A 57,397-nucleotide genomic window follows, 5' to 3' on the forward strand; every position below is an offset into this window, starting at 1 on the left:
CCAGCGGGTGCACGCATGCTCCCACATCCGCAATCCTCCTCCCTTTCATTCTCCTCCCTGATCTCCTCCCCTTCTTTCTCCTCCCACTCCTGTCCGAGGCTATCAACAGGGGAAGGAACCAGCTCAGCGATTGATATCGGGAAAAGAAAGAAAGAAAACAAGGAGAATAAACAATGCAGTACCCCTCCGTTCCAAAGCAGATGCAGCAATTTTGACTTCAGCACCAGGCGAACTGGACAGCTCCCAGAGCATCATAGGATTGCCGCTGGCTGCTATCCATTCTGTCCGGTAGGAAGACATCAACCCAGAAGCCTAAAGGAAGAAGAATCCCCACATAGACGCCCCCTGGATCAGGAAGAGCCCTCTTGCTCAGACACTGCAACGAGGATTCCCCCAAACCACGGCCAAAGCAGCAAAGAAGACCCAACCAACAGGAAGATGTTTCTCAAGCTGGTTTTCCTGATACCATCTCTAACATTGCTCATAGTGCAGGTACATGGCTTCCCCATGCCTGAGGGCACCAGAGAAGGTAAGTGCTTTTCTTTGACTCATTTCAACTTCACACCATGGGATCCCATTTCAAACTTCCCATTGTGCATGCTTGAAATCTACTCTGAGCATTCCATGAGAAGCCGGAGCCTTTTCCTTTTTCATTTCCACATAGCAGGCTGGTCGGACAACACATTACCTATTATATACCACTCCCTTTTGAAATCAGTTGCCACCAATCTAGAGCTGATCAAGGCTGATTAGTGGGCCAAGTTAAAAAGCAAAAGGCTCGTTCATTTTAATTTTCTAGACCACTGGAGAAAAATGAAGGTCTAGTAGTCTCTTTGATTCTAGGTTGGTTTCTTTCCCCCCAGAGGCTTTATCTGTAGTGCAGCAATTCCTGTGTCTTCCTTTGTGAGGTTTGCGCTAAATGTCATAAGGTCTTTTAATCTCTCGATTATTCCAATCCGATTAGGCTCTTGCTATTTTGGTCTGGCTCTCATATGAGGTTTTTAAATTGTGTGTAAGAACATAAAAGCTGCCTTAAATGGAGGCAAGCCATTCACCCCTCTGGCTCACTATTGTCAATACCGACTGACAGCAGCTCTCCAAGGTTTCAGGCAAGAATGTTTCTTGTGCCTTGTGTGCAGATGCCAGAGATTGAAACTAGGACTATCCACATACAAAGCAGATGCCCTTCCACTGAGCTACAATCCTTCTGTAACCCTACTGGTTTTCTGATTAGGAAATACAGGGATGATCCCTCATAGATTGGTGTTATTTGAGACTATTTCCTTCAATAAGTACAGGAACTGGTCAAATTATTTGTACTTTCTCTAACTTTAAGTCTCATATACCTGCAAATTAGTTTTGGTATCTTGGGATTTCATTGTCACAAGTTTTCAAATATATAAATCTATTTAATAAACATTTGTAGGATATTAATCAAGAAGGAAGGCTTTAACACTATGGTTTGCCTATTGTTACACTCTTATATGGCTTACTTATTGTGTGTGTATGCATGTCACTGTCTGTATATTCCATAATTGAATGTATATGTATATCTCTTTTCTAGATAAAGCTATACACAACAGAGAATTAAGTGTAGAGAGACCTTTAAAAGAACAGGTAGGTAACCCCACCTTCTGCAGAAATACTTTTTGGCATTTTTACCATGAATGGAAAAGTAGATAACTCTGCCTTTAGTTGTCAGCGGGAGCCTAGTAGTTTGAAGAGATGAATTTCATAATGGGAATAGTAGCTGCTGTAGCCCAAAGAACAGAGTTCCGTCTGTGCTCTTACCACGAGTAGCGCTTCTTCAGACTGAACTTAAGGATGTTTACTTAGTTTTGAGTCTCACTGAATTCAGTGGGTCCTATCCCTAACTAAAGATGAAATCTGATGCATGCTTTCCTGAGAATAGGATTAACTTCTGAGTAAACACACCCTGGATTGCAGCCATAATGTGGCATGAGGTTTAAGTCGGCAAGAGTCTAATTCAATAAATGCATGAGGATCAGGTTCATGTGTCTGAGAAAGTCAGCCAAAGATAGTGCCACAATAAATGTGATTGTATTCAAGGTGGCTTCAGTATCTTGAAGGTTACTCAAATTCAGAGCAAAACCAATTTCACTAGTCACATAACAACAAGATTCATGGATTCTACCCCTCACAGTGTTGTCATTAAGAGCCACTTCCAGGTGATTCAATGTAAGCATCAGATAGCATTTACTTTCCATTTTTTAAATTATTTACTCTCAGCATTTGTCTATTGTAGGTTTAGGAGCATAAGAAGGTGTGCCTTGGCATTACTTTTCCCACACATCAGAATACTGGTAACCCTTGGCTATCTAATTTTAAACAATGTTGCAAGTAGGAAAGAAAAACTCTTGCTTGTACAGGTCATGCCTTGTTATCCACTAGGGGGTTCTATTCCGGAACCCCCAGTAGATTAAAAAAAAAAATCAGTGGATACCAAATCAGTGGAAAAATAACTTTAAAAACCCACTTACAGGTTTCTTGCTCCTCTAGTGTTACCTCAGAATGCACTGGGTAATACATTCAGCCACCATATGGGGTGAATAATGGAATCTAATGGAATGAAATTATAATTATTTAACAGCACGAAGGTAGGAAATTGGATTTTGGCACGTTTTCTCCTTGCTACAAGGCATTTAAAGGTGGACCTTGGTATCAGTGGTGAATCAAATCAGTGGATACCAAATGAGTGGATCTTGAGGTCCCACCAGTATTTATAGCTCACCCCCTCTTCCTTTAGTCATGCTCATGTAGCACTATGTTCCTTCTTTAAAGATACATTAATAACATCTCTGAGTGCCAGGTCCTCAAAGGAACAAAGCCTGCAAGCAGTCAGGTGTGAGGGCCTGAGGCAAGTATGTGGTCCATCTCAGACCAAAGTAAAGATTGAACAGAGATCAGAAGGACCAGAGGCAGGTCTGCAGTTAAAATCACACAGTTGGTCAGCTTCTGAAAGGTGACAGTCCAAACTGAAGGAGGTTGTAGACTGTCCTTCAGTCTACAGGACAGTCTACATATATAATATATAAGGCCAGCGAGGCCCCTTTTGGCTCCCCAGCTCACCTTGCTCAGCTACACAGAGGTGCTTCAGTACACTGGACATTAGCTGTGTGGCCTTGTAGCACAGCAAAAGATCAAACCAATGACTCCTTCTGTTTGTAGCTTCTCTGGCTGAAATAGGGAGTCAAATACAGGAGTCCTGTTGCCAAAGTCCACTGGCACCAACACAGAGCATGTCCAAAGTGCCTAAAACCTCTCAGATAGCCATGGGCAGACTATTGTCACTCGTGACTTTGCTGGGTTCTTGAGAAGTCAAATGAGATAGGGATTATAAACGTAATGACAACTCCTGCGGGAGAACATAAATAGCATCAATAATGTTATCCGCAAGAGTTTAGATGTGTAAGTATAAACCAAGCATAGACCATGCATGTATGTTGCACAGTGTCCTATCTTAGGTTTATTTGTTTATTATTTCCATTTATTTATCCCATCCTTCATCATATGGTCCCAGAAGGGTTTATCATATTATAAAATATGATTAATCAATTACAAAATTAAACATCTGTGAAACCATTCACCCCTGTGAATAACTGGTAGGGTTTAGACACATTGCAAATTCAGTCCTTTGGAGGGGTGACAGTTCAATTAGAATGGACTTCCAAAGAGTCTAATGAATCTATCTGGTTTCCAGAGGCACTTGGGGATTTTGTACTTGCATAGACTGGAGACTGTGTCAAGGCCCTGGTCAACCTCTGAAATGAGGCAATGACAGTTGTCACAGTTGCCCCTAAGTGCCCTCTCCAGCTTAGTGAAGCCCATGTGGCTCCCGGGTTTTCCAAGGAACTGAGGACACCAAACCAGCTTGAACAACGGCTTGAGTGATACAGTGGAAAGATTTGAGATTAATCCAATCAAACATGAGCTAGAGCACATTTTAGGGCATGCAGGGCAATAATGGTGGCAAAATGTACATTATTACGGTTGTTATTATTAAGAATATTATATACTGCTTTCCAACAAAAAAGATATTCACAGAGCTATTTACATAGCAAAATAAACATTTCCCTGACCCAAAGGACTCAAAAACACCAGCAAAAAGCCACTAGAAAAGTCAGTGCTCCAGGAAAATAGGGGCAGTGACTCTTAAATATAAGAGGAGTGCCACTTTAAACGGTGTCATCAAGGTCAAAGGTAGCAGTGGTGAGATTCACAGGAGGCCAATGACACCTAGCTCTGTCTCTCTTGGTCATCTTATCCCAGGGTCACAGGCTGCAATCCTATCCACACTTACCTGGGAGTAAGCTCCATTGACTACAATGGGATTTACTTCTGAGTAGATATGGCTCAGATTAGGCTGTCAATTGACATTCTGAATTGGGATCTGGAGGGGCTGGATGTGGACAAATGAGTTGCACTTTAATCCATACATGGTGGGAGGGGGGTCCTATTGGCAAGTAAGAGACCTGATCTTGGAGGGGAAATTAAACCGGTTGTTGACGGGGTAGCACTCCCTCTTAAAGGGCAGGTATGTAACTTAGGATGTTTCTGAATCTGGCCCCAGTAGCTACTGGAACCCAACAGCTTTCACACTGTGATCACATCCACTATCTGAAAGCCAGTGTGGTATAATTGCTAGACTAGAGAATTCAATGGAGGCCAGGGAGCCTGGGCTTAAAATCTATACCTAGCCCTGAAGTTCTGTGAACCTTAACACCAACCATACCCCCAGCCTACTTGATGGGGTTTCTGTGAGGATTTCTCCCTCTTTAGAATCCTTTCAGTGGGGGCTTCAGACCTTTTTATTTAAAGAAACCTTTAAATGCTGACACAAGAGGGCATGGCTTTTTTATTTTATTTTATTTATTTGTTTTAATTTTGGGGTTTCAAGTTTTATTGTGTTTTATTGTTTTAAAATGTTTTATTTTTATACATTTTATGTTTTTAGATGATTTCTTTTGTAAGCTGCCTTATGTGCACCTTATTGGGACAGAAAGGCGGGATATAAATTCTATAAATAAATAAATAAATAAATAAATAATAAAGGAGAGGAATCAAGTACATTGCCCTGAGTTTTTGGGGAAAGGTGAGATCAGTATGAAATTAATAATTACCAGATGTCTGGTTGCAGGGAAGGAAGGAGAAGTACAGGAGATAGGTTACTGCTGTGAGTCAGAGATCCTGATTTAGGATCATGTTCCCACAAACTCTTGAATAAACGGCACAAGCCAAGTGATGGGAGGGGGGAAGATGGCAGTTTCACGTTCTTCATTTCAATACATCAGAATTAGGGACTACATACTCTCATGGTTGCAATATTTTGTCCCAAACAGATCGCTGAAGCAGAGGCAGACAGAATGAAAAAAATAGCCCTTGCAGGTAAATTTTGTTTTTCTTATTAACTACATGTTTATATATTTTGTTAGCCACCTTGGGTTCCCACATATGGAGGAAAGGGCATATATGCATTAAATAAATAAATAAGTTCATACTGCTGATGGCTTAGAAATAGGAGATGATCTGTGAAACCTGTGTGATAAATCTTTCAGAGAGCAAGCCGGAATTCAGAAATTATTCCTTTGCTGATGACTTGAACCTGCTCAGATCAGCATCAGAAAAAGAAAGAAAGGAAAAGGAAAGGGAATCAATCAGAAGCTCCCTCTATGATCAACAACTTGCTGTGGATGACGCAGATTCCACCAAGAATCGCAGGCTGGTGGATGACTATGACTCCACTAAAAGCGGCCTGGACTATAAATATCAAGGTACTTCATCAGCTGTCTTATGCCAAGATTATGCTTTGAATTTGTATTACATGTACAAAGAAGCCAAATGGCTTAACTCAGTGCAGCGCATCATCGTGCTTTTCAGTAATGTCTAGAAAAGTGGCTGTCTCAGAGGCAGCATTCCTATACACCTGGGAATAAATCCCACTAAACACAATAGGACTTACTTAAGAGTAGACATGCATCCGCTTAGTTAGTCTATTGCAGCACAAACAATGAACGGCGCAATCTTAGATGGGTGTACTCCAATTAAATTGGAGGTCCCATTAAATTCAGTGGGAATTGAAGAACATATACGCAGGATTGTAGCCAAAGAGCATTGTGGTACCCTGAAGACTGACAAATGTCTTATGGCAGTAATGTTCCTAGGCAGACACTGCTTCATATACTTCATCAGATGTATGGACAGTGTAGGTGTGTGTGATATTTATTATTGGTGACATGCATTAAAAATGTAGGAACTGTAAAAACTTTTAACAGATGGACAGGCCTTGCCCTCTTCATTGCCTTATGCCAGGGGTGTCCAAAGTTTTTGGCAGGAGGGCCACATCATCTCTCTGACACTGTTTCGGGGGCCGGGGAAAAAAAAGAATTAATTTACATTTAAAATTTGAATAAATTTGCATAAGTTTACATAAATGAATACATTAAAGATGAACTTATATGAATGAATGAAGGTCTTGCAATAGCTCAAGGCCTATAAAAGGCCTTGCACAAAGCAAGGCTGGCCTTTCCTTTGCTGCCACTGCTGCATCACAGACATGAAACAACAAGCAGTGGAGGGAGCCCTCATCCCACAGCTCATGCGAGAGGTCAAACAGTCGCCCTCATGCTGAGAGCAGTTGCGTCAGGCCAGTATGGACTCCAACAAATCTCCAGAGGGCCAGAGGCTCATTGGAGACTGGGGGCTCCCTGAGGGCCGCATTGAGAGGTCTCAAAGGCCGCAAGTGGCCTCAGGGCCGGGGTTTGGGCACCTCTGCCTTATGCATATATTTCAGAGGGGTAACCATATTAACCTATTGCAGTGAACAACCAGGTAACTGTGATGGTGACTGTTTGCTTACATGTTGCTAAGTGGTCTGCTAGCAGTCATCTGGAGCAAGTGCTTCTAATCACGTTCAAGCCATTTATTTGTTCCTATTATTATTAAAATTGAGCCATTTGAGGGTCACGTTCAAGCCATTTATTTGTTCCTATTATTATTAAAATTAATAACAAAGCACCTGAAATTGCTAGGCATTGTATAGAATTCAAAGTACAATCCTATGCCTGTCCATTTGTTCAATTGTTCAATTGGACTTAGCGATACTCCCAGTAAATGTGCATGAGACTGCAGCCTTAGAAATGAAAGAGGCCATGTTCTCAGGCTTGCAGTCTAAAGGTACCAAAAAGGGAGGCAAGGAAATGAGAGTGAAAGAGGTAGACTGTCAGGGAAGAAGGAAAAAGGAAAGGTAAAAAAGGAAGGAGAATCTGTTAACAATTAACAGATGTATCTTGAGGAGGTGTTTCAGAGGATCAGGTGTGGGGTAGAAATGCATCCCAGTTGCAGGGCTGCCAAGTAATGGGTGATGTCACTGTGCAGAGCAAAGGGCCTTAGAAGAACTATCTAGAGAAAGAACAGAATCTGTCAATAGATAGTTCTATTTAATAGGTCTGTCCTGGGGAGGCATACTTGAAGCAAACTTTTAGAAACCTTGGTCTCAGTTGTTGGTCATTTTAAAAAAAGAAGCCAGGCAATATCCCAAACACATTTTGGTACAAGAAGAACATCTCAGCCATTGTCAAATCCCAGCCCATTATCACTGATGTATTTCAAATGCATAGCAAGCTCCATATGCCATTAGAACCATGAAAGGCAGTAACAGACTTCTTCTAGAGTGTCAGTTGGTTGGTTGGTTGGCAACCTTCAGTCTGGAAAGACTGTGGTATAAGCCTACAGCACCTGGTATTCCCAAGTGGTCTCCCATCCAAGTACTAACCAGGCCGGACGCTGCTTAGCTTCCGAGATCAGATGAGATCGGGCATGTGCAGGGTAACAGTTGCTGTCAGTATTTCGTAAAGATTCTTGTACATGCCTTTTGTGCATAACGTTCATTTGTCATTATGATTTGTCAATATATTTAATGTCCCTTTGGACCATGTTCAAAAAGACATTTTTTTTCTTTGATTGTCAGAATAATTTGGAACACAGTGACATCATCACTCCTGCATGTGCAGATTCCCCCATTCGCGTCAATAGAGGGAGCAGCAGCATTCACAAAAAGGGTCTGGCTTGCAAAACCACCTGCTCTGTTGGAATGAATAAGAAAAGCCATTGCAGATGTGGGAGATCCCTGAGCACCCCACAGCTCTGGGCCTACAGGACATCACTAGATCAGGCACATGAATTCAGATGAATGAATGAATTTGAAGCACATCAGTACAGAAAGCTTTCTCCTCACTAGTTATATCCCATTATTGCCTACTCTGATTGCCACTGGCTCTCCGGAATCTCAAAAAGGTTTCAAACTCCCTTGCCGTTTGACAGGTGGAGAATTGGAATTGGCCACTATCTCTCCAGAAATGCATTGTGCAAGCATCCCTATTAGTTATTCCAGAATAATTGGGTAAATTATAACTAATACTCACCTATTATTTTTATCCCAGCCTTCTTTGAGTGAGTTCAGGGCAGTATATATTATCCCCCCACCCTTGTTGTATCCTCAGAACAATCCCAGGTTAGGCTGAACGACTGGCCCAGGGTCACCCCAGTTATCTTGATGGTGATTTGGACATGAATTTTTCTGTTCTAATCCAACACCCCAACCCTACACCACCCTGACTCTCTTGCTATGTCTCCTAACCCTGGCTCTCTAACTTATAAGTTTTACCATTTATGAAATTTATTGTAAACAGTATATATTGTTTACCCAATGTGAACAATAAATAGGGCAGTATATATTGTTTACCCAATGTACAGTACGGAGAACTCATGCAAGGAAAGCGCCCTACAGGTAGACCACAGCTGCAATACAAGGACATCTGCAAGAGGGATCTGAAGGCCTTAGGAGTGGACCTCAACAGGTAGGAAACCCTGGCCTCTGTGCGGCCCGCTTGGAGGCAGGCTGTGCAGCATGGCCTTTCCCAGTTTGAAGAGACACTTGGCCAACAGTCTGAGGCAAAGAGGCAAAGAAGGAAGGCCCATAGCCAGGGAGACAGACCAGGGACAGACTGCACTTGCTCCCAGTGTGGAAAGGATTGTCACTCCCGAATTGGCCTTTTCAGCCACACTAGACGCTGTTCCAGAACCACCATTCAGAGTGCGATACCATAGTCTTTCGAGACTGAAGGTTGCCAACATGTCAATGTACAGTATCCACCACACAACAACCCTGAGTGTTAGGTTAGGCTAAGAAATAGTTACTGGCCCAAGGTTAGCTTCTTGCTTAGCGGGTATTTGAACCTGGGTCTCCCTTGCCATAACCCAACACTGCACCACACAACTTTCAGTCCCACAGCTGGGCACCGCTTGTTTAAACTGTGTCTCACTTTCAGATGACCCAGATGGATTGCATCAATTGGATGGCACTCCGCTGACTGCTGAAGACATTGTCCAGAAGATTGCCATGAGAATATACGAGGAAAATGACAGAGGAGTGTTTGACAAAATTGTTTCCAAACTTCTAAATCTGGAACTTGTAAGTTCCTGGGAATTGATTCATTTTCATATCCTGCCAGTGTTTTGTTTTTTCTAGCTACTATTTTAAAATGCACTGAATGAATAGTTTGATCCTGAAACAAATGGATGTTCTTTTGAATCGGAGCTCAGGCTTGGAGCACTGGTTTTAATTCACATCAATTTTCCCCTGCAGTTAAATCTGCTATTTGAAGCCCATTCAAGTGGCACAAAATGCCAAGTTCTTGAATGGCTTTATGATGGGCGAATAAGCCTAAGAGGAAAAATAAAATAACAAAGGATGGAAGAAGCAAACTCAATTAATCCCTCCCGCCAAAGCTTCTGGGGATTACAGAGTGAGCCATGATATTCTTGTGAAAGAAAGACACTGCTGGCCAAATGATCACTGGGTACACAGCAGTATTGACTTTAAGCAAATCACCCCCAATTTACATCCGCCAAGAACTTAGTCTAAAAATAATTGCTTTTCTTGGCGTTGTTGAATTCTGGTGCCAAAAGATTCTGTGCAATGAGGTGACAGGTTCTTTTTGCACCTTTTGCAAACCCACATTTTTGGGTGCTGTCATGTCAAATAGTTAGCATTGACTTAATCAAAGCATAGTGTTGCTCCGCACATGGCACAATTAAACATTTGCCTTTGTCAAGCTCAACACTATTGATCACAAGGGGAAATCTATTGAGAGGAGACTGAGCCTCTTTCCACCTTTAATTAAAGAATGGATGCTCCTTCCTAGCTCATTGATTAATTTAGCCCTGCATAACAGCAGATGGCCTGTGTATGTCTTGTTATGATGTGTGTGGAGAGACATATGTGAACATAGGCAGACTGTTCGCCCATCTAAAGCAGTGTTCCACTTGGCATCACCACTGAAAAGTCTCAAGCAGAGGACTTTTCAGCTCTGCTACCTGAATTTCTTAGCAGCAGTACATGCCAGGGATTGAACCTAGGGCTTTCTGTATGCAAATTATCTTATTTTATATATACTAATAGAAATATTGAATAGTAAATTTATAAACTAAAAGAAAAAATAAATGGAAAGAAAATTCCAAGGCAGCCTGGTGTGAACTAAACATGTTCAGTGGCTCACCAAGAGCTACAGAATGTTGAAGGCGGCGGTTTAGGACAAAAAATGGAGGGGGTTTGCCCTGCTTAGGCCTTAACAGTGTAGCGTTTCCTGGAGGTGGGCAGTAGTGTGGGAGTGATGCAACCTTTTGTGGCATGTTCCACTTGTGTGTTCTGCTGCTGAGCTATGGCCATTCCCCAATGGACCACCTACCACTAAGTTGGATCGTGGTTCTATATATCTTGGGGGTGTCTTCTCTGGCTGGTGGCGACTTTCTTGTCTCTTGGGTGTGGCCTTTCCCATCTCTGCTGTTGGGATACTTTGGGGTGGAGATATTGGGAATTGAGAATTGGGACCTACTACATGCAGGGTGGATATGCTGCACCACCAAGCTACAAGCAGGGACACCGCCCCGCCCCCCTCTGTCCCCGGCAGGGTCTTCTGAATGTACAGGGATTGTGTGGAAAACCAAAATTCTTGATTAGTAGTTGATATTTATTATTGCCACACATGTTCCAGAAATGAACTCTGGCACACAATGTGAGCTGTAGCTTGAATAAGCCCCTGAATGAAAAAGTCATTTTATTTTTAGATAATAAGTTTAGTATCGATATAGCTACCCTTGATGCAAGCAGAGAATATGTTCTGCCGACATACTAAATGCTGGCAAATAAATGCCTTACAAAGTCATTGTTCCACTGAAGCCAGTGCAATTAGGCAAATTTCAGCACAAATGGTTGACAACCTTCAGTCTCGAAAGACTATGGTATAAGCCTACAGCACCCGGTATTCCCAGGCGGTCTCCCATCCAAGTACTAACCAGGCCTGACCCTGCTTAGCTTACAAGATCAGATGAGATCGGGTATGTGCAGTTGCTGCTAAATTTCAGCACAAAGACATCAGAATTATGGGTTTTGGAGAGGAAGCCTAATTCATTTGGATGAATTTAGGATTTTTTTTTCCTCAGAAGTTCATATGTCAAACTATTTGCAGCGCTAAAGGGAAAGATGTCATCTTTTCTTAATTCAGATCACAGAAAGCCAGGCCTACACATTAGAGGATGAGGTGGCTGAAGTGTTGCAGCAGCTAATTGCTAATGAAGCAAAAGATCGGGAAAAGGCATCAGAAGATCTTGATTATCTTCCAGGCAGAACAGACAATAATGCTGAAGAAAAACAAGAAGAAAAAATGGTAATACCTCTCAGTTTTGGCTCACTGCCTGAACAGTAGGAGTAGACCTGCTCACTGATCTTTGCTTTAGGGAACAAAACTTTTAAGTGAACTAATTAAAGAGGTTTTGAAAGATAATCACAAAGACAATTGCTCTCTCTCTCTCTCTCTCTCATTTATAAGAATTGTTTTGCTGGTTCGGAATAAGCATCCATCTAATATAGCATTCTGCTTTCTGCAGTAGGGTTGATGGTGCTCACAACAGCCAGTCCTTCTAGTTTGTTTCTGGTTTTTAGAGATGTAACGCCCCTACATAAGGCAGTTCCATAGTAATCATGGCTAAGAGCCATTGAAAAGACCCTGCTTCCATTAAATTAGTCTAAAACTCTTTTAAAGTCATTTAAGCTATCAGCTATCCCTTTTTGCACCATGAACCTAAATGAAAGAACTCCAGGTGCTATTGCTCTAGCTCAGGGGTCTCCAAATTTTTTGGCCAGAGGGCCGCATCAAATATCTGGCGCAGTGCTGTGGGCCAGAAAAAAAATTAAATATAAAATTTAAATAAATAAATTAGAGATGGAACTTTCATTCACTCAGCCTCTCCGGCCCTCAGAACACCCTCCAGATGCCATCAGAGCACAGCTTTGGTCATGTTCAGTCGAGTGGGCCAGAGGCTTGCAGGGGACAAGAGGCTGGCCACAGGCTGGATAGAGGTTCGCTGCATGCCGCATCTGACCCCCGGGCCGGAGTTTGGAGACCTACCTGCTAGCTTCAATGAGAAAAAGAGTTAGATGTGGCTTATTTCCCTTTCCATTCTGGTATCTGTACTGATATACTTCTGTTTTTCATGTCTTGTATGGAGGTGTCAAAAAATACTGATCAAGATGATACCTTAGATAACACATGGACTTCCTCCAACACCTTGGAAAGAAGGAATGAATTGCCTCCTGAGGATAATTTTGAAGATCTTCAATATTTCCCTAACTTCTATGAACTACTGAAAAGCCTTAACTCAGGTGAATATCGTACTTTGATAATCCCTGTTCATTTTTGGTCATTGGGACTTACTGAGTCCCAGGTATATGCGTACAGGATTGCAGCCAAAAGTGGTTGGTATGTGTACAGGATTACAGCCAAAAGTGATGGTGGGTGTTTGCAAGAGATCCCGGTGTGACTGATAGGAACTACCTGAGGGGAAAAAGGGACCGGTGACACAAAAAGCTCACACCGACCCACGTGTCAGCTAGTGGCTGAGAAAGCATGACTGAGCTAAGGTCACCCAGTGAGCATTATGGGAAAGTGGGGGTTTGCATGCATGTGGCCTCACTCTTGGTCAACGTTCTGTCCACGCCACTGGCTTTGTATCTATTGCTCATCACTAAAACATTGGATGAGCAATAGACAGAAGATGAACACCCACACTGAGAAGGAAGGATCTAAACTATCATAAATACAAAAATAGGGAGTTTGTTCAGAAGGATTGTGTAATATATAGATTCATGTGCCACTTCTTCATCGGCATTACTTCAATGGATGTTTTCAGTGAGGTTATCTCCCTTGCTGCCCTCAGGGCCAGCCCATCCATGAGGCCAACTAAAGAAATTTGTGGGAGTGCATCCAACTCTGTCCACTTACTTGCCTCCACTGCCCCTCCATCTCCTTCCACTCCCTCAACTGCAACAGGAAGCAGAGAGGAAGAGGAAATATAGAGAGGGGTAGAGTACTGAGCTAGAGCATGGAGAGTGGGAAGAGAAGAGGCTGGCACATCAAGGGGGAAGCATTAGGCATGCCACCTCAGGCATTAGGAGCTCTTGTGTCAGCTCTGACTGCCCTAGTGGACCTTTGCCTGTCCTAACAGGAAAGCCATCAGTTATGTGTCCCTCCGCTCCTTGAGCATGGCCCTCGTGCTTATCCCAGTTCTTCCACTTTCCCCTGGTCAGCCTGCATCAAGCCAGGATTCAGAAGAAAACACTGTAACTGCAGCTGTGTGTGGAAGCCACAAGCAGCAATATACATCTTGTAGGATCCCTGCCCTGGAGGGGCCTGGAGCAGGCTTGTTCCACCCCCAGGGAGGCCTCAGATAGGCCAAAGGGGGGAGGGGGTTCTAGCACCCTTGTCCTCCTCCCTAGCAGAGCTACCAAACCTGGCCTAGGAGCTGTTGACCTCACAGCTCCCTGCTTCACACTGACTGCCTCTCATCCCTGGCCTCCCTGTTTTATGGAGCAAGCCCCCCTTTGGCCCCGCCCCTTCCTCCAGGTGGGGCAGAAAAGGCCTTTCCTGTTCCTGGCTTGTTTCCTGCAATGTTCCTTGTTTGCCCTGCCAGCCCCCTCTGGCTGGTTGGGGTGAGCCACCCTGCTTTGCCCCCTTCAAGGGCAGGGAAGCCTCCCCACCCTGGGCCTGGGGTGCCTGCTCCAGTGTAAGTCGGGGGTCAGGGCATCTGGGAGGGGCAACGACACATCTGAATATATACTTTAAGCAAATAGCTGTGGCACCTTCCAAGCTGTGTTGCCAAGACTGAGTAGCTGTTTCCACCATTCTCCGTTTTCCTATGGGACCTGGCATTGCAACATGCCCTTGAGTCTTCTGGCTTGCAGGTGGTTTGACTTCCTGCATAATTTAATACCATGATTTGCAAATTTCACGCTGCATATATATAGAACAAGATGGAGACTATTAGAGGCACAGAATGTCAACAATGGTGGCAGCAGAGGGAGGAGAACACAGTCAGGAGGAGAGCTCTGCAAATTTAGGGGCCATAGCTTAGGGTGGAACACAGGCTTTGCCTAGAGAAGTTCCAGGTTCAGTCTTCAGGTGGAAGGGATTGCTGCAGGGGCACCTGGTAAGCTAGGAGCTAGGGAAAAAAACAGCAACAGAACCAGCCTGAAAGAATGACTTTTCACCCCCATCTCAGGTCTTCCTGAGCATAAAGCTGGCTGAATGGCAGGGCTGACATTTGACAAGGATATCCACAATGCAACAAGAAATCTTGGTAGAAATAAAATCACTCTTATTGATCCCCACCGATGGGATCTGCCTTGTGTTATACGACACTTCTTTGGGATGATACATTGAATGACCTGGATTTGAGGAGTTTTTTTTGCCATAAAGATGAAACTCTGCAAATTACTCATAAGTTGATCCTAGGGATACTGACCTGCTCCACCTGGCATTTTGAGCTTTTGTTTCCCAGGTGATTTGCACCCATCCATATGTTTTCAATTTCCATCTGCAGTATGCAGCTGGTCACCAGAAGGGAGGTGTTGCTTCTGTGAGTGGTCCCATCATGGAGCTAACTGCCAGTGGACCATGTACCTGTTTTCACTGCCACTCTGTTCCCCAACACAGAGAAAGAAGCTAAAGAAAAAGAAACACTGATAACCATCATGAAGACTTTAATAGACTTTGTGAAGATGATGGTTAAATATGGAACAATTACACCAGAAGAAGGTGTTTCATACTTGGGTAAGAGTGTCTTTATAAAATCTCTTATATGATATTGTTTCTCTTATCCTACAGATCCTGACAATTACTGTCATCTTGTCCAGTGCCAGGGCTGGTTAATGTCAAAGCAGTACATTTCTCAGTCTTTTTAAATAGGATTGAAGTGCCCCTTCACGTGGGTGGTGGGTTTGGTGACGCTCCATCGCTCCGCCCCTGCAGAATTTTTGGCTGTAACTTTTTGATGGAATAGAGATATTTCAGCGCAGTTTGTTACATTGCATTCTACATGAAAATACGCGTCGGATGATATATAACATGATGGTATTATTCAAAAATACAAAGATCTTAAAAAATTTGGGGCATTAGTGGTGTCACCTTCCTAGCCGTGCATTACCCAGTGCAACCTGCACCCCCCAAGGACACCACTGACTAAGAGCAACTGGTGTAAGACTCTTAATTTTAGTGGTTTTTTTACTCCCATAACAAAAAGTGTTTCCTGGCCTTGAGGTTTTCAATAGAAAATCAATATTGCAAATCTTTTTTTCTGCTGATTCCCCATCCCTGAAGAGCTTACAGTAATAAATGATACAGAATAAACACCAGCAGATAGCCACTCGAAAAGATGCTATGCTGGGTGACACAGGGCCTCTGAGAGGAATTTTATCAGGGAGTACAAAGTTTCTTTTGGGCCCCTTTGCAAAGAGGGAGGGGTGAAACAGAGCGGGGCAGGGTGGTGACGGGCAAGCAGAATAGGGGCAGGGAGGGATGAAAGGGTAGGGGGAGGGTAGAGACAGCTGGAAAAGTCTTTGGAGCCCAGGTCTACCAACCCATGCGACATCAGTAGTGTCCTCACCATCCTGTGCAGGCAACAAGTCTGAGTAGATAGGAAAACGTAAGATCCCAGGAAATTTCTGGGCCCCCTCTTTTGTTTCCAGGGCCCCCCTTTTGACCCTGGGCCTGGGTACAAAATTACCCCCTTTACCCCCCCCCTCCTGCTCTCCTGGAAAAAGGGAGAGCAGAAGGGAGAGAGGAGGATCCTCAGCTAAGACATAGGGCATAAGTAGGTGGAAAAGACCATAATTTGAAGCTGTCAGAAAACGGTGCCTTTATGAAAAGGAACATTATATGCAGTGGTATCACTAGGGTTTGCATCACCTGGTGCAGGAGGCCAGCACATCACCCCCATGTTGGACTTCCTGCAGCACAGGGGCAGGGCAATGCCCTGCTGGTTTTTTTTGGCTATAACGTTTGATAGAATAGAGCTATTTCAACGTGGTTTGTTCCATTGCATTCTGCATGAAAATACACATCGATTGATATATAACATGATGGTATTTTTTTGAAAATACCAAGATTTTAAAAATTTTGGCCAGTAGTGATGTCATCACCACCACCCCGGGCGTTGCCCGGTGCAGCCCGCACCCCCAAACCCCCTAGCGATGCCACTGGTTATATGCCACCTTATGTATTTGCGTTATAATCTTTACTCATCTCCTCCATCTTTTGGAATTGGCTGACAAATTGTCAGAGCCTATTTTATAAATTACTGAAATTACAAACCATGGGGACAAAACCAGATAAAAAATAAATGGCTTAATAAGACCGAGGGAACGATGTATTGTATTTGATCAGCTGACTGGTTGTAAACCTTCAGGAGAAATCTTGTTTTTAATCAAAAAAAGTTTAATCATACTTGGACTCTGTTGAGAAAGTTCCTTAGGGTCTCTTCTTAGAGATGGCACCCTGCCAGTGGAAGTCTCTACAAGGAGAGACCCATTTGGCTAGCTTGCTGGGGATTTCAGGATGACAGTAAAAACATTTTTGATTAGGAAGGCTTTGACGATGGCAGCAGCAGCTGTATTTTATTAGGCTACTTTGGTTGGCTTGTTTCTCCTTTTAATGCTGTTAATATTTCTACTGTGCAGCTATATTTGAGATTTTAATTTCCTGTTTGCCTCAATGGGAAAAAAAATGAATGAATGAGGCAACAGAGATGATACAGTTATGTGGGGTAAATGGGGATGGAAGGCACAATTTCATTTCCCAACACATGTAGGGGAGCGGAACTGGGTAAATGTATTGTCCCATTCAGCCTCTTTTCATTTGCCAAGCAATCCAATAATGGAATGACAGTAGCACATCCTGGCTTTCTCTTCCACTTTGTTCTGCTCTCTTCCATGGGAAATGTGACCTTAAATGGAATCTGGAATGAGGAGAAGCCGTAGTAGAACACTTGCATTGTGTGCAGAAAGTTCTGTCTTCAATCCCTGGCATCTGCAGGCGGGGCTGGGAAATATTCCTGCATGAAACCCCGGAGAGCTGCTGTAAGTTCTTGTTGAAAATATTGTGCTAGAATGACCAATGGTCTGACTCAGGATAACGCAGCTGCATCCATGTAAAGATGCTCAAGGCGCTTAATCCTTTATTTTAGCTGCTTTGGAGAAAAGCCAAAATCTGTAGCCGATTTCATGGTCCTCCTCTAAGGGGTTGTAGAACATCTTGGCAGTGATCCAGAGACACAAAGCAGAGCTGTTGTCTTTTCTCCCCCCAAAGCTTTCACCTTTCAGCCTGCCATGTCACGGGTCACTTTTAAAACCTAGGGTTTCAAAAAGCAATTTGCGACGTGGCCTGATGGAGGGCGGGTGGAATGAAAACCCCTGCTGCCGGCATGCAAGCATCTCCTCCACGCTTCAATGGGCTTCCTGGATTGTAACCATTTTAGCATATTATCTCCGAATGCCTGGGTGAGCAGAAAGCCCTTTCTAAGGGCCATGAGATTATTGAGCCAGTCCTTGCCTTGGTATGCTTCTTTTCACATCCTGAGCCCACTTAATGAAAGCAAAGCAGTTAAAACAAGAAGTTCAGCAAACCCAAAGCAGAAGACACCAACGGTCTTGTATGTGCTCTACACACAATCTACCCCAAAGGCCCAGATGAACAGATGAGTCTTAAGTGTGCATCTGAAACCTGGGAGAGATGGGGCAGAATGAACCTGCTGAAGGACGGAGGAAGTTCCACAGCCTTGAAGTTGCTGCAGAGAAGGCTCTGTCCCACGTGCTGTTTGGCTGACAAAAGCTCTTACAAGACAGAAAATCCCCAAGAAAATAATTTGGGCAGTTTGGCCAGTGCTCAAACAATGAGCTGCAGAGGGAGCCTGGGCTCCCTTCCTTTTTCTGTTGGCTGTTGGATGCTGGTTTTAGGAATCTATAGTGGGACATAATTTGACTAAAACTGGGGGGAGTCAAGAAGTGGGGCTTGTGGATTTCAGTAAGAGCCTCTTGTCTTTCCTCCAATACTTCAGGCAATGTCAACTATCACCCAAATTTGAGGTGTATTTTTCAGGGGTAAATATTTCACAAAATGCACACAGATCCCATTCTGGTTCAGCCCTAATTACACTATCCACTATACAGTATAATTAACAAGTATAAATCTGTGTCCTGCCTCCATTGAGAAGCATTGCATTGCATTTGAAGTGCTGGGGGAGTTCCCTCTGTCATGTGAGATCAGCAGTGTTCCATTTACACGTGCAGCTCTAATCCCTAGATGCTGTTGCAATCGAGTGATGAATCTGCATGTGTGAACCAGCCCTGACAGAATTCTAGCCCCAGATGTGGCCTGGCTCTTTGTTGCCAGTCTGTGATGCTCAGGCAACATGTCACATCCCATCATAGCAGCCAAGTAGAGTGGAAAGCTCGTTCTCAAAAGCTTTCAGTTCCTTTACTGCATCCTTATTTTTAGCATCCCAGTTGAGAAATGACTCTATTTCTGACCTTCAGACACTGATCTGATACTCTCAGGAGTCTTAAGAAGCCATGAGACTATTAGCTTAATATAGCTGCGATGAAAGAAAGCAAAGTGCTTTGTTGGTATGATTTGTGAAAAGGTTTAATGTGTGCTGTTACTTTGGAGCGTTGGCTACTGCTTGAAGATCTCTGTTGCTGGGGGGGGGGGGGGGAACTGCAAACAACAATTTGAGAGAAAGAGGCAATTAAGTGAAAATGAAACCCTAAAAGCAAATGATTTGCTACAATCCGTTTCAGAGCAGGATAAGCAAGAAGGGAAATTTTTATCAAATCTGGTGTTTCCTGACAGAAGAAAACACACAGGAGATCCAGGAAGATGCATCTCTGAAATAACTTATTTTTCCTTCTGGGCAAAGATGCCTATGATGGTCAGTTTGCCCCAGTGGGGTCTTGAGAGTGCAGGACCTGCCCATACAGATTCATTGCCAAGGACTTGAGAAAGTGAGAATCCATCTGGGAGATGGGATTAAGTAAAACAGGAGCTACGTTGTAAGTAGCACCTTGGGGAAAACCTGAGAATTCCCAGAAGTACCCCAAAGACCTACAAGGGGCAGTTGTTGGTGGTTCTACCATCAAACACACCCAAACCTGACTTAGAGCAAATGAAAGCAAGACAGACTAGGGAAGCCTGACCTATTGCAACCTTGGACATAGTATGCCCAGGAGCTACCACTGGTGTCTCCAGAGAAGACTAGGTGGCTGGAACTTGGGAACCATAACCACAAGAGCCCAGATAAAGAATCCATTGCCATCATCTTGATCCTCAGCTGACGCACAGCCTGGCTTACTCTCAGTGATAGAGCATTTATATTGCAAGCAGAAGGTCTCAGGTTCAATCCTATGCATCTATCTTGCTGGAGGGGACCATAACAGTGCTAAGGCATGTATTATACATGTAGAAGGTCTCAGGTTCACTCCCTGGCATCTTCTGGCATGAATGGGTAAAGTCCACTGAAGAGCTGTTGCCAGTCATAGATGGACCACAGACAGTTTTGCTCATTAGAAGTCAATATTCTACTACCTTTGACCTTGCCAAGTCCCATGGAAGATATTTCCTGGTATACCCTGGTATGCTTTAACTGCTCCTTAGAGTGCATAGTCCAGTCCTTTCTGGCCTCTCTCCAAAGGCCAGACCCACCCTCAACATAATCAATTCCCATTCATTGAGAATAGGCTGGGTTACAATAGGCTGGGTTACAATAGGCTGTAAGAGCCAGGCTTAGGAGGCAATGGGTCTGTGCTGCTGATTTCTGGGGAAGATTCAGGGTTAACCCCTATTTCTCCTTTGAAGCAAGGGCCAACCAGCACAGCTAGCCTTCCTCCTGTAATAATGCTTAAGACATATGTTGCAAAAACACCCACACTGGAACAGTTTCCACTCAGTAGCTGGTTTCAGAAAAACCTGCTTTAAAAATACCCCAACCCACTCTTAGGGATGAATCTACCAGCGTGAATTATGCATTCCAAACACTAAATCATTTACTAAACTGCGTCACATACTTCTGAGCTCCTTGCTTGGCAATCGACCGAGACAAGAAGTTTAAAAGCACATCTCAGTAACAGCTGCTCTGGGACCTGAAGACCCAGCATTATGTCATCATTGCAGGATCTCCTTCCAAGGGGAAAAGCTTTATAGCGTCATTCAGCAAATGATGCTTTTCTGTCTCTAATTGCAAGCTGCCTAGGATTTCAACTTCAGAAGCCTAGCTAAAATAATATGAACAAAAGACATAGTAAACTTATAGGAATCCATTACGGGGTACAAGCCATGATGTGTATGCGCAACCTCCTGATTTTAGAAATGGGTTATGTCAGAATGCCAGATGCAAGGAAGGGCACCAGGATGAGGTCTCTTGTTATCTGGTGTGCTCCCTGGGGCATTTGGTGGGCCGCTGTGAGGTACAGGAAGCTGGACTGGATGGGCCTATGGCCTGATCCAGTGGGGCTGTTCTTATGTTCTTAGGATAGTATTCAAGCTTCCAAACAATGACATCTCAGGATGATCCTTTATTCTGCTAGGCTGTTTTTTGTAGTGACATAAGCATAAGGGTTAATCTGGCCCTGCTCAGACCTTACTTTGTTGTTGGCAATCTTCAGTCTCGAAAGACTATGGTATCGCGCTCTGAAAGGTGGTTCTGGAACAGCGTCTAGTGTGGCTGAAAAGGCCGATTCGGGAGTGACAATCCCTTGCACACTGGGAGCAAGTGCAGTCTGTCCCTGGTCTGTCTCCCTGGCTATGGGCCTTCCTTCTTTGCCTCTTTGCCTCAGTCTGTTGGCAAAGTGTCTCTTCAAACTGGGAAAGGCCATGCTGCACAGCCTGTCTCCAAGCGGGCCGCTCAGAGGCCAGGGTTTCCCACCTGTTGAGGTCCACTCCTAAGGCCTTCAGATCCCTCTTGCAGATGTCCTTGTATCGCAGCTGTGGTCTACCTGTAGGGCGCTTTCCTTGCACGAGTTCTCCATAGAGGAGATCCTTTGGGATCCAGCCATCATCCATTCTCACAACATGACCGAGCCAATGCAGGCGTCTCTGTTTCAGCAGTGCATACGTGCTAGGGATTCCAGCTCGTTCCAGGACTGTGTTGTTTGGAACTTTGTCCTGCCAGGTGATGCCGAGGATGCGTCGGAGGCAGTGTATGTGGAAAGCGCTCAGTTTCCTCTCCTGTTGTGAGCGAAGAGTCCATGACTCGCTGCAGTACAGACCTTACAGTGGTGTGCTTAGTATGAGTCAATTGTTCTTATATATATTTAAAAAAATAAAACTATCCATATGAAGATAGCAGTGACCCCCAGAATGCAGACTACTCTCCACCTTCCCTGTCAGCCTGTTGCATCAGTCAGTGTGCTTCCAGTCTTGGCTATCAGTCCCAGAAGGTCTTTCGGAGATTCTCTTCTGCTTATGCCTGGCATATAAAGAAGCAATCTTGAAAGGTAGTGAGAGATCCTTCCTGGCAGGCAGACAAGTCACCTTTGCACATGTAAAGTGTTTTTGCAAACACTTTCCAGAAGCTCATCATGTCTAAATCTTGGCCAGCAGCTCACCGATGAGCACTTTTAAAAGTCAGTGATGTAAATTCTAACATTGGTGCTCTTGCCCGCAAAAGATAACCACATTGGTTGCAATGGCTGTAAGAAACAATTAAAAAACTCTGCATACATGTGCATTTACAGGACACAACTTAGACTTTACAGCTTAGCAAACAGTTCAGAGAATGTGAAAATTTCTGGGTAGGTCAAAGTTATTATTCTATTTGCATTTCGAGCAAAGGAAGGATTTAGGGTGAAATCTTATCCAACTTTCCAGCCCTGGTGTAGGCATGCCAATGGGATGTGCACTGCACCCTGTGGTGGGAGGGTAGTTACGGAGGCCTCCACAAGATAAGGGAATGTTAGTCCCCTTGCCTCGGGACTGCATTGCAGCTTCACCAGCACTGGAAAGTTGGATAGGATTGGGTCCTTAGATGTTAAAATTCATGGAGACAGGCTGGGTTGACCAAATGTTCACTGATCAGTACTGGACATAGCAGTCGAAGGACAAAATAGCAATCTGGCTACAAGGTGATAGGGAAGCAGAATAGCATGAAGGAAAGATGGTGGCAAGAGCCAGTTTGGGATGGATTTCTCTTCTGGACCAAACAGTGTAAAGGCCTGCTCAGCAACTCTGGTGTGTGTGTGTTTAATTTTGTTTTTTTTAGAGAGAGGTCATAGTTTGAATTGAGTAAGGACAACTGCTAGATTATACCAAACACATTAGACGAAAGATCCGTCTAGATCAGCTTCCCGTTTCTCACAGTGGCCAACCGGATGTTCTCTGGGAAGTCTGGAAGTGGGTCAAGTAGGCAAATAACTTTTGAATGCAAAGAATGTGCTCTGCCACTGAGCTACAGATGCGTAGGAAACTGTCTTCTATTGATCAGAATATTGGTCCATCTAGCTCAGTATTTACTGAGTGGTTAGCCACTTTCCAGGCTTTCTGACAGGTGTCTTTTCCAGCCTTACCTGGAGATACCAGGGGTTGAAATGGTAACCTTCTAGGTGCCAGTGCACTTTCACCAAACTTCATCCTTTCCCCAACTATAGCCTCTCCCCAAGGTTTGAATCAACCATCTTTCTCCTTCCGTTCTGGATTGCAGCCAATCCAGCTCTTTCCATTTTGAGCCCAAGCCAGTTGCTGCCGCACTCCCTTTAATCACCAGGATCACACCTTCCTCCTTCATGTGTGACTCATAACTCCCTTTCCCTGGCCATCTTTAAAAAGGAGCAGGGAATTGTTTTGATTGGAGATGGATATGTACTGATGCCACCACACATCTCACCTTCCCCCATGTTTTGCTCTTCTTTGGCAAGTCAGGCAAATCCCACCTCCTACAAACAAGAGTCCAAGACATATGGCATATGGGAAGGTGTTAAGAGACACAGTTTCCCTCATAAATCAAGGGTATATAATCAAGAATTTTCAAGATCGTTTGCCTTTCCTCTGAAGATATTAATAATCTTCAACTACTTTTATCACAGTATTGTTTGCCAACAAAATTATGCTCAATGTTGCATTGTGCTCGTGGCCTCCAGCCAAGGCCCTTCACCACTCAAGACAAAAGCAGGGAGCAGCCAAGCAGCAGCATAGCAAGAGGGGTAGTAAAATGATACGTTCCGCAGGCACTACAATATGCTGTGTAAGTGACCCCTCCTACTTGCTGTCGAGCCGTTCCAGGCAGGGACGGCACTGCACAGGAACTTGCCAAACATAAAGGTGTCTCCTGCCCATTGTTGTCGCTGCCCAGAATGGCCCTGAGAGTGAGTGGGAGGGGCACATTGTGGCCCCTGCAGTACTTACCATTTGCTGCCCCTCTAGCTATGCTATCGCAGGCAGGGCAAGGAGGGCTTGGTGGGTGTGATCTGTATCCAGGGAGCTGAGGGGTGCTGGCTTTAGCAATATGGTTCCTGATTCAAATGTTTGTTTGTTTTTTTAATGTGATTTAGTCCTCCTTGGACTGTACTATTCAGGTTGCAGTTGATGGGTACAACCCCCGCATTGTGTCTAGTTTCAGAACATAAGAACAGCCCCACTGGATCAGGCCATAGGCCCATCTAGTCCAGCTTCCTGTATCTCACAGCGGCCCACCAAGTGCCCCAGGGAGCACACCAGATAACAAGAGACCTCATCCTGGTGCATCTGGTGCAAACCCCTTGCATCTGGTGCAAACTAGTTGGAACTGCAGGTGAAACCAGGTGGAAACTGCAACTAGTGCAGAATGTGGCAGCCCGTGTGGTCACTGGAGCTAGGTGGTCTGACTCTGTCAGTCCGCTTCTCTGGGGGCTACATTGGCTGCCCATTCGTTTCCGGGCCCAATTCAAGGTGCTGGTTTTGACCTTTAAAGCCCTATACTGCTCTGGGCCAGGATATCTTAGAGACCGCCTACTCCCGTACAATCCGGCTCGCCCTCTCAGGTCATCAGAGAAGGCCTTTTTACAAGTGCCGCCACCCAAGGAGGTCCGGGGGGCAGCTGCAAGAAATAGGGCCTTCTCGGTAGTGGCACCAACATGGAACTCCCTTCCCCTTGACTTGAGAATGGCTCCCTCTCTTGAGAGTTTCCGGCGAGGCCTGAAGACACTGCTGTTTACTCAAGCCTTCTGATTCTTTGGCTTTTTAAACATTTTTTACTCATTTTGTAGTTTTTACAGGCTTGACTCCTCAGTGACTTGCTCTTTTGTACTCTTTTTATTTTGTCTTTTAATCTGACTACTGTTTTTTAAGGTCTCTGTTAATGTGTTTTTAATGTTTTTATCTGCAATTTGTCTGAATTTATGTTTTTAAATGTGTTTTTTTTACATGTTGTTAGCCGCCCTGGGTCCCTTTTAGGGAGAAGGGCGGGATATAAATAAAGTTTTATTATTATTATTATATTATTATCTGGCCTTCTGACATAGCCCATTTCTAAAATCAGGAGGTTGCACATACACATCATGGCTTGTAACCTGTGATGGATTTTTCCTCCAGAAACTTGTCCAATCCCCTTTTAAAGGCATCCAGGCCAGATGCCATCACCACATCCTGCGGCAAGGAGTTCCACAGACCAACCACACACCGAGTAAAGAAATATTTTCTTTTGTCTGTCCTAACCCTCCTAAAACTCAATTTGAGTGGATGTCCCCTGGTTCAGGTGTTATGTGAGAGTGTAAAGAGCATCTCTCTATCCACTCTGTCCATCCCCTGCATAATTTTGTATGTCTCAATCATGTCCCCCCTCAGGTGTTTCTTTTCTAGGCTGAAGAGGCCCAAATGCCGTAGCCTTTCCTCATAAGGAAGGTGCCCCAGCCCAGTAATCATCTTAGTCGCTCTCTTTTGCACCTTTTCCATTTCCACTATGTCTTTTTTGAGATGCGGCGACCAGAACTGGACACAATACTCCAGGTGTAGCCTTACCATCAGTTTGTACAACGGCATTATAATATTAGCCGTTTCATTCTCAATACCTTTTCTAATGATCCCAAGCATAGAATTGGCCTTCTTTACTGCCACCACACACTGGGTCGACACTTTCATCAACCTGCCCACCACCACCCCAAGATCTCTCTCCTGATCTGTCACAGACAGCTCAGAACCCATCAGCCTATATGTAAAGTTTTGATTTTTTGCCCCAATGTGCATGACCTTACACTTAGTTTGGGCTTCAATGACATGGCTTGAAGCACTCTCATGGGCGGTAATGATTCTTAGGTTCAGGACTGACTCTGCTAAACCAAATTGGCCATTAAGTCCTTAAAAAAGGTAAACTTTCCATTAAAACTTGTCTATAAAACTTCCTATTTGGGCTACGACCTTGTTTTCCTGGCTCTAGTATGAATGCTACATCATCCTCCAGCACTGACTTCTTCAAAACAGCTGCACATGGCTCAACCCCAAAAATCACCCAGGCAAGCACAGCTATGATCTGTTAAACAATTGGATCGCACATTGGAAATACTTGTATAAAGATGTAAGCATCAGGGCAACACTCCAGGCATCTTGTCTGCTGACCCAGTGAAGGGGGTGAGATGCTGGAAGTGTTAATGTCTCCCACAGCATCTGATGAACACAAGAACATGATAGCATAGGGAGCTGCCTTATACAGAGTTAGACCATTGATCTGTCAGGCTCAGTATTGTTGACCTTCACTGGAAACAGGTCTCCAGGGTTTCAGAACAGAGTTTTTCTCTGGTCTGCTTGGAGATGTCAGGGACTGTTGACTAATCCAAAGGAACACCATGCTATTAATCTAGCTAGGTTCAATGTGATCCCGTCTGTAGTCTTGTCTGAGAGATCCCCTACTCAGCTCAATGTTAGATTCAATGTGATCCTGTCCGTAGTCACATCTAGGAGACATCGTAAGATCCCCTACTCAGATCAATGTTGCCCTTGTAACTTGGCATCGAGAGGGTGGCAAAGTTTCTGATGGCGGTGGGTGAGAAGTATAATGACAAACACTTGAAATGATCTACAAATGTATTCAAAGATATTTTCTTGCTGTCAAATTAATGCAACTGTTGATGCTATTATCATATTCCAGTAAAGGCTTGATGATGCTAATGATGTCAGGGACTGAATCTAGGATCTTCTGCATACAAAGCAGGGGTTCTACCATTGAGCTATAGCCTGTAGTTCAAACACTATATTTATAACCTAGGCATGAGAATGTTCACAACCCACATTGGTGGCATTCACCAATTTTGAAAAGGAAGTGTTCATAATCTGCTTCCTGAATGGGATAGATTCACTCCTGTTATGTTGAGAAGTTAGAGATGTTTGGAGAACCTTGGATTCCTATCAATGAATTGGAGCGACCCTGTTAGGATAATTATATATATACGTGATATACTTCACTATTCCCAGACAGCTAGCTGCATGCTATCTCAATCCTGACAAGATGGATTCTTCTGCATATAATATCTTCTTTCCCAAATAACTGAGTTTTGGCCCAGCACTGCAAACAGACTGACAACGGAGGGACCCTTTTTTGTCTGCCTTCCTTTCTGCTGCTATATCTAACCGGCAACATGAAAATATTGTGCCGGATACATTTCATGAGTTAGCGGGTAATGACTTAAGACTTGGCTAAACAGGCAGTGATAATGACTATAGGACAAGAATAAATGTCATTTGTTTTCCCAGTCATTCCTATCCAGGCAAACAGGGAAATGAAAAGATAAATAGGACTGAGTCCATTGTTCATGATGGGCACCTCTTTTTCAAAGCACTCTTGCTTCAAAAGTTTGAGTTTCTATCTATAAAAAGTCTTCATCCTTTACCACCCCTCTTTTGAGTTTTGTTTATTCTTTTGTTAGTCATCAGTTCACTATCCTGCAGCTTTCAGCGACTATTCACCATCATCAGGCTCTGAGATTTTTACCACCAATCATTTTACACCAGAGGGACCAGCTCTTTGGTGCCAGCCACACACTAGGTTGTTATTTGAAAGGCAGAGATCTGAAGAGATGTCCTTATTCATAGCTGTCAGCTTGAAGGCAACTAGGTGCATCAAAGCGACATGGAAACATTTTTTGGAGTCAGTGGCAGTGGTGAGGCTTGTTGCCAGGGTAACATGCCCTGAGAGCCTTGATAAAGGGCTGGAATGCTTACAACAGCCTTGCAAATAGATTGACAAATGTTACTAGCCCCCAGCACTTACTAGCCCTCCTGCTTGCATATAGCGGTTACTCATTCATAGGCCAAATTGGAAATAGAATTGATTTTCACTTTGCTTGCTTGCACGGTGTCATAGAGGCAATTCTCTTTTAAAATCCTTTAGATCAGGGGTGGAACAAGGGCAGGGGGAAGGCGGGCTGGATGGAGGAACAGAGGCAGGAGGGGGCAGGATTAACAGAGGGGGCAGGGGGCAGCTCTGCCCTGCCAGATCCTGAACTCCATTTAGAGTCAGAAAGCCCAACACAGAGTCTCTCAAGTCTTTACTGGCAAAATATCCAGCGCAGACTTAAGAAGCCCCATTGCTATTCTAGCAAAAACTTTGGAAGCAGGTCAAACTTCTATTAAAAAGTTTGAATCTTCTGATTAACTATAAGGTCCGCAGTGTCATGCTGGATAATAATTTTCTACTACATTCCATGCGTTGTTCTTTTACATATATGTACATTTTGATTCTCGGAATTCCCAGAGTAATAAACTGGGGTGCATCTATGTATAAATAAATCCAGTATTATTTTTATCGCTTCAGTATTTAAACATTTATGTTCGGCAGCTGAAAAGCAACTCCATAGGGGAAAAACCCCAGGTGTTTCCCTCACAGGCTTAGTCAGTGCCACAGACATTTTGATTTGTGGTGGTGCTTCCAAGTGATGCTGACAAGTGAGCAAGTGTAGGCTGTGAAAGTGCCTTTCAGGCATATGTTGATTATGCAAAGAAAATCTGCCTTTTCAGGGGAATGCTCTGGAAGCTCTGGAAATCAATATAAAGATATAAATGGAAAGTGAACTAGCTGCTTAGCAGTTCACTGTTGATTCAGCTAAATGTCCATGCGGGTGGATTATTTGCTATTGTGCAACAAACAGCCCAATCCAGCGCAAATCCCCGTACAGTGATACAGTCTCACAGGTGCAGGCTATGCTACATCAAAGTAGCTGCTAGAGGTCTCTGTGGGGTAAGGGGACCTTTGTCCCCTTGCCCCAGAGTAAGCCTCAGCAGCAGCAATGGGACAACTCAGACTGCACAAGCTACATAGTTGGCGCAAGTCCACATTGCCCTGTGTCAGTAGATCAGGGAGGTGGACAGGATACAGTGCATGCCACTGCTGCGATCCTGCCCCCCTCCTAGACCCAATCTGCCCAGCCCCTGCCACCTTCACCACCATCCCCCACCCCTGCACTGCTGGACATGGAACCTACCATGTTCAACATGCACTGGGTCTTCTGCCAGCACATGCACGTCCCTTTGCACCAGCGCATCTGACTGCCTTGCTGTTGCAAACTTGCTTTATGGCACTTTAGCAACAGCAAGCGCCATTGTAGCACATGCTGTCCCAGTGTGCACTCTGCTCAGGATTGTGTCAAAATCTCATAACTATTTCAATGATCAAGTTATACATTTGCCCATGGACCATCCATGAGGCCAACAACAGTGGTCACTTCAGGTAGTAGATTGGCAGGGTGTTTTCCCTCTGTGTTCTTCTCTTCTGTGCTCATCTTCCTACTCCCTGGATGGAGTGGAAGAGGAAGTGTGAAGGAAAGGATGGTGATGGATTAAAAGATCAATGTAATAAATAAATAACTGGCAAGACAATTGAGAGAGAAGAACCCCCTTCAGTGTGGACTGAACATTAAAGAAGCCCTTGCTGGGTCAGGCCAAAGGTCCACCTAGTCCAGGATCCTGTTTCCCACAGTGGCCCACCAGCTGCCTCTGGGAAACCCATAGGTGGGAGAAAATGTCTCCCACCATTACTACCCTGCAACTGGTATTCAAAAGCAGACTGCCACAGAACCTGGGTAAGTTGTACATAGCTTTCATAACTAGTAGTCATTGATAGACTTGACCTTCATGACTTTGTCCAATCCCCTTTTAAAAAGCATCCAAGATAGTGGTTGGCAACCTTCAGTCTCGAAGGGCTATGGTATAAGCCTACAGCACCCGGTATTCCCAAGCGGGCTCCCATCCAAGCACTAACCAGGCCTGACCCTGCTTAGCTTCCACAATCAGATGAGATCTGGCATGTGCAGGGCAAGCTAGTGGCCATATACACATTTGGTGGCAACAAATTTCACAGACTCATTATGAGCAGAACCACAGAATTTCAGATGGGACTACATCACAGATTTGTATAGGCATCAGAATCGTAAAAGTTTTCTTTTCAATCCCTTTTCTAATGACCCCTAGACCTAAGAAGATAACCTAAAGGAGGCTATTTTTGCTTTCTATCTAGGCCACACACAACATCCCAGGTTGCGGTGCTGGTGAGGGAACAGTATTATTGTTGTTGCTGCTATTATTATTATAATACTATTACTACTACTGATAAGAGTATTTATGTGCTTTTTTCAACCACAAAAATCATTCACAAAGCAGTTTACAGCAAAATAAATCAATAAATGGTTCCCTGTCCTCAAAGGGAAATGCAGAAGACACCAGCAACAGCCACTGCTAAAGTCACCCTGCTGGGTGAAGAGGGACAATTGCTCTCCCGTGCTAAATCTAAGAGATCACCACTTTTAATGGTGCGTCTTTGCCCAGTTATACGGCAGGATCCTGCCCTATGCATCCCACCTCACCCATTAGCAATCCTAGCAGCTACTTTAGCTGCAAAACTTCCCCTGTGCCAGGTGAGGCATTTCTATCGGAGTTATTAGGAGGTTTTTGCTTCAATTAACCCTATTAGAAATAGGTGTCCAGATGGGTGAAAGGTTGTCGCCTGGGTGAACTCAATGTCTGATGTGTGTATGTTTTTTAAAGAAAAGGTTGCCAAGGCAACCAAGCTAGCAATGATATTGGATCCTGTTAAAGCCCCAAGTAGGACATCCAGTTGCTTAGCTACTGGCCATACGTATGACATTTCTCCAGATGACTCACCTCATTAGTTTAACTCAAAGCAAATATTGTGTACATAGAGTCAGACCACAGCTGGTGGGTCCATAAGTACAGTCTTGTGTTGAAATTGAGCTAGATGGCAATGGCTCTGCCTCCCCCCCCCCCCATGTTTCTCCTTTTTTAACTTTTCTAGAACATGCAGCCACAAATCCTGCTTCGCAACATTTGGCTTTTGAGAATTCATTCTGCAATCTTTGGGAAGCGCTTTGGAGAATGACATGAGAAAGCACCCTTCATTGTATATGTTACAACAAAACCATAAGAACATAAGAACAGCCCCGCTGGATCAGGCCATAGGCCCATCTAGTCCAGCTTCCTGTATCTCACAGCAGCCCACCAAATGCCCCAGGGAGCACACCAGATAATAAGAAGACCTGCAAGGCCTCCTGGGAATTGTAGTTTAAGAACATAAGAACAGCCCCACTGGATCAGGCCATAGGCCCATCTAGTCCAGCTTCCTGTATCTCACAGAGGCCCACCAGATGCCTCAGGGAGCAGACAAGACAAGAGACCTGCACCCTGGAGCCCTCCCTTGCAAAGAATGGCACCAGTGTCACACATCCAAAGAATACCTTTCTGATCACAACAGAGTAAGGGCAGCAAGACAGCTTCCTTGGAAGAAGGGAGCCATATGCAAGTGACACACAAGCCCCTCCATGGCGAGGGTTTGAGTCCCCATGGGGCTATTCATCACCTGGAATGAACCTTTTCACCAAGGGAGGGTCTGGGAGATCACAAGGGGAGCCTCAATAGCATGCAGGCAAAGTAGGGTCCTGGTAACTCATTGCAGAAATACAGAGACTGGGAGCCAGGCAAGATGAGTTTGAGTCCAGCCAAAAAACTTGCCCCAGCTAGCAAGGCACTCACCTTTTGAATGACTAGCCGCAACTGATCATAACAGGCATGAAGATAGGATTGGGCCTTTCTATCTGCTTGGTTTCTGCTCTCCCCACACCGCATCCAATGACCTCTGTTGCCATAATGTCAGGGCACAGCTCCATGAGTGACGGGCTATGTTGGGGATTCCATGGATGGTGTCAGTGTAACTGGGAGGGCTGAGCTGGCATGACATTACCTGGAACAGCTTAGGATATCACGGACGGCACATTGTGGCATGGTGTCCAAATAGGATTCGGCTGTAAGACCAAAAACCTCATACACGTATACGTGAGTATTAGCCCTATTGAACACAGTGGGACTTACTTCTGAGTGAACATGGGATGGTGCGGTGAATTCCTTCTGTGTTTCTAATTCCCACTCGCTTGATAAAAATACTTCACAAGCAAACTTGTGAATTTTTGACATCTCAGGATAGCAATTTTCAAATAAGAATATTTTATTGGAAACCTGGCATGTCCTAACAGTCATTTGGAGTGCACCATTTGAAGAATATGTGCTAGTGTGATTGCTCAGGTGCAGGTGCACCTTTGCCCAGCTTCAGTTGGTGCACCAGGTATAACCTGGTCATAGTTATCCATTCAGTCAGACCTGGTCATAGTTAGTTATCCATACACTGGTGTTCCATTATGTGACTTCTTCAAACTGAGTCCCAAATAACCCCATGTTATAGTTCAAGATGGATATTCTTTATTTCTGTTTTCCAGAAAACTTGGATGCAATGATTGCCCTACAGACAAGAAAGAAACTTGAAAAGCCCAGTACCAAAAGCAAGCTATTGTCAGGTACTTATTCTGTTACTGTTTTTATAGTCACTTTCCAAGGAGATGTATGGATGTATTACATCATTAGAAGAGTTTAACTCATTTCTCTCCTGTTACTGTTCACATGCTGCATTCCCCAATTTATATCTGGGACAATAAATTCCCCAATTCATATCTGGGACCTGAATTCTTAGCATGTTCACAAAATGTGCAGCCCGGTCATATTCCTGTACTTGGAATATGGGCTTGGAAGTAAGCCCATTGAGGCCAATAGGATTCACTCGTAGGTGCATGGGTGTGCGATTGCATCCTCGTTTTCAGGGATCACAGCCCAAGAGCATTGGCACAGGATTAGATCACTTCAAACTGCTCTTGAACCATTTGTGTTACTGCCTGGGCCTAGCGAATGTGCAAGAGACAACAAAGAAATTGCATTTGGAATATGAACAAGATTTTGGGACACTGATGGTTTTGCAATCATGTTACAAACAGAATTGAAATTAAAGCTGACCATCATGTGTGAAATATCCTGTAAAGTTGCTGCGATTTTTGAAGGAAAGTCATGTTGTTCAGGGCCAAACTAGACGAAGTGAGTGAGTTAAATGACTGGAGCATCCCACCATTTTTTTCATTGCTTTTTGAAAAAAGCAATCAGAGCCTATGAGTTTGTATCAGGGCTGCGGTTTGGGTGATACAAGAGTAAAGATAACAACCTTCCCTCTAGACAAGAGCACCGAAGAGACGGATAGCACCAAAGCAGCAGCTGCCAAGATGGAGAAAGAATATGAAACGCTGAAAGATTCCACCAAAGTTGAAGAACAAAACACAGAAAATGATGAAGAACCAAAAGGTAACAGGAACTCCTGTTCTCCCTATTAGGCTGAACCATTCTGAAGTCTGGGTGGATTGTTTCTTGGACAGGTTATCCCAAGCAGATGGGATGCTGTAATGGCTCTGTTCCAAAGAGTATGCATGAGACAAACCCTGCTGCATCAGATGAGAGCAGCTTGCAGGCCCATTTCATCCAGTTTTACCAGGGTGATCAGCCAGTATTTCAAGTCAGGAAATACATGACATGAGGGGAACAAGCCTACCTCACTGTTACACATATATACAAACGTACCCCACAACTGGTGTGTCATACTGCTTTTGATTGCAAACATTTAGCGATCATGGCAAATAGCTCCCGATAGACCTGTCCTCTGTGGATTTGAACCGTCCCCTTTTAAAGGCATCACTGCACCCTGGAATAGGGGATGCCAAACATAAATTACATGTTGTGCCACCTTGTTTGTCTGCTCAGCCTGTAGGGTCATTGTGCAGATGATCAGGAGTTGCTTAGGCTCTGTGTACTGCTATAGATCTGTGTGCTAAGCCATCAGTGTTAAAGAGCCCCCTGGGCAAGGAAGGATCCTAGGTTCTAGAGCAGGGGTGCCCAAACCCCGGCCCTGGGGCCACATGCGGCCCTCGAAGCCTCTCATTGTGGCCCTCAGGGAGCCTCCAGTCTCCAATGAGACTCTGGCCCTCCAGAGATTTGTTGCAGCCCACACTGGCCCGACACAACTGCTCTCAGCGTGAAGGCAACTGTTTGACCTTTTTGCATGAGCTGTGGGATGAGGGCTTCCTCCACTGCTTGCTGTTTTATGTCTGTGATGCAGTAGCGGCAGCAAAGGAAAGGCTGGTCTTGCTTTGTGCAAGGCCTTTTATAGGCCTTGAGCTATTGCAAGACCTTCATTCATTCATATAAGTTCATTTTTAATATATTGATTTATGTAAACTTATGTAAATTTATTCAAATTTTAAATATAAATGGATTCTTTCTTTCCCCGGCCCCCGAAGCCATGTCAGAGAGATGATGTGGCCCTCCTGCTAAAAACTTTGGACACCCCTGTTCTAGAGCACCAATTTTCAGTCTTTTTCTTCTCATGGCACACTGACAAGGCACTAAAATTGTCAAGGCACACCATCAGTTTTTTGACAATTGACCAGGCACACCATGCTGCTGGTAGGGGGCTCATATATCCCAATGGCCCTTCTAATAAATGACCCTCCTCCAAACTCCTGAAGCACACCTGCAGACCATTTGTGGCACACCAGTATGCCATGGCACAGTGGTTGAAAATTGCTGCTTGATTGACTCCACCCACCCAGGCTAGCCATTGGCATCTCTTGACCAAGGAAGACTGAGGCATCCAGGTCAGGCTGAGACTTTCCCAAGGCAGCAGGAGCAATCAGTGGTTCCAGCTTCTTGCTCCTGAGTCCTGGCTCATGATTTTTGGTTCCCACCTCCTTAGTGGTGACGTCTAAGCCACCTCAGATGTGGGGCTTGTCACTGTACTTGACTGATGACACTGTCACTCAGATTATCTGTCACTGTACTTGAATTCCTTTCAAGAGAGGTGAGCTAGAAAGGTGAAAAACACATAAGGCATAAACTTATCATGTCAAGTGATTGATTCATGTTTTCAGCCCACAAAAAGAAGGAAGTGGGAAATCACCACTGAGCTTTCTGAACACGCAATACACTTTAATGAGGGTTGATATATAGAATTTGTAACAAGTAGTGCAATTATCTTTTCTTTCCAGCTCCAAATGCTAGTTTTGCAACCCAAACTCAATACATTCAATACACCACTCTAGCTTGAGATTTTCACCTAATTGCATGTATCCCTTTTAAAAACGTAAAATCGTTAGGGAGTTCAATAGTCTGGGTTGAGCGTATTGATTACTCTGTAACACGAGATGCTAGGAAAAAAAGGCCTTTGAGTCTGCAAGCCATTTCCAGTGTACAGAATGTGGCCATTGACTGGCTTCCGGATGGAAAACAGATGGAGGGGAGTGAGACGCTTTCAAGGTCCACGTAACCACTTGGGTAACTTTGCATCCTGGCTTTGCAACCTTATGCGCAATGAACATTCAATTTGAGATGATTCGTCCATGTGTAGAAGCATTGAAGTCCAGCTCAGGACTGCAGCGCATGGGGACAAAGTTTAAAACTTTCCCCCTGCACCATTTCCCCACTAAACATCGCCAGGGCTGCTATTTGCCACGAAGTGGCTATTTATTCACAGCAAAGGGGGCAGAGAGCAGCTGCAGGGGTGTATGTGATTTTTGATGGGAAAGTGTGGGGGGAGGGAATGTAAACCCATCCTCTTCACACATCATGGTCCTGATCTGGAATTTTCACACAAAGCATGAATGCATATCATCAAAAAAAAGAAATATTTATGAGTTTAAGCCTATGTTTTAATGACAGATTCATCACAATATGTGATTTTTAGTCCCAATTAACTCTGTTTCAGTTTATGATCCCTAGAAAGCACCTAGTTATCGATCCACCTGTTTCTGTCTATCTACTTACAATTACTTACAGCAGTGTTTCTCACACATTTAGCACCGGGACCCACTTTTTAGAATGAGAATCTTGTCAGTACCCACCAGAAGTGATATCATGACCAGAAATGACATTATCAAGCAGGAAAATTTTTAGCAGTCCTAGGCTGAATTCTACCTACACTTACCCAGGAGTAAGTCCCATTTGCTATCATTGTTAAAAGAATATACATAGTAGCTTGTTAAAAGTACAGGTCTGTAACATTTCCCCAAATGCAGTCACATACCATAGTAGCATCAAGTCTAATATATTAAAAACAAAATAATGAAGTGAATGGGGACCCACCTGAAATTGGTTCACGACCCACCTAGTGGGTCCCGACCCACAGTTTGAGAAACACCGACTTACAGTAATACCTCCCATAATGAGAGGGATACATTCCTGCAAAGCCAAGATTTGTGTGAAAGTGCTTTGGAGACATAGTTAAAAATAAGGCAGGAAGTTGTCACTGATTGGTCTGTGCTAGCAAAATACGCTGCCCCTATTGGCTACATTAGCTGTCAATCACAGACAGGATAAAGAGCACTGCAATGAAACTGCACTAAAAGATGCATCTCACATGCACACTGGAGATGCAATCATATGAAGACTTTCCTGGGAGTAAGCCCCACTGACTATAATGGAACCTACTTCTGAGTAGACATGCATATGATTGTGCTGTAGGTCTATTTTTTGTAAATTGTGGGGAAAACTCAAATATAATCCAGTAATAATCCAAATATATGAAATCAGGTTCAAATCAGTTTAGGGCCTTGGAACTTTCTGAAAAACCCACATCACTGCATGCAAGTCACTGCTTGACACAGCAGTCGTCAGGCAATGTGACATGTAAGGTGTGACATGTGACAATGTGACATGCAGGAGGTCTAGTCTAGAAGGTAGAGCCTCCATTTGCCTGAAGATAACATCTCAAGGTTGCCAATTTGAGGCCGCCGGCACCGTGAATGGCGAGACCTTGAGGCAGCTGATGAGTTGAGTTATCCCACCTGCACTTCGGTGTGAGCAAAGAAGCATCTTGACTGCCCTTCAAGTGAGAGATGAAGGAGCTGCTTGTCAGCCTGTGTGGGAGGCAACTGGAGGCCAGAAGTGAGACCAGACCAGAAAAGATCCATCTGAAATGTTGTGCAGTTCTTGAAAGACAGATTCTTCAATTGTAAAAATCCCTATGGGGATTTAGAACAGCCTGGCTATGTAAACCACCTTGAATTAAAGTCTGAGGAGAAATCTGATGACCAAGAAAGGGGGTATATAAATACCTGTATTATTATTATTATTATTATTATTATTATTATTATTATTATTATTATGTAAGTGAACCCCATCTAATGAAATCAGTCCTTGTTAGGAAGCCACCACAAACTTTCAACCATCACGCTCTGACAGCCAGGTTTAATTCAATGGACTCATGTTGGGGTAAATCAGATAAGAGTATGGCTCTTCTGTTCTTTGCTATGATACATACACCATGTAAGGCTAACTTTCTATATGCACTTTTGTGAAATGCTCCCAGACTGCCAGTGCTTAATGCACCTGTTCTTCGGGTGAGTGGCTCACAGTGGGATAAAACATACAGACAGTTGAAGCCTTCCAGGGTTACTAGCTTTTGTCTTTTTCAGCCAATGGGGTTATGTTCCATTATGGAACTCCAACAAAGTTAAGCATGCAGAATCCAAAATGATTACATTTCTCCAGAGACCCTATTAAATCAGCTTTGAAATAATTTTTGTCCTGGTGGCCTGTAGGTAATATGATTCACTGTTGTTCAAGATTTAAACACACTGCATTATGTGGGAAAGAGATTTATATTTTTATTACTTATTACCAGTATTCTGGCAGGACTCAGAGGGTTGCAAGTCCATTGTTTCCCCATTCACTGAAATTGTTAATTAGTGGTTTGTTTTTCCTTTCAAGGGAAAGCGGAGGCATATTTGGAAGCCATCAGAAAGAACATAGAGTGGCTGAAGAAACACAACAAGCAGGGAAACAAAGAAGGTAGGGAGGTGAAAAGTGTTTTGGGGTGATGTGGAGGTAGATTATCCCAGATTTTGGCTCTGCAGTACAAATTACTCTGAGATGTAATAAATATTCAGACTGGGAAATGCAAAATCAAGCATCCTTCTGGAGCAAAGCACAATCATCAGCCGGTACAATCTAGTCTCAGACAAGGGGATGACAGAGCAACAGTTCAAGATATGTATATTTAAGGCAGCAGCTCCTTGAATGTACTGATTGACACATGCCTCAGAGGTACTAGTCTACTTGCCACTAGCTTGGAGAAACACGTCATAGTTGTCCCGTATCTCATCCATCACCCCAACATTCTCCCATGATTATCCAGACCTTTAACTTCTTTTGAGATGCTCATGCTATGCCAATCCATCAGCTCACATTAAAGCTCTAGTCATGTTTTCTGTCAATTCTTTTAAGGGCCAGGGGAAGGGTTTTGTGTCTAACCCTTCTCAACCACACCTACTTCGCTCTCAGTGATCTCTCAAGGGCTCTTTCCCTTCCCTTTGGAGATGGGGCAGTACTATCAAAGTAGATATGAGTGCATCCATGCAGAGGATCCATGTTCCATGAACCCTGTCCTTTGAGGGCTTACCTTAAACTAGAAGTGGGGTGAGGAAGGGAGCCCCTAGATTAGAGGTTTATTAGGGAAGGTAGCAGAAGAAGACAGAACTGAGCAGCAGCAGAAGACAGCAGCAGAAGAAGAACTGAGGGCAGCAGCTTCTAGTGGTTAGTGCACATCCCTCTCCCCCCCCCCCCCCGCTTTCCCTTTTCACAGGGCCAGCAACTGAATGGCAAAGAAACTGCTGCCACCATCCCAGGCTGCACTGGACCACTGCATAAACAAAATTTTAAAACAATTTTAAAACAATGCGAGCCTACAATCCTGAGAGGGTGAAGTATCTGTGTACGGAAGACCAAGTGACGATCGGACTGATCTGATCAGTAAAGAGTTAAAAACGCAAAATCTGAAATAAGATGATATGATAAAGAAATGGCACAAAGGATGTTGCTGCAAATACACCCTTCATATTGGGATTTGAATTATTAATCTGTAAAACTCTGTGATTAATTCCAGGAAAAAACGTCACTGCACTGTGCCTTGGGCATTAATGTTAATTGAGATGACAGCTAGGAAATTATCGCTGATTTTCACTAATGTGCCCATTATTATACTTCTTGACAGAACTTAATAGAGATCAGTGACATGCTTTGTCTATTAATTATTATAGCACTGCAAAACATATTTACCTAATTTCCCTATAATATGCAAGTATGTAAAGACCATTTCCCACTTACACTAAGCCATTAAGGCTCCTTGCATAATCATATAAATTAATGGAGCAATTATAGAATTCTCTTAATAATGCAGCAAAGTGCATGGTGGAGAGTCAGACAGCTTGGTCATTTTCTTTGTGTTTGCAGATAGTGTATAGTTCAAATATGTTGACTTCCATATATACAAGAACAGTTTTGCTGGCTAGAAATTGAAAGTTAATATAGGATTATACCACACAGTGATCAAGAGCAGTTTATGTCTTTTTAGACTTGGGACCCATTACATAGGACTACTTTAGTTTTAGTACATGCAGTGGTATTGCTAGAGGGGTGTGGGGTGTGGGCCGCACTAAGTGACACGCACAGAGGGCGTGACATCATTACTTGCCAATTTTTTAGAAAAATATTGGAATTTTTGAATAATACCATCATGCTAAATATCAATCAATGCATAATTTCATGAAGAATGCAGTGAAACAAACTACATTGAAATACCTCTATTCTATCAAAAGTTATAGTCAAATAACCAGCAAGGAAAGGGCAATGGTACATCACCATACCCACCCCCTGAGGCATTGCCCTGCCCGCTGCATGGGAGGAGGTCCATCATAGGACATGCTGTCCTCCCGCACCAGGTGATGCAAACCCTAGTGCCCACCTTTGTGCTTCTGTCATTCTGTCTTCCCATCTTTTCTCCCTTTCTCTTTCAATGCTCATCAATCTTTCTGCTTTACTCTTTCTTTCCCTTTCTTTTAAAAAAACTGTTAAAAAGGGATAAAAGCAAAGGGTGATTTGCCCCTGGTACAAACCACCTGAGGATGCCTCACAACCCATTTGGGGGTTCTGCACTACCAATCTGAAGACCAAAGCTTTAGATGGCCAGAAATTCTAGATCGGTTCATTGTGATAGAGAGGGGTAAGAATTGCCCACCGGATACCTGCATTTTCTTGTGCTATTTTAGATGCAGCTGCCCTGGTGTCGTTTTAGAAATTACATTGTCTTAAATTTTTAATGTTTTGAATGGTAATTGTTTTTATTATATTGTTTGCCATCTTCAGAAGCCATTTGTCCTTGAAATGTGGGATAAAAATACTGAACATCAAATCGGATCATAATTCAGAAAATTAAGCAAACAATGACTTTGCATGGTGTAATTAATCTTTCTGCTAGCCAAGAGAAGGGGCAATTAAATGACTGACTGCACAATGCTGTAGGTGTCTACTCAGAAGTAAGCCCCACTGAATTGAATGGGACTTATTCCCAGGCAAGTGTGTATACGATTGCAGCCATAATTTATTTCAGACAGATTTGTTTTCCACTTTTCAACTGCAATTCTCAAAGTGGCTCAAGATACTGTACACTTAAAGCTATCCCAGGTAAAGCTGCAGCAGGTGTCTGATGTCTTCACCAGCCCCATTTCCTCTCCTGTCACCTCCCATAGGGCTGTTGGTGTTATAAAAGGTCTTGTGGTAAGGGGGGAGGCAGCACAGCCAAAGCTGGAGCAGGTGATGTCTCATGTATTTGAGACATTGTTCTTTTCCACAGAACAGTTAACATTAATTAATTTGGCCTAAATCTGCTGGGAAAACATGAGGCCGAGGTGGTTAGCTCAATAAATGCATTCTTGTATTTCAGATTATGATCTCTCTAAACTTCGGGACTTCATTGATCAACAAGCTGATTCTTATGTGGACAAGGGCATTCTGGATAAAGAAGAGGCTGATGTGATCAAACGTATCTATGGCAGCCTGTAAAGAACAAAAAAGGAAAAAGAAAAAGAGTGGAAGCTGTAGGGAATTCTAGTCTAGCTTCACATACATCTAGTTCTATGTCCTAATATCTGTTTTTCTTGTCTGTTTTTTTCTTCAAAGAAACAATTAGGAAGTATTCTATCTGCATTGTACTGAATCTTTCCCAGGTAAAAATCTTTATCAACAATTCACAGGGACTGCATACCCATCTTTCTTGCATATCCATCATTCCTGTTGCTGCTTACTTTATATTTAACAGGGTGAAATGCTGACATCATGTTTCCTGTAGCCTAACTTTTGACATCAACCAGCACTTACGAAGAAGCAGTTTTTGACCCCAGCATCCACAAATGTCTTTAAGCCATTCAGTGGCTGTTTAGAGGAAACTACTCTACACATTTATAATTGGCATTATTGGGGATGGGAGGGGTCAAATGACAATTACACAATGAAATAGGATTCATACAAAGAAATCTCACATTCAAGTTTCCATTTGTCTTTACAAGGATGTCATTGTCTTTGTTTTGAATGCACTTGTGTTATCAGAATTTTCTTGTTGTTTGTGCATTCTGTACTGTGTCCCCATCTGTGTGCCATTACCTAGCTGCTATCTGTTCAACAATGCATCAGCCTTTAAAATAGATCTTACAGGGAGGAAGAATTGTATTGTCACGGTATTGCTACAGTCCGGTACAGTAGCAACATTGCCATTAACACACTTTGTAGCTCTTTAATAAGTGTTATTTCTCGGTGCATGTATAAAGAATGGAACTGTTGATGTGAGTAACCTAACAACACATGTAAATAGCTGTTAATTTCTAAAGGTAAATGTAAAAATCAAACATTTGGGAAGCTTAAAATCAGAGGTGTGTTTAGGGACATTTGATCAGCTGTTAAAATTTAGTTGCTTTTCATTTTTGCAAATCAAACCTTTCAAGCTTGAACTACTGGCCTGCACTGAAGGGAACTGCTGTCATTCATCCAGTTCATTGAAACGGAATACTCATTTCCCACAGTATTTCCCAAACTACTGATAGCCAAAACACACATTTTGTCTGAATTAAAATTGCAGGCATACTCATATACATACAAAGTTTTACTCAGAGTGTGCAACTATGTCTGATGTGAGATGCATCACTGGCTATGATGTGCTTCAATTTTTGCAGTGAAAAGCTGGATCAGGGCTCCCTATGGATGCGACCACAGGGAACTGTGATTTAACCCAAAGCCAACACAGTCCTGATCTGCCCCACTTAGGCAGTATTTGTCAAGGGAACAATGTTTTCCTTGGTACCAAAAAGAACATCATTTCTTTGGTAAGTAGTGGCTGAGTACAGTTAAAGTTCTCCCAATCATGGTCCTGATTCAATTGCTATTTACCAAAGAAATCGGAAACACTTCTGGGCTACTTTAACACCACATATCGTTTGGCCCTTCCTGAGTGTGTAAGAGTAAGAATTATGTGTCATGAGAGCGCACCTGCTTGTTTCATCTCTGCATGAATCTGAGGCTGCAATCCTAACCTCAGTTTCCTGGGAGTAAGTCCCATTGAACACAATAGGACTTACTTCTGAGTAGACCTGGTTAGGCTTGTGCCCTGAGTGATACAGGAGGGTTGCTGTATTAAGTCCATAATATTAAAAAAAAAAATTAAAATATATTAAACTATTTTGAATTTGACTCCTGAGTAAGAAGTATTCCCAGGTAAATGACTCAGGAAGAGATGCAATAGGTTGCCACCTCTGAAGACAGTTAATTTTGTTGTCTTTGCATCAGGAGTGACTGAATAAATGAATCACACCTAATGTAGAGTTATGACAGAATTCCATCAGTACAGGAAGCTGATGTTAGGCAGTGCAGGGAATCAGTGAGATATCTTCTTCTTTAGATGGGTGCTTATTTCTTATCATACGTTGACTCTCACTGCATACTAGCATATCCAGGCATAGTCTGAAAATTGCTGATTTAGCATCATCAAGATTGTAAGTGAGTTTCAAAGAGAATCCAAAATTCCCTCTGAACTTGCTCTTTCCTGTTTGCAAGGGAAACTGCAGAATTAAATTTTAAAGTTAGATATTGTGGGGGCAGAAAGCAGCTAAACAGAAGTGGAACAAACTGTCAAAGCTGACTATAGTTTTTTTGTTTGTTTCTCTGAATAAGATCCAACTTAGGGTGCAGTTTCTTCCATTTCTAGTTTAACATTAAAGCACAGAATTGGCAGCAAGGGAGGGCTCTGTGCAGACACCTCTAAATTTCAGGAAAAATTATTTCATTGCCAGACCTAACTGCAAACCAAAATCCATTTGCATTCTTTCTGCATTTTGCTTTTCTTCTAGGATTTTCTTGCAATAGTCAAAATCTTAAGTAGTAAGTAACAGACTTGCTGTGCTCTTGCTCTGTAGAATCATGCTTGTTCACCCCAAAGTCCTTTTCCTTGTCTATAAGTGGCTATTCTCCTTGAGCTTTTCCAGTTCATTCAACAGTTCAGGGCATCTGTGGCCTGGTTTGCACAGGCAGCAGAATGAGGTATGTGATAGACACTGAACATGTTGTGGAAGTGGTACAACTCTACTGAACATGTTGTGGAAGTGGTACAACTCCTTCCAAAAGGGCTTTGAAAGACAGAAGAGGTGCATAAAGCATGGGGCAGCCCAGTTTCTATGACTGGACCAGGGTAGCTCAGGGAAGGCCGTGCTGAACAAGTCTTGGGCAGAGGAATAGAGGAGCTGGACAAAAGGAGGAACATGTTAAAGACAGGGCTGCAGAGCAGAAGCTATGGAAATGGGTAGTGGCACACAAAGGAAAGTGATGAGCTTATACGTAATGCAAGGAATAAGGAACATAAGGGTAGATGCCTTGGGCATTTGTTTTAAAAAGAAAGGTACATATAAATATTTTAAATAGAAAGGAGGCAGGGCACTAATCTAGAGGGCTTTAAAAATAAGGTCTAGGAATTAAAAGAGTTATAGGGGGCACCGATGTGAACATTTGAGAGAAGAGAGATAGAAGTACGAGTAGGTTACAATAACCTAGTTAAGAGAATACCAGATTGCAGACGATGGTTTTGCAGCATGCATAGGAAGGGTGCATTTGCTTGCATTGGTAGATGAGTCAGACAACCCTCCAAGTACTAAAAGGAAAGTTAAGGTTATTTCCAACCATCTCTTATATTATGCATATCACTAGGCCCTCAGTTTGGCTGTACTTGTCGTAAGAGGCGACTAAACAGCCAGAGGGTAGATGGGACTCGTCAGCCTGGGAAGGCAGCTCATCTGAGAAAAGGAAAACTCTGATCCCAAACCTCCACTGCCTTGTGGCTACATCCAGTTATGAAAAAGGCTTCAGGAGTCAACCTCGAGGCAAAATCTGGAGCCGGAGTCCCTGAGGCAGTTCATGGCTGAACACAGTCACGTTCTGGCAACTCCTGCAACGCCGCTGGAACCAACCGTATTGGCCTCTGCCTTTCCATTGGACCATTTCAGCGACGTGGAGAGGGGGGATTTGCTGCATGGGTAACAGCCTATCCTCCATACCTACTTTACCCAGGCTTCGCGCACTGGAGAGGACACTGTGTTCCAGAACCACCATTCAGAGCGTGACACCATAGTCTTCCGAGACTGAAGGATGCCAACAAGAAGAAAAAGTGCACATAGCACGGTGAAGTGTCAGTGAGCCATGGTGGAAGAGAGGAGTATTTGAGAGGATCGGAAGCTCTGCTCATCAATTTGACATGCAAGAGCAACATCCAGGAGAAAATGTAAACAAGACAAAGCGAGAGAATTGATGAGAAATGTAGATGTGGAAAGTCACTAGCACAAATTATAGCAGAGGCAATCAAAATGAGCAAGAATAATGTGGAGAGATTGAATATGATTTCTTTAAGGCTTTATTTCTCACTGCATAGAACTCTGCCCCAAAACATTTTTCCAGCTTCACTGTGGGGAAAGCAAAATATAGAGTGGTCCAAAGGAGTTGTTGCTGACAACCAATGAAAAACAAGATCTTAGGAGGACTAGCAGGAGGATTTGGATATGATTGAAACTGTCAAACTAACAAAGAGCATAGACAGAGCTTTTAGTGTGTCCAAAAAAAAAAAAAAAAGCCTATTGAGTGCAGTGAGCAACAGCTAGACTGAAGGTGGCCAACAAGAAGCCAAGCTACAAATTGCTGATTCAAGGAATCATCTTAAATAAAGGTCAAGGGATATTTTGAAGGATCCAGGGAACTGAGAAACTAAAGATGAAAGCTAAAGTTGATGGAGTTTTGAAGTACAGTACCATACTGGAAACAGGGAGGTATACTACTCTAAGATGGATTACTGCCCATTTAGGATTTAGCTACCATAAAATCAGTATCCAGCAAAAATGTTGAAAGTTAATGCCTTTATTAGGATCAACTAAAACAGTGACCAAGCTTCCAAATTCATTTTCACTGTATTGAACGTTAAGCAAGAAATAAATGGGCGGCTGTTACTGCACAAGATAAAAAGGAATCCTAGTCTCCAATAGTGTTAAAGTGGAATAGAGAAGATATTATACACACACAGTTTAGTTCACTCTCGGTGCAAAAAGTTTGCAGGTTGTACCGATGGACAGAGGAGCAACAGTTACTCTCCTTTTAAAAATTATCCGCACCAGTAATTCAATTCTGTGTCAGCATGAATCAAAACACAGATCCCTTTTGACACAGAGACCAAAGTAAAGACAGTGATAGCCCTTAAGTCATCTTTAGAAATATATTCTAAGTTTTGTATAATGTTTCAGCTCACACCATCTTTTCCATATAATAGGTAAGTAATATAGCATGAAAAATACTGAGTTCACTTTCTTCTCCTTTGTTATTTGAGCTCTTATAAGCACTGACTTGGAGCCCAATCTTGAGCTGCTCACACTGGCTCACTACCAGCACACACTGTCACAAACATGCTGACTGCCCCACACAGATGCTTTTGATTCTACACCGACCTTTGGGTTGCTGTAGAATTTAGTAGCCCCATTGCATGGCTACTCACTTTACCTGGAGGAAGAGGACAAAAGTTCCCTTCTCCGAGGAGCCGCCACTGGCTGCCTATAGCATGCAGGATGTGGTGGCAGCCATCTTCACCGCCACTACAGCCCTGTGCACCGGGCAGCTCATGATTGGGCTGTCAGTTGCCATCTTAAATGCATCAGATTTTGCTATCAGGAGATAGCAAACGGGAGCAGCTGAATCCATCACCTTGCACTGCAAGACAATTATGACTTGTGCTAAATGAAGGCTAGAATGAATGATCTCAGTTATTATAATTAGCACTGCAGATCCCTAATATAGATCTTAATGGCAGACTGTCAACTGGATGCTTTTGCTATCACAGCATTTAGCAACAATTTGTAGATCACATTTATACTAGTATTTCCTCCATCAATTATATGGGGGGGGGGGAATGTATCCTGCACATCTCTTGTTTCAATCCCAACCGGTACTTTTTTTATGTTCTCAGTATCTTCTAGATGCTCCAAGATGTAATAATTCCAAAATATACTACATTCACACAGTACACTTTTCTAATAGAATCTGTTTCTGATACTGTACTTTATTAAAACGCTTTGCTACAAGATAAAATAGTGCAGATTTCTGTTTCTCCTTTTTAATGTATAGCCTCTTTAAGGGTCATGAATATTTTACAGGGAAGAGGGAAATCTTTCTATAATTTGAAAGACCTATGTTGCAATCCAAATAGATTTCAACCATGTCCTACTAATTTCATTAAGCTTGGATTAGCTGCTGCTAAGAACAGAAAATGCAGTAGCCATTAAATCACACACAATTCAGGAATTGGGTTTGACACCCTGAAATAGTGATTAGTGGTTAGATTCTCAAATTTCAGAATTTTATTCGAATCCAGTTTCTCACAGAGTTCATGCATTGCCAAGAAAATTATTTGCATGCAGGCACATAAGAGTGTCCATTTCCAGAGAACAAACAGATTTGACACTTTGACAAACACTATAATTCATCACTTTGTCTACAACAGGACAGAAGTACTCTGTAGGATATTAAACAATGCAAGCCTATGGTAAGTGCAAAATAATTCCAATGGAGTTTTATTTTTCAAAAATACTGGAAAAAAGGTGATGGTAAGTCTACAGGGGCAGCTTAAACTGAATTCATTTCAGTCCATGTAGCAGAAACATCACTCAATTTGAATAAAATTTCACTATATTAGAATAAAAGGAGAAATAGCTAAAAGAAAATTTTAAAAGTTTGCAGAACCTCTCACAGCATTGCATATGCTTTCTAAATTAGACCTGAGAACCACAGAAGTATAGGATTACTTGTAAATATGGGCATTCTGGGAATTTCATTTTAATTGGCACTACAAAGCTGATCAGCAAGGTACACAACCTTGCTATGAAAAATGTTGCTATTTTACTTTGTGTGGTTTTAAAATCCCATCAAAAGCTGAAAATCAGACTATGCATTTGCTTTCATGATCACGGATAAGTGCAAACCTCTGGAGCAGAATTCCCATACAAACAGAAGACCCTGAAAATGTTAAGTGTGAAAGCAAGTTCCACTGTTGTAAATGCTTCTGCATGCAACAGCCCAATCCGCAATAGGATTGGGCTGCCACTGAATCTCAATAGCCAATGTGTGTATAGGGAGAACATCTACAGAACAGTATTCACACTTCTGTCTGGTTACTGCCAAGATCTTCTGATTCAGAGTATTTCAGGCAGTATAAAGAATCAAAGAGTAGGGATTTCATGGAGATCTTAATCTTGATGTCCTTCAAATAAGTTACAGGAGCAAAAAGGGCCAAGACACTTTGGCAGCTTATGAAGTTTTAATACATCCAATTGAAACAGAAAAGCAGATTTTGAAATGCATTCGTAAAGCACTAGACTCTGTGCTTTCTATACAGACAAGTTGAACAAAGGTAAGTCACTTTTTTAAAGTGCATTTTGAATTTACATGAAACCCATCTATATTTGCACACAAGAAGCTATTTTTCAAACAATGCCCTTACGCAAAGAAAAATACATTTTACTAAACTTTTTTCCCTTTGTTTTCTTTTAAAAAGTCAAGTTTCCAAACAGAGTATTTGCCATAAATACTTTAAAACCAACAATTTTTTTCCAAAACAAATGGCTAAAACTGGTTCATTTTAAGAACACAGGTGCCTTTATATATACTTTTATTTCTGTATATATATATATATATACACACACACGCACGCACACACGCACACACAACCACAAAATTCAGGGCCACATCTGTCAGCTCTGACACTCACAAATTTTGCATGATGAGCTCCTCTGGCTCAAGGCTCCATGATAATGATTTTCATAATAAACAATATTTATTTTAAGTACGTACAGTAGTTTTCTAAAGATTTTGCATCCAGATGATTTCAGGGGTATATTGTTGCTACTGTGCTATGTTTTCATAGCAGAAATATGAAGGCAATTACTAGTTTGGAAGGCTTCCTTCCCTTATTGATGTATTATTATACAAGGACACTGACCTGCAGAAGGCAGAAGTTCAAATACTTTTAGTGCAATTATAGTCAGTGGAATTACCCATAAATGACTTGTAACAAGTATACCATAATAAATCAATCCAAAAGGTTTGCTTTTGAATCGTCAAATATTTAGTTCTTTAAGAACTGTGTTTGTTCCAGCTCTTTATTCATCTTCTACTGGTGATAGGAAGAAGTTGCATAGGGATTTTCCTCATCATCCTCCCTGTTGAGCAAAAGGAAACCATGTTATGAAAATACACCAGGGTGCTCATCATTTACATGATAGTAGTTCAAGAAACTTTAATGAGGCCATTTGGAAGTAAATCATTTGAAGACTGCTACTAACCTGTCACTCTTTCCATATGCATTTGGCCCTCATCTTACATGCAACTCACTTACACAAATTCAAGTATGTATATGTGCTCAACTCCCCCCCCCCCCCCCGAAGAACAGTTTAAATAGTGCAGGCAATTCTGCCCACCATTCAATTTACTGTTTATGCCCCAGAGCAAGCCTGAAATGAGAATGAAGTTGCTATTCCTTTATTCATCTCTGTTCCCATGAGTCTCTTAGAATGTGATTTTAGTTCTTAGATAGTACATATTTGTTGGATTTAAAGGAGTTTCAACTATTTTGGCTTTATGAATGACCTCAGAATGTAAGCCGTGCATAAGATGTGGGCTGACTGTACTGTTTCTCATAGGTTGAAAAGCAATATATCAAGCATGCGCAAAGCAAGAACCAATGGTGCAGTGTTCAATCTCTGAGCAGCAGCACTACTCCAAACTAAACAGCATAGTACTGGAAGGATTCACTAGCTATTGTTGGCACAGGTATGCTGTCAGTTCTAAGAGATAGATGTTCCTCTACAACCTTGAAAGGCACACTGCAAGAAAAAGAGCCACAACCCCATTCTGTTCCTTTGTGTAGCATCCCAAAGACTCCAACAACAAAATGACTATTCTATAACTACAGCTATTGCAGAACTAGTTGTTACATATACTGAAGGTGCCCCCAGTGAATCCATCTAGGCTTCACTTAAAGGCTGGTGATGTTGAATCTGCTCTTATTGTACCTATTAGTTGTACATACTGTGTTTGCTGCTCAACAGAATACCAAGTTATGAACTCAGCCTTGTGGGGGTATGTTTCTGGGTTGCTTGTAAGACTTCCAGTGAATCAGCTGGCATGGAAAGAGCTAAGTATCTTTCCCTGCAAATTCCACTCCTGCATTTCCATTATTGTGGCAAAGGCAGGTTTGCAATCATACATTTGCTAAGGTAATATCTTGTCTTGCCCAACCTATCCTCTAAGATATGCTATTAATATCTTTCCAAAAAGTTAAAATAGGAAAGATTTCTCTGAAGTCTTATGACCTATCTATAAAAGGATCAAAACCTTTGAAGTTATGAAAAGACCTCTTTAATCAGGTTTTGTCCAACTATGAAAACTGAAATTTCATACAAATACTCTTTCAAGTAAATCTATAAACCTGTATCCTTTCTTTAAAACCTGTGCAGATCTGACCTACCACTGGGCATGTCTTCTTTAGTAATTAACTAGGCAGAGCACTAATCGACTGCTGCAGTGCTTTAGCAGTTATGCAATGAATACAGATGGAAAAGCTTTTTATGAATGACCAATCATCCTTGAGAGAAGACTACCAATTAAATACCAAGTAAGTAAGATTCATTCAATAGAACAGAGCTATTGCAGGCTGGAGGAAAATGCACTCATCAGAATCCATTAATTTTTATAGGAACACTACAGCAAAAATACACAGGCTCAGTCACGCAAAAAGCAAACTAAGGTATATCAATGTCTATGGCGGAGATGGCATTTCATCTACAACCAGCTTACTATTATTCCATCTTACATAAAAGAAAGTCATATCCACTTAAAACAGAAAGCTGACAGCAAAAACAAAAGAATGCAGCTTGAAAGGTCTAAACAAAAGTCAAATACTTTGCAACATTCATTGTTTAACAAGTTGTTCCACTATAAACACTGTCAGGATGTTTTATAAAATAGACATTACAAAGACCATGACTAGACTGCCTGAAGAGCACATCATTACACCTATTGACTTTGCTTCAAGAAAGCAAGTTACAAAGACATATGTAAGCTCTATTTCACAGGCACATCACATTGGGTTTATTTACAAAGAACATTTTGGAAGCGGTCTTTCAAATAGTTCAGCAATGTGATTCAGCAGTGATACACCTATTTTATCTCCCATTCCACCCCCCCCCCCCACACACACACCGAATGGCTAAGCACTTGTCCTTATACACACTTTGGGGCTGCATACCTCCTCCTCTTCCTCTCAGGTGACCAATTTCAAACCACATTGCCTTTCTGGCACTTTAAAAAAAGATTCAAGCAGTTTTGGAAAGAAACTTGTAGTTTGAATTTTTACCACTTCACACAAATGGAAAACAAAGCGGTTTTTAACCTCTGCTCATGACACTATTTATGTCAATTTGTATATATAACATTTTGTTTTATTTTAAGGCATGTTTTACACTCTCTTTTATGACTATGTATAAATATTATTACTCATACAAAGTCTACAGGATGTATTTAAATAAATCAGTACATTAAAATTTTACCTGATATCTTCAGGTTTCAGTTTCTTAGCTGCCTGTTTTGACAGCTTAATCTGCAAATCTAGTCTGTGTAGAAAATCTTTGGCAGATAATTCCTCAGGCGGAGGCATCTGATTGTCAGGTTCTTGAGGACTAGGTGAAGAATTGTCTTCCTGAACCATCACTTGCGGTTCTTCACAAGAAGGGGGGCTGTCAGCGTCATTCTCAGGAGACTCCAGTAAATTAAATCCATTAAACAGCAAAGGCTTCTCAGTTATAACTGGGATGTTCAATGTTTTTCTCAGAAATATACAGTCATTTGTGAACAGTTTATTTGCCCTTTTTATTTGTTCCATCTGAAACAGAAACAAAGAATAAATTATGTTTACTAGTTACAGATGCAAATCAATGATAATCATAAATAGCAGTGCTTCTCAAACTGTGGGTCAGGACCCACTAGGTGGGTCGGGAGCCAATTTCAGGTGGGTCCCCATTCATTTCATTATTTTAATATATTAGACTTGATGCTACCATGGTATGTGACTGCATTTGGGGAAACATTACAGATCTGTATTTTTAACAAGCTACTATGTATATTCATTTAACAATGACAGTCAAAGGGACTTACTCCTGGGTAAGTGTGGATAGGATTGCAGCCTAGGATTGTTAAAAAATTTCCTGCTTCATGATGTCACTTCGTCATGACACCACTTTTGGTGGTCGTTAAGTCGTGTCCGACTCTTTGTGAACCCAAAGACCACAGCACGCCAGGCCCCCCTGTCTATCACTAACTTCCAGAGTTTGTACAAATTCATGTTTATTGTTATAGTGAGTATTGGAAACTGGGGGTCCAAGGGGCTGATCTAACCTCTGAGGTTTGGTTTTCCAGGTGCCAGCTTAGATGCTTCTTCATCCACTTGCCAGAAATAGCTGTTTTAGGGCCCAATCCTATTCAATTTTCCAGTGCAGCAGTGCCAATGGGGCACGCACTGCTTCCTGTAATGGGGAGGCAGTCATGGAGGCCTCCTCAAGGTAAGGGAGTGTTTGTTCCCTTTTTGTGGGGCTGCATTGTGGTTGCACCGGTGCTGGAAAGTTGGATAGGATTGGGCCCTTAGGTAGCGAAGAGAAGAGAAAGTTGTTCAAGGAGCAGAAAGAGGGCTTTGTCATCTTGCTTACATCTCTTCTTCCTTCACATGCCAGTTACTGCCAACAACTAAAAAGAATTCCTATAACATCAGTGAAATTCAACTGAAGAACTGTGGCTCTAACTGCATCACAAATCAGTCACACAAAAATCCCATGATTGTGTGAAGAAAATGTTATAACTAACTGTTATGGAATGAAACTGATAGTGGTGACCCTTCCAACATGTTGTCCATCACTGTAGCTACAAGAACAGGTTGTGCTTCAGAAATGAGTACTAAAGATACATGAAGGATGTACTGGAAACCAGTTATATTTTAATCTCTCATTTAACACATTAAAAATAAAAATGAATGTTTTATTTTGTGCGTCCTTGGAATCCCTGAATTAAGCAGCTTTTTGAAAGCCTATTATATATTAACTCTGAAACCTTAGCTTTTCCATACATGAGAGCCATCTAAAGAAGTGCAGCATACATAAAGAAGCCCAATGTTTTCCCCAAGGCATAAGCTTTCACCGAGGGCTAGCAAGAGAATGTCTCAGTAGGCAGACAGTGCAGTTTAATAAATAATGCACCTCAAGGTATTGTGTAATTCAAGCTCTCTTATTACATCCTGCTTTTCTACAACAGGACTTAAAATATTTTGAGGACTAGGTCCTGTGCTTGTTTATCCCTTGATGAGTCCATCACATGATGACTTCCATGTATAAATGAGGCATCACAAATTCATACCACAGATGAAATCTGCTTATCACCTCAAATATATTATCTTTCAACTGAGTCAACTAACACATTCAGCGGCCAAGCATCAATTGTGGAAAAGGGTCGATTTTTTTAAAAAGTGATTTCGTTTACATTTTTAGATTCTTTGTTAGCTGCCTTGAGACTTTTTACTGAAGGTGAGAGTGACATGAAAAAAATTCTAATAATGGAATTTAATTTTTATGTTTTAAATTTGAATTTTTAAAATTCTATTTAAAACTAAATCTGAAAACAAATATGTTCACTTGCACTTATCTCTTAAAACTGAATCAAAGACTTCAAACATAAGAGTAAAAAGCTATTTTTCCACATAAATAGAAAGTCATAGGAAAAATAAATTTTTTGAGGTCAAGGTAAGCATCGTAAAAGTGGCATAATAGGTCCAGAGATGGCATATAGTGGCATATAGTCCAGAGATGGATGCACCTCTCAGATCTCATACACTGACAGCCCTAAAGTATTGCACAGTATTGTCATCCTCAGCAACACTTGTTGCTTATTCAGTTGGTAATCTTTTAAATAATTTAGGTTCAAGGCGAGCATGCCACGAAGATGATAAACTGAAACCCAACTTAGCAGGAACTGGGGAAGAGCAACAGATGCAACACACACTCCTCCTCCACCCCCTCACAACCTGTCTTTCACTTCCTCCCAAGAAGTCTTTGTACAAACTGGGGTCTGTCAGTTGTTCCTAAAACAAGAGGTACCAAGCCTGTCTAGAATTCCAGCCCCATTGCCCAAGACTTTTGCTGTAATTGCTCAATGAAAAGAGGGGAGGACACTCCAAAACATGCACACAGAGAAGCACTCTCTCCTTCCATTATCAGTACTTCACAAAGCAATGCCCTTCAGAGAAACCTCTACATACAAAACCTTTGCACTGTCCCAAATGGGCACTGTCACTTCTCCAGAAGTATCTCTGTCCTGCCTAAAAGCAAGATTATTATTATTTTTATTATTATTATTAACAGTATTTATATACCGCTTTTCACTAAAAGTTCACAAGTGGTTTACAGAGAAAAATCAAATAACTAAATGGCTCCCCGTCCCAAAAGGGCTCACAATCTAAAAAGATGCAAAAGAATACTAGCAGACAGCCACCAGAACAGACACTGCTGGGGTGAGATGGGCCAGTTACTCTCCCCCTGCTAAAAAAAGGAGCACCCACTTGAAAAAGTGCCTCTTACCCAATTAGCAGGGGTTAAGATCAGCTAAAGCTCAGTTTTGTTAGAAGCCCCCTAGCCCAAAATAACAGAAGCTGGCTATAGCAGTATATAGTAACTGCACACATTCAGTTGAGACACTCAGCATATCAGCTACAGCTACTTAAGGTGCTGACTGCAGTTATTAAGAATACTTATATACTGCTTTTCAACAAAACTTATAAGCTGTATACTTATATACTGCTTCTTTTACCTTAGTTCTGTAAACTGCTTTGTGAACTTTTTGTTGAAAAACAGTATATAAGTATTGTTAATAATAATACCAATCACAATTGTTCAACCGATAGCTTTAGCTGTTCCACATTGGAGATAAGAAAGGCACTCTGCATATTGGGGAAGGGGCCATAGGCTAACTGGTATAGCACCAGCTCTGCATGCAAAGAGTTCCAAAGTTCAATCCCTTCCCTGGCAGCATCTTCAGGCAGGGCTGGGAAAAGACAGACACAAGGGAGAGCAGCTGCCAGTCAGCATCAACAGTACTGGCATACCCAGATGACAGACATGATGACCATGCCATGAAGGATTCCATCTAGAAGTGACTGGTTCTATGACACCAACAGTTGTAAAAAATCATTTGAAATAAAGATGAGTTTATTTCAACTGCCTTGAGTCTGTAAGGCTCTCACAGTGTGTTGAGAGTCAGGGAGAAAGGCGGCATACTAGTGTTTCTCAAGGGTTGTCCTCCACTGTACCACTTCACGTGGTCCACCTCAAAAGTACCAACGGAAGTAACTGGCTATAACATGTTCACATGGAATGGTACACACTCTCTCTCTCTACACTGGGAACCTCAGGGGCAGACTTACTCCAAGGGACTCTGCACATGCTCAGAGAGCTGCATTCTCATACTAGGTGCTTGAAAGGATGGCCGTGGTGTCCCCAAAGTGAGGCGGGGGGGGGGTGAGATGAAGTGGTGGGGGCTGGTCAGCAAGCCAAGCACTCCTCTCCTCTTGCAGCCATCCCTGGCCTGGCAAGGCCCCATCAGGAAAAGGACCCAACTGAGCCCCCCCCCCCGCTTCCCCCCAGGACAGAGAAGCTACAATTCTAATCACACTTTCCTAGGAGTAAGCACCATTGCCTAAAATGGGAGTTACTTCTGAGCAGACATGCCTAGGATTGGGCTCTCAGGCAGCCATCCTATCCACACTTGGCTGGGAGTAAGTCCCATTGACTATAATGGGACTTCTAAGTAGACATGCATAGGATTGGGCTCTCAGGCTACCATCCTATCCACACTTACCTGGGAGTAAGCCCCATAGGACTTCCTTCTGAGTAGACATGTATAGGATGGGGCTCTGAGGCAGTCCCATCACACTTTCCTGGGAGTAAGCCCCATTTATTAGAATGGGGCCGACTTCTGAGTAGTCATGCCTAGGAATGGGCTATAGGGCTGCAGTCCCAAACACTCTTTCCTGGGAGTAAGCCCCATAGGTTCTAATGGAGCTTACTTCTGAGTAGACAAGCATAGGATTGGGCTCTCAGGCTGCCATTCTCCGCACTTACCTGGGGGTAAGTTACATAGACTATACTGGGGCTTACTTCTGAGTAGACGTGCACAGGGTTGGGCTCTCAAGCTGCAGCCCATCCACCCTCTCCTGGGAGCAGCCCCACTGACTAGAGTGGGACCTACTTCCGAGCAGACCTGCCCAGGCCGCCCCGACCTACCGTCACGCCGTACTTGAGCGCGATGCCCGGCAGGGTGTCCCCGGGGCTGAGGTGGTGCTCCAGGTGGCGCTCGGCCAGGGGGGCGGCCACGGTGGCGGTGCTGCCGTACGTGCGGGTCTTGATGCGCGCCAGGCTGAGCGAGAGCCCGGCCTCCGTCTCGCCGTCGTCGGTGGCCGCCTCGGGCCCGGGGGGTGGCGGCTCTTCCCTCGGCGACGGCCGGGGAACCGCCAAGAACTCAGCCATGGCTCTCGGCTCAGGAGGTGCGGGCGGCGGCGGGCATGGCAGGCTCCGGCACGCGCACGCGCGCTTTTACCTCAGCGCAGCGGTGGGGGGGAGGGGGAAAAGGCGGGGAAAGGCCCCGCGCGCGACGACCGGCAACCGCCAACTCCGCCACGCGCCGCAGACCAGGTTCGAAAAAAGTCCCTCTTGAGATGCTCCCTCCCCTCTTGCCAACCGGCCGGCCAGTTTGCGCATGCGCCACCAGCTCGCGCATGCGCAGACGACGCTTACATGCTGAGGCAGATGCTTGCCTTCCCTCACTTCGCCTGTCCTCTTCCCAGAGTTGAGGCTCCTGAGGGCGGGGCCAGAACGCCTTTGCTTTCGGCTTCCCTTTTTTATTCCTTGTCTGAAGGCGTTCCCTGGTGTTCCTCCTGACCCGAGAGGGAAGCCTGTCACTCAAAGTAAGGGCGAGCCAATGGGCGAGCGAAGGGGGCGGGGAAAGGAGTCCGAGACGCGCAGTCTCCCGTCCCGTTCTGAGGGAAGGAGGGAGGCCTGTCAATCAAAGGACGGACGCGCCAATGAGCGCGAGGAGGGGGCGGGAAGAGTCTGGCAGAGCTGCGGACTTAGCGCGCCCCCCCCCTCCGAAGTCTGAGGTCCGCTTCATAGAAGCTCCCGCGGACGCCAGTTAGTGCTAGGAAGGGTGGCGAGTGGCCCGCAATGCGGGTTCGAGGCTACCCCTTGGCCGGCTCTCGCCTCTGGGACCGGGTACTTATTCCTGCCGCCCCCCGGCGGTCAGGGCACGAGCCTTCGGGGGGGGGCAACAGCCAGCATAGTCTGGAGCCCGGCTCAGCCCTCTACCCCTCAGCCGTGGGGGCAGCACTGCAGGGGCGCCTGGCTCAGGCCCCTCCTCTGTTGTGCCCTGCCAGTCCCCTCTCCCCTGTCTGCCTCGCAGGGTTGTTGTGAGAGCTGAGGGGGAGAGCCCCTCGCATCCCCTCAGCTGTGCCATACCATGGCCAGCTCCTCCCTCCCTACCTCGCAGGGTTGTTGTGAGAGCCGTGTAGGGGCATCCCCTCAGCCATGGAGGGGGGCAGCACTGCAGTGCCTGGACTCAGGTCCCTCCTCAGCTGTGCCGTGGCCATCTCCTCCCTCTCTATCACAACAAGCCTGCAAAGTAGCTGAGGGGAGAGCCTCTCGCACCCCCCCCAGCCATGCCATAGCCAACTCCTACCTCGCAGGGTTGTTGTGAGAGCTGAGGGGGAGAGCCTCACATCACATGGATTTCAGTAGCAGCCGTGAGTCAAACATATAGTTGGGACATCTTGCTTTCAATGCCAGGAAGTAGTAAAGTACTGCTCAAAACAATAAAGGGAACACTCAAACAACACAATGTCACTCCAAGTCAATCACACTTCTGTGAAATCAAACTGTCCACCTAGGAAGCCACACCCATTGGCAATCAAGTTCACATGCTGTTGCACAAATGGAGTAGACAACAGGTGGAAATCAGAGGCAAGTAACAAGACACCCCCAATAAAGGAGTGGTTCTGCAGGTGGTGTTTGCCTGAGTTGCACTAAAGAGGCTCCAGGTACTTGCAGAGAGCGTTTATCCAGAATCACAGTGCAGATTCTGAGCCAACAGGTCCACCACTGATATGGTATTCTCCC

General features: G+C 43.4%; 2 protein-coding genes and 1 pseudogene across 2 annotated transcripts; 1 reads left to right on the plus strand and 2 right to left on the minus strand.

The window, feature by feature from the left end:
* The first annotated feature begins 438 nt into the window (after positions 1-438).
* On the plus strand, positions 439-40,631 carry SCG3 (secretogranin III). Its single transcript, XM_066636018.1, has 12 exons — positions 439-529; positions 1,565-1,617; positions 5,361-5,406; positions 5,577-5,792; positions 9,348-9,490; positions 11,583-11,744; positions 12,586-12,739; positions 15,069-15,185; positions 32,141-32,218; positions 32,922-33,047; positions 37,503-37,583; positions 40,513-40,631. Exons 1-12 carry the CDS (start codon positions 439-441, stop codon positions 40,629-40,631), a joined length of 1,386 nt encoding a protein of 461 aa, XP_066492115.1.
* On the minus strand, positions 7,744-7,863 carry LOC136659520 (5S ribosomal RNA; annotated as a pseudogene).
* A 7,207-nt stretch (positions 40,632-47,838) lies between the features above and the next one.
* On the minus strand, positions 47,839-55,812 carry LYSMD2 (LysM domain containing 2). The gene is made up of 3 exons (XM_066635951.1): positions 55,514-55,812; positions 50,744-51,075; positions 47,839-48,355 (listed from the first exon to the last, which is right to left on the minus strand). The coding sequence occupies exons 1-3, from the start codon at positions 55,754-55,756 to the stop codon at positions 48,307-48,309; spliced, it is 624 nt and encodes a 207-aa protein (XP_066492048.1). The 5' UTR covers positions 55,757-55,812; the 3' UTR covers positions 47,839-48,306.
* Positions 55,813-57,397: the final 1,585 nt, after the last annotated feature.

The sequence above is a fragment of the Tiliqua scincoides genome, chromosome 8 (assembly GCF_035046505.1).
Source record: "Tiliqua scincoides isolate rTilSci1 chromosome 8, rTilSci1.hap2, whole genome shotgun sequence".
Taxonomy (NCBI): domain Eukaryota; kingdom Metazoa; phylum Chordata; class Lepidosauria; order Squamata; family Scincidae; genus Tiliqua; species Tiliqua scincoides.

Coding starts and splice junctions, on each gene's coding strand:
- SCG3 (XM_066636018.1), top strand. CDS start 439: ATGTTTCTCAAGCTGGTTTTCCTGATACCATCTCTAACATTGCTCATA. Junction 1,618..5,360: donor AGAGACCTTTAAAAGAACAG/GTAGGTAACCCC, acceptor TGTCCCAAACAG/ATCGCTGAAGCAGAGGCAGA. Junction 32,219..32,921: donor CAAAAGCAAGCTATTGTCAG/GTACTTATTCTG, acceptor CCTTCCCTCTAG/ACAAGAGCACCGAAGAGACG.
- LYSMD2 (XM_066635951.1), bottom strand. CDS start 55,756: ATGGCTGAGTTCTTGGCGGTTCCCCGGCCGTCGCCGAGGGAAGAGCCG. Junction 51,076..55,513: donor CGCTCAAGTACGGCGTGACG/GTAGGTCGGGGC, acceptor TTTCTGTTTCAG/ATGGAACAAATAAAAAGGGC. Junction 48,356..50,743: donor CTGAAACCTGAAGATATCAG/GTAAAATTTTAA, acceptor TTTGCTCAACAG/GGAGGATGATGAGGAAAATC.